We start from the raw sequence: 68964 nt of genomic DNA on the forward strand, positions 1-68964 counted from the left end.
AGAGCTCTCAAGTCCAGCGGGAGCCTACCTCTTCTTCATGGGATCAGTGAAGTTGGGGTCCACAGGAATCTTACTCACCTGACCTTGATGCCTCCATGGCACCCACTCCTCTCCAGATCTGAAGGCCCATTTTCCACATTAAAAAATTATATTGAGGGCAGCCCGGGTGGCTCAGCGGTTTAGCACTGCTCTCAGTCCAGGGCGTGATCCTGGAGTCCCAGGATCGAGTCCCACGTCGGGCTCCCTGCATGGAGCCTGCTTCTCCCTCTGCCTGTGTCTCTGCCTCTCTCTCTTCTGTGTCTCTCATGAATGAATGAATGAATGAATGAATGTCTTTAAAAAATTATATTGAAAAAAAATTATATTGACCTTCATATTGGTTAGAACTTATATTTCCAGTATCATTTGAGAACCTATATTTATACTATGAACTCAAAAATGCTTTTAAATAAAATTACATTTTATAATTGCATACACTTCAGAATGGTAATACACATGCATGAAAGACATTTGATGGGACCCTTGGATGGCTCAGCGGTTAGGCGCCCGCCTTCAGCCCAGGGAGTGATCCTGGAGTCTCGGGATCGAGTCCCACATCAGGCTCCTTGCAGGGAGCCTACTTCTCCCTCTGCCTGTGTCTCTCATGAATAAATAAGTAAAATCTTTTTTAAAAATAAAAAAAAAATTTTAAGGTGTGGTGATGTCATGTGTGGCAAAACTCCTAGGAGGACCCTTACTATCTGTGCTGTGGACACTGAGTGCTTCTTTCCAATGCAAATTAAAATTCTGTCTCCTTTCACCTTGGTCCTGCCTGGGGGAAGATGGAGGCTTTCCTCAGGTAAGCCAGGCAGTCCTGGGCTTGAATCCTGGCTCTGCCTCTCACTGGCTTGTGTTCTTGGATGAGTTTTCAAACCTCTCCAAGCCTCGGTTTCCTCATCTGTAAGATAAAATAATAACAGATTAACCTTCCGTAGCTGTTGTGAGAATTGAATTAAATAATGCACAGCAAACACTAAGGATGGTACCTAGACATCCTGAAAACTGAGAAAACATTCACTATTATTTTGGATTTGTCATTTTTGCATCACTCTGGGATGTGCTTCTGTCGTCACATGAGAATGAGCGCTAACATGAGCACTTCTGTTGTTCTCGAACAATCACAGGTTAATTCAATGAATTAATTGTTCCAGCACCCCAAGCACCCCATTTTCTTCATCAATTTTTTAAGAGATTTTATTTATTTATTTGGGAGAGGGCACGATCCAGGGGGGAGGGGCAGGGGGAGAGGGAGAGAATCCTCAAGCAGGCTCCCCACTGAGCACAGAGGCTGACCTGAGGCTCCATTCCAGGCCCCTGAGGTCATGTCCTGAGACAAAGTTGGAAGCTTAACGGGCTGAGCCACTCAGAGCCCCCTCTTCATCATATTCTTGAATAATGTCCTTCTTCTTCCACAGATGCAAAACATCAGGTCTGCTCAGCCTTCCCAGGCTCTGTCTATTCATGAAATGAACACTTGTTGAGCACTTACTGTTTACCAAGCACCATTCTAGGCACTGGGAATGCAATAGGGGACAAAACAGATGACATCCCTACTCTTCTAGAGTCCACACACCAGTAGGAGACAGACAATAAAGAAATAAATACACGTGGGTCAGGCCATGAAAGGCACTACCAGATAAACGCAGCAGGAGAAGGAAGTAGGCATGACCAGGGGGTGCTAACTCAGAGGACGATCTAAGAGGACCTGAGCCAAAAATCTGAACACAGTGAAGGAACAAGGCATGCAAATATGGGAACAAAGGGCATCCTGGGCAGTGGGAGCCACAAGTGCAAAGGCCCTGAGGCAGGAGTGTGAGGAGCATGTGAGGACTGGCTTGGGGCAGCACATCTGAAGCACACTGAGGAAGAGGAGTGGCCTCAGAGACGAGGTCTGGGACAGCTGAGGCAGACCATGGAGGCTTTGGGACACTGAAGAAGGCCAGCCTTCACTCTGAGAAGAGAAGCCACTGAAGTGTCTCAGCAAAGGCCAGACATGGCTGCTGTGTAGAGAGTAGACTATGCGGTCCACGGAGAAGGTGTTGAGACCCACTTCTTCCTTACCTTCCAGGATGGAAACTTGCCTCCTGATTTTAAACAACTCACTTCCATATCCTGCTGTAAGATTAAATTGAAGGAATAGTGCACTTATGGAAAAGATAAATAGGATCATGAGGGACGCCTGGGTGGCTCAGCAGTTAACTGCCTTGGGCTCAGGTCATAATCCCAGGGTCCCGGGATCGAGTCCTACATTGGGGTCCCTGTAGGGAGCCTGCTTCTCCCTCTGCCTGTGTCTCTGCCTCTCCGTGTGTGTCTCTCATAAATAAATAAATAAATAAATAAATAAATAAATAAATAAATAAATAAATATTTTTTTAAAAATAGGACAGTAAAACTGAGAGGGAGCCTCGCCCTCAATAACCTTTTATCAGTGAGGTTCCTCTGCGTGATAGAGCTCTCCTCTGTGTTGGTGCTGAGTCGTTTGTCCGGTGTGCTCCTCAAACTGCAGCTTGTCAAATAGCAGAAGCCTCATCTTGTCCTCACCAGGAGGTTCCAAACACCAGTTAGGAAATGATGAAATAAATTGCTTGAAACAAAGCCTAAAGGGGGAAGAGGGGAAAAGTGTCAAATGATCATTTAACCTGAGGGAGAGAAAGTGAACAGGAAACTTCAATTGCTTTTTCCACCACGTTTTGAAAAGCTGCGCTCTCACTCTCTCCACTCTCTCCACTGCAGACTTCGAGGGAATCCAGTTGGACATAAAGCAGAGGGTGTGATCACAGTGGGAAATAAGGTGACCATGGGATCCCATGGAAGTAGTCCCAGGAGATTTAGAAGCAGTGATGGACAGCCCCCAACATATGGAAGGTCCACAGCAAATATTGAAGGAGTGAATGTCATCGGGGGGAGATGCTTCTGCCGGGAGACAATGGAGTGATGGCAAAACTTGTGGGCCCTGAACACTTTCTCATAGTAACAAGAGTAGGAAAGGAGGCAGAGCAGTGGCAAGGCTTAGCATTACAGCTGCATGAAATGCCTGACCTGAGTCCAGAGCACGTCCTGGACCTAAAGGCCACACCCTGGAAGCAGATGGCCCAGAGGTCCCTCTTCATCTCATCCAGAGCTTCTTCTCTCGGACATGCCTCAGCCTGAGCTTGTCTAGTCTTAGAGCACAAAGCTCAAGCCCCAAACAAGTTGTACAATGGGTCAAACCATGGTCCTCCACAGCCTGGCCTCGACCTACCTCTCCAGCTTCCACTCCCACCACTCTTGCTTGCCCTTAAGAGTGGAATGCCAAGGATGCTAAGCTGTTGAAGGACGCTCAGCTGTTTGGGGTTCATACCCATACTTAGCTGTGCCACACTTCCCTGCTTTGGCTCTGATGTTCTTGCTGCCTAGAGCACCTTCTCCCCAGGGCCCCTCACCCCAGCTCTAGGCTCATACCCCTTTCACGTGGCTGACTCCTACTGTTGCTCTTTTTTTTTTATGATAAATTTATTTTTTATTGGTGTTCAATTTACCAACATACAGAATAACACCCAGTGCTCATCCCGTCAAGTGCCCCCCTCAGTGCCCGTCACCCAGTCACCTCCACCCCCCGCCCTCCTCCCCTTCCACCACCCCTAGTTCGTTTCCCAGAGTTAGGAGTCTTCATGTTCTGTCTCCCTTTCTGATATTTCCCACTCATTTCTTCTCCCTTCCCCTCTATTCCCTTTCACTATTATTTATATTCCCCAAATAAGTGAGAACATACAATGTTTGTCCTTCTCTGATTGACTTATTTCACTCAGCATAATACCCTCCAGGTCCATCCACATTGAAGCAAATGGTGGGTATTTGTCATAGCTCTTTCTATACTCGATAGGTCTTCTAAGCACAACATCTCCAAAGAAACGAGAGCTTTAAATGATACACTGGACCAGATGGATTTCACAGATATCTACAGAACTTTACATCCAAACTCAACTGAATACACATTCTTCTCAAGTGCACATGGAACTTTCTCCAGAATAGACCACATACTGGGTCACAAATCGGGTCTGAACCGATACCAAAAGATTGGGAGAGTCCCCTGCGTATTCTCAGACCATAATGCCTTGAAATTAGAACTAAATCACAACAAAAAGTTTGGAAGGACCTCAAACACGTGGAGGTTAAGGACCATCCTGCTAAAAGATGAAAGGGTCAACCAGGAAATTAAAGAAGAATTAAAAAGATTCATGGAAACTAATGAGAATGAAGATACAACAGTTCAAAATCTTTGGGATGTTGCTTTTTTTTTTTAAGATTTTATTTATTTACTTGACAGAAAGAGAGAGCGAGCACGTGGGCACAAGCAGGGGGAGAAACAGGCAGACGCGAAGAGGAAGAAGCAGGCTCCCCGCCGAGCAGAGACACCCCCCCCCCCCCGCCCCCGCCCCCGCCCCCGCGACAAAGGGCTCAATCCCAGGGATCTGGGATCATGGCCTGAGCCGAAAGCAGATGCTTAACTGACTGAGCCACCCAGGCGCCCCCCACCCCCCGCCGGCCCCACTGCTGCTCTTAACATTCTCCCGAAAGTATGGAAAATCTGTCTGTAGTATGTCTGCCTCCCTGACAGTCCATACACAACACACACGCACACACGTATTCATAATAAACTATGTGCTCCCTAAGAGTGATGCCCCCCGCCCCCTCCGTGCTTGTCACGGTGGATTTGCAGGCAGACAAGTGCCTGATGAGGGAAACGCTGCAGCCCTCAGGACTCCGTGCAGGGAAGGGAATGTGATCAGGATGAGGCCTGGGGAAGCCTAAGGGAGCCAGAGGAACGAGGGGAGCCAGGAGGGTGAAGCCACTCAGGAGACTTCCTGAAAAAAGGATTTCTTTTTAGAGGATGTTAGAATCCTGCCCTCTGTCACATCCATTCCCCCCACCGCCTACCCCCATCTCTAACATCCAGCCTACCTACCCTTCCAGACCCAACTTCAATGCCACCTCCTCCATGAAGCCGCCTGTGATTGCCGGCTCCCGACCAAGACTGAAAGTAATTTCACCCTTTCCTGGACTCCCATAGACCCTGTTTGCAGTTCCCAAGAGCATGTCTATCTGGTTACCAAGTAATATATGTTCGTGTTTTTATCTAGACATTAATATTCCAATTGAAAACTCCTTGAAAGAATAGTCTAATTCTTTTTTTTTTAAGATTTTATTTATTTATTCATGAGAGACAGAGAGAGAGAGAGAGAGGCAGAGACACAGGCAGAGGGAGAAGCAGGCTCCATGCAGGGAGCCCAACATGGGACTCGATCCCAGGTCTCCAGGATCACACCCAATGCCAAAGACGATGCTAAACCTCTGAGCCACCCGGGCTGCCCAAGAATAGTCTAATTCTTATTACATTGCCTAGGATGTTTGTTCATTCATTAAACCAACATTTGTTAAACATCTACGATGTGACAAGCACACTGGCCTTGAAATATCAAAATGAATAAACCATTGTCCTGTCCTTACAGAATTCAAAGGCTAACGAATGGGTGGATGGATGGATGGATGGGTGGATTGAAAGATGGTGGATGATGGATAGGTGAATGGCAAATGTTAATCCAAACACTTTCTGCCAAAAACCTCTTCCTAGCTCATCTAACTTCTCCTTTGAATTTTTGAGGACTGAATCCACACTTCAAGTAAAACAACCTGAAGATGCAGAACAATTTTACCTTGACCCCAAGTCAACCAAGAAACCATGAGCAACAACCAGCCTGAGTCCTGGGCCCCATCCCAAGACCCTTCATGGCCAAAGCCCTACACTTCCAGCCTTCTCCCCATGGGCTGCAAATATAACTCTTCAGTCTCTACTTTCAACACAGCAAAAAGATGGAGCAGGTGCTAAAATGACTTCTTCTCTTAGCTTGCTCCTTCCCTTTGTTCTGGGCTTCCCACTATTACCTTGCCCTAAGGGGTAGTAAAAGGGGACATATCCCCCATAGTTATTTCCCTAGATAGCTATCTCACTAAACCTTGACCATCACCCAAGACATGGTAGTGGACCTGCCTTATTTTGAGGTCCTCTGGTCTTAGAATCCAAAGCCTAGGTCCCAACAGTAGGCAAAATCCACAAGAAGCAACACTAAATAAACCCCTCTTTGCCTTATCCTTCAGTTTCTTTTTTTTTTTTTTTTTAAATATCCTTCAGTTTCACTAGTGACAAAGGAGAGAGCCTTCAGAAGTGTTGGCAAGAATTTTCTGAAACCAGAAGGGCTAGACTGAGAGAACAAGGTCTTGGTAAAGGGAGAGGGACTTATGCAAATGAGGTCATTGCTTGGGAGCCTGGGAACCTGAGCCAAACCACCTGTGAGGTTATAGCCAAGGCTAGAAGTCAAAAGCTTGGAGAGTGGGGGTCAGAGCAGAGGAACCCAATAAGCTGAGTTAAAGATCTGCCCACCCACATTGGGGGCATTACAGTGTGAGAAGTGATTTTAGGAGGCCTCAAGGCAAAGCATTTTGGATAGGGTAGAGAGTGCGGGGGGCCTTCCAAGGGGCAGGTAATGCAACCTGTGTCTCCATAGTTCCCTTGAACACAAGGAGCTGGCCAGATCCAATTCAAAGGATCCAAGAGAAGAGTGGTGCCTATTATCCCAGAAGTGGATTTTCCCCTTCGAATAGTCCCCTTTGTGTAGCCAGCCAGCTCCAAACCTGTATGGATCATGGCCAGGATCCACTCCCCTGAACTGTTTCGGTAATAGAGACCAACAGGAATGTCAACCAGAGTGTTCTTTATAGAAATAAAACACAAACATACCCACATAGCCACTTCCTACAATAACACTTTCTTTTTCCAAAAGATTTTATTTATTTATTTATTCATAAGAGACAGAGAGAAGCAGAAACACAGGCAGAGGGAGAAGCAGGCTCCCTCCGGGGAGCCGGGACCGGACCCTGGGAACCATGACCTGAGTCAAAGGCAGGGGCTCAGTGAGCAACCCCCAGGTGCCCCCAAAGACATATTTATTCTAAGATACACACGCACTTGATCTGAGTTTCCTATGTAAATCATTTTATTCAACCCCACTCGGGTTCGCTACTTCCACACCTCCCTTGCTCAGAGAGCAGGAGAAATTTGTTAACCTGCCCCCAGCTCCTCTGTGTGGCCCATCACAACCTGCCCCTTCCTGGTAAGTGAACTTGAGAAGTCCCTCCCCTGCTTCTAACCTTTGATTCCTCCTCCCCACTCTGGAAACTTAGAAAAGAACCAATTCAGCATTTTCCCCCAGGGGAAGGTGGCAGACGCCAGGGGGTGAGTCCCAAAACAAGGAGGGGATTAGGGTGGGGTTTATGAGGGCCACTGGGGAGCACAAGCCCCTGACATTAACCCTTTGCTGCCCTGCCCCCGCCGCCCTGAGCCTGCCTGCGGGTCGGTGTGAAAGCCACATTGGCAGGGACTGGCCTGGGCAAACTGTGTGTCCTCTGTCTGCACACAACCAGGGCCCCGTGGGCACAGTGCTGGAGGGACTGGAGTCTGAATGAAGTGCCTGGCAGCCCCGGGTGGCAGTTACCAACGGGGTGGCCAAGGGAATGAGTGTATCCTGCATCTGCAGTGAGAGGGATTTGGGTCAGACCACATGGCGAGCTGTGCAGGAAAACTCGGCTCCTCCAGGTATCTTGGAAGTGGTCCCGTTATGGAAACAGGGTGTCCACAAGGGCTATGCCCAGATCCGCACCTCTGACTATCCTCATTTCATCAGTCATAACCTCCAGGGCTGCCCCCAATCAGGCCGCTTCACCCCCCATCACTCTAGCCCACCTGCCTCCTTTCCCCCACACCCCTGTCACTCAGGGACAGCAGTATAGACATAACCCCGGATACAACCACCTGAGATGGCAAAGTGAGTCCAGCACGAAAGCTCTGTGAGAATGACAGGCTTCCACTCCTCCATCCAGCAATCGGGACATTGCTGATTCTTGGAACAAGTTTCTGAGCGCCTTGCCAGTCCAGTGGGACGGAGTCCTCTGCATAGAGTCTCATGAAATAGGGAGGCCTTGTTAGACGCTGAGTGCAAAATCTCCATAAGCTCCCTAACCCCTCATTGCACATTCAGAAGAGGCCGTCCAGCTGCCTCTCCTCAACCCCTCCCCTCCAGATTCCCTGCAGCCTCAACCCAAAGATGGTTCTGCTCTGATTGCCTACCATTTTTATGCAAGTGCTGGCTACTTTGAGTTTGTGTCCCTGTTCCGTAGGCAGCCTTCAGGCTCCACACGCTGCACTCCTCCTTCAAATTAGCTGACGATCTTGATCTGTTGCAGACAGATCCCTCCGGCCCCAGCCTCCTTTACTCCCACCTGAAATCTAGACACTTCTCCCCAGGGAACAAGGACAATGGCTCAAGAGTGAATGACAAAAGCATTTTATTAAAGATTCACCCAAAGACGGATAAAGGGAAGGAAAAGAGGTGGATGGGACACAGCGTGGTTCCTATCCTGACTTGTAGGGCCAGTTGCTGCCAAGTGACAAGGGAGTTTGGTGCTGATGTAGAGGGCTATCTGGGATCATGGGCTGGCAGGGGGCATACATGACCCTGATGACTCTGGAGATGAAGCTCCTGATAGTGTTCTCCTCTGTCAGTTGACACCCCACCCATTCCAGGTCGGTCACTAGGCCCAAATCGAGAAGAAGCTACCAAACTCCAAGAGGGCAGAGTCCACACTGAGGTGACATTGGTATGATGAGCCCCAGAGAGGGAGGGTGGAGGTGGGGGTGAAGGAAGCACAGAGACACCAGGGCTGGGCCCAGCTGGGCTCAGGGGCTGCAGGAACCTTGTCTCCTCTATCGGTGGGATCTCTTGGTCAAGGTGGTGGTAGAGACGATCTTGCTGCCGGAACTGCCACAAACACCACCACCAAATCCAAAGCCACTTCCGGAGCCAGAGCCAAAGCCACTGCCCAGGCCAAACCCAGAGCAGCTTCCTAATCCTCCGCTGATGCCCCCGGCACTAGCGATACCACCAACCACGGCTGCAGGAGAGAGGCAAAGGATATGGTTATTCAACAATACTGGCAACCAGGGCTCTCAGCCCAAACCAGGGGGAACAACCAGCTATCGCAGGGACAGAAGGTACTTACAGATGCTCATGGCACTCTGGCATTCTCCAGACATTCTACGGGGGAGAGAAAGAGCAGTGAGTCACAGTAGGACCCCGAGCCATGCTTGGCCCATAAGCAGGTCTCGAGCACCTATCCCATCCTTACGCAGCCAAATTAAAGGACTGCATGTGAACCTGGTATCTACACCGCGCTGGATCGTAACGCACCTGTGCAGCGCTGCAGCAGATGGCCCAGCAGCGGTGCAAACTCCTGGTGCTGGGGTCTCTCCCTCCCTCCCACTCCTGCCCTGCCTTCCCTATCCCACCTGCTCTCCTCGCCCTCCAGCAGCTTGCGGTAGGTGGCGATCTCCACATCCAGGGCCAGCTTCACGCTCAGGAGCTCCTGGTACTCGCGCAGCATCCGGGCCAGCTCCTCCTTGGCCTGGTGCAGGGCGGCCTCCAGCTCTTTGTACTTGCTCTGGGCGTCTTTGAGGGCCAGCTCCCCACGCTGCTCCGCATCAGCCACCGATGCTTGCAGAGTCTGGCACTGTAGACGACAGCATTGAGCAGGCAATCATCAGTGTCCTGCTGTCAAGGCCCTGCCATCTATCCCCTGTCCTGTCCCAGTTCTTCCTGAGTTAAGATGTGAGGGTGCTGTCTGTCCTACTCCTCACCTGCTTTACTCTTATGCATTTCATTTACTCCAGCCAGGATCCACCAATGTCCCCACCAGGCTGATTAGATGAAGATGAGCAAAAACCAATGAAGAAGAGCCAAGAAACCTTATTTATCTGGGTGTCATATCAGGTTAACTAGGGCATTGCTGAAAAGACCTGGGTGTGGCTTTTATAAGGAATCACAAATCCCCTGCATGCAAGCTCAGGATCTTCTGGCCCAATGCCTGATCTTCTTGTCCATTGTGTAGACCTCTCTTAGGCCCTTGACCCCGTACCATGGCCAGAAAATGGTGACACTTACCTGCTTCTTGACATTCTCAATCTCAGCCCGCAGCCTCTGGATCATCCTGTTGAGCTCTGAGATCTCATTCTTGGTATTCTTCAGGTTGTCACCATATTGGTCAACGGAGATCTGGAGCTGCTGGACCTAATATCCAGGAAAACACAGGGAACAAGGGGTCAGAGACATTTGAGTAGGGTCTATTCTCAAGTGAGCTCAGTAATAGGCACAGGCGTCAGGGATAATATAAACTGTCATGTAATCTCAAATCAGACCAGGATCAGCAATGCCTGGAAGGTCAATTCATCTCTGACTTCTCTTGGGCTTGAGATGATGATCACCTGCTCACAGACACCAAAAGCAGAGCCCCAGAAACCATCTCCTAAGAGATCCCTGACACGCACCTTGGTCTGGTACAGCGCTTCAGCCTCAGCCTTGCTCTTCTGGGCAATCTCCTCATACTGGGCGCGGACCTCAGCAATGATACTGTCCAAATCCAGGTCCCGGTTGTTGTCCATGGACAGGACCACAGATGTGTCTGAGACGTGTGTCTGCATCTGGGACAGCTCCTGCAGGGAAAATGTCTCATGTCAGGTGCCCCGGAGCGTCTCCCCTAATCTCTGACACCAGAAATCTACTGTGGTCAAAAATCAATGCCATAGGCTCAGATGGAAGCAGAGCTGGTATCCCAGTGTGTAGGGAGGGGGGAGAATGGTAAGTTTCTATGTAGAAATCAAGTGATTGGTGACATTTCAAGACAGAAAAGTAATGCTTCTAGTCTTTACTGCTCTCTGGGATCCATAAGCTACCCCATGTTAGTAGGTGCTCAGTGCATTGAACCAAAGGGAATGGAATGGATTCATTTCACCAAGGAAATGCTAGACAACAAAAAACTCTATCCCATGCAACCTTCAGATCTAATCACCCCTCTAAGACAACATCTGGTTTTGAAAACCTCCTGGGTGAGTCTCTCACTTTAACTCTTTTGACCTATGACCTTGCTAAGAGCATCCTCAGCAAGTTAGGGAGCTGGAGTCCTTTCAAAGAACTGTGAATTCCCACAACATATCTGTGAAGATATGGGATTCCATTCTTCCAATGCAGGGGGATGGAGTCCTCACCGCAGCAAAGAGGACCCTCAAGAAGTTGATCTCATCATTCAGAGCATCCACCTTGGCCTCCAGCTCCACCTTGTTCATGTAGGCAGCGTCCACATCCTGCACAGGAGACAGAAGAGACAAAGTACAGAAATTACAATAAGGGCAGGGGAGTGTTAAGTGATGCAAAAAGGTAGTCTCGGCACCAGGCAAGGTGGCAAAGGACTAATCTTTTGACATACTCTGCCCTAAAGCCAGCTGCAGAAATGGAAGTTAATTATCCAAATGGGCTTTTTTCCCCAACCTCAATTCCTTGGGGTGTGGTTCAGTTACCCACTCCTCTGACCACATAGATCTGGATAGTACCAAGTGGGGTAAAAGTGAGGCCAGGATGGACCAAACCCATGGTTTAAACCAAAGGCCACTCCCAAGGGAAGGGGTACCCTTGCAGCCTCTCCCTCTCCTCCTTCTCTTACCTTCTTGAGGACCACAAAGTCATTCTCTGCAGCTGCACGCTTGTTGATCTCATCTTCATACCTGGGGGTAGGGATGGGAAGGAGAAGACAGATGCCCCACAATGAGCTAGTGGTTCCCGGTTCTCTTGCTGCTGTGTTTCAAACACCTAACTGGATGCCTGGGTGGTTCAGTGATTGAGCAACTGCCTTCAGCTCAGGGCGTGATCCCGGGGTCCTGGGATCGAGCCCGCATCAGGCTCCCTGCATGGAGCCTGTTTCTCCCTCTGCCTGTGTCTCTCATGAATGAATAAATAAAATCTTAAAAAAAAAAAAAAAACACCTATTTGGACATATCCAGGTAATTGGCCACATTTTCTCATTTTCATACAAATATTCATTCAACTTACACTTATTAATTACATGTATGAAATACTGATCTAGACCCTGGTTTATTCAGAGAAGTGAAAATCAAACTATAAAGACCGTTTTCAAGAGACAAGATGTGAGGAGGACAACCAGCCACAACCTGGTTGGTTTTATTTCTACAGAAGGGCCATCTATTTGGTGGATTGAGTTCTCAAGGATGCTGACAACACTCCAGCTCTCTTTGGTGTGAGAGTGAATTGAGAGAGGAGGTTGGCATTTTCTCAGCCCCATCCCATAGTGAGCATAAGAGCTACTATGTATTAAATGCTCATTATATGTCCAGTGCTATGTTACCTGCTTTCTCAATCTCATTTAATTTCATCTAATTCTCCAAAACTAGAGTTACTATCCTCATTTTAGAGATAAATAAGAATAAAGCTCAGAGAGGTTAAGCAAGTTACACAAAAGCACAAGGCTCGTAAGTGGAGGAATCAGTATTCAAACAAGGTCCATCTGTCTACAATCTGTGTTCTTCTGACCATGCTGTCCACCACTTCTCATCGTATGGTCTCTGATCTTGTATACGGCAAGCCCAACTCCCTGAATGTATCAAGAATTTTCTACTTGGGGCAACTTAGAGTTACTGGGCCTCCCCTCATTAAAAAGGGCCCATGTAGATGCAGGGGAACAAACTAGAAAACCTTTCTGACCCTTTTGGGATCTCTTCGGAGCCTGGGATTCTAAATGACTGGACAGGAGCCCAGGGACCCTGGGGCATGGCTGGGCAGACTTTTTCAGGTGGCATCCCTCTATCCTCCACACATACTTGGTCTTGAAGTCCTCCACGCTGTCCTGTGTGGTCTTCAACTCAGACTGCAGGCGTCCTTTGTCATTGACCAAGGTATCCAATTGCTTCCTCAGGGCACTGATGTAAGCCTCAAAGAGGGGTTCAAGGTTTTTGCTGGATGTGGTGGTCGTCTGCTGCTGGAGGAGGCTCCACTTGGTCTCCAAGACCTTATTCTGTTGCTCTAAGAACCGCACCTATGTTTTAAAAAGGCACCAATCAATCCATGAGGGCCTGAAGCTTTGGCAGGAGGACCGGCCAAGGCCACCCAAGAGCCATGCAAGTAGGGTCACCATGTTGCAACTCCAGGCACCAGCCACTGGGGTCAACATGGTGGCGCTGCTCCGAGGCAGCAAATGGGCCACATGTGTTGTAGAAAATGGAGCAACAGCCAGAGCAATAGGGCCTGACTATGTAGCAAGTATGTCCTCTTGACCACAGCGATCCAGAGGCCCTGGGGTGAGGTGCTGACAAGAACATTGACCTTCTAGGAAATAATAAAATAAACAAAACTAGGAGATACAACCACAGTCTGGGGACTCTTGCATTCAAAGTGATCCTGACCCAAGGCAAAGGAGTGATAAATTCACTGACAACTTTTTAAATAAATGGACCTGGTGTGTCTCTTTTATAAACCTGTGCATGATTGAGTCTAAATAGTTAAGATCAAGGCCCAAGATAGATTCTGAGTCTCAGCCAGGCTCACCCTGCAAGGGGACTTCCTGGAACTCTCCCTCTCTCTGTGAAGACATCTAACCAGATAAACCAGGGTAGCAGCTTAGCTTAGCATGATATTCCCACTTTATGTGCTTCAGAGCTGAAAGAAAAGCAGGTCAGGGTGACCGATCACAGTTTGAACTCAAAAGGTGAGATGAGGGGAGAGGAGACAAGGAAGCACCAAACCCGGGGTCTTGTTTCTATATCTGTATGTCCTGGAGTCACCCTACATAAAGCCTCTTTAAGCTAATGAAGGTTTACTCGACTAGCCAGGAGAGCAAACACTTCCACTCAGTCACTTCGAGACTCTTTAGTCTTGCCCCTCACATCTTAGAGGACTAAGACTGATGCACGGAGAGCCAGGGCATCCTTGGCTGAGTGGCTATACTCATCCACTCACTCATTAATCTCCAGGTGACTCAGTAATCGGGACTGAGCTGCTTGTTATCATCCATCCTATTGCAATAGACACTGCATGGGAAAGGATGTTGGATCACAAAAAGAAAAGGAGACACCCAACCCCTCCTCTCTCCAAACAGAATCAGAAATGAGCAATTTTGCCCAGAGTCAAGACGATGAAGGAGATGACCCTCCAAGGTCTTATAGGAACCCAGAACCTGCCATTGGCGTTGGTCCCTTTTTCGTTTGGGAAACCAGCCTGGTTTTCTTCTGCTCTGACGACAAAAGTGCCAATAGTTAAATTACTATCTCAACTATGATTAATTTTAATTATTAAATTATTAACCATGCTACTTCTGAAACAGAAAATCTGAGAAAGAGCAGGGAAATAACGAACCCACTTTATCGCTGGGATGCCTGGATTCAGAAAAGCTGAGCGACTTGCAGAGTATCACAAGGCACATCTAGGAAGACTCCAAACATCGCGTTGGTCTGAGCAGGCTGCCTGCCCACCAGCCATTTCCCAAGAGAAAGACTTGGGGGAAGGACCCCCCCCTTTAACAGCTGGAACACAGAGGCCCGGAGAAGCTCAGTGGTTTGCACCCCTGCGGCAGGCCCGGGGCTGAGATCCCAGCACTCGGGAGCCCCGGCTTCGAGCACCTTGTGGCCGAGGGGAGCTCACCTTGTCGATGAAGGAGGCGAACTTGTTGTTGAGCGTCTTGATCTGCTCGCGCTCCTCCGTCCGGACCTTCTGGATCTCGGGGTCGATCTCCACGTGGAGGGGGGTCAGCAGGCTCTGGTTGATGGTGACCTCCTGGATCCCTCCGGCAGGGCACACGGGGAAGCCAGGGCCACCCCGTCCACTGAAGGAACCCCCAAATCCACTACCGAAGTTGCCGGCTCCAAAACCTGCCCCGAAGCTGCCGGCACCGAAACCAGCAGCAGCCCCAAAGCCAGCGCCTTGTCGGGCGCCGGCCACGCTCATGGAGATGCTCTTCCTGCCCCCAAGGCTGTAGAGGCTCCTGCTGCCGAAGCCCCCGGAGGAGCAGCGGCCTGCGCCCCCAGACACGGAGGCCGAGCTGAACGCGGCCCGCCTGCCCCCTCCGACCACGGCGGAGCCGCAGCTGAAGGCCCGGGAGCCGCGGGCGCCCTGCTGTCTGGCGATCATGGGTGCGGGCGAGCGAGCTGGAGCCTCGAGAAGCGCCGGGGGCCAGGCCGTGAGTGCTGCGGCCCCAGCCCCGGCCTCTTATATGCGCTGGAGCAGCAGGGCTTGGTTGCAGGGGCATAAAGGGAAAAATCTGAAACATCTCTGGGCTTGGCCTTTGGCACAGGCCCATCCTTCTCGTACCTGCTGAGTATGTCACTAAACACACCTTCAGATGTCATTCCGAGGGCACAGTTTACAGGATCCCAACACACTCCCCTTCGGGAGAGCCTCAACAGTGCCCCAGGGCCTCCTGAATCACAGGCCTCTGCCCAGGCCCAGCCCCTCGGGCCTGCCACCCAGCGCACCTCCAACTCGGCAGCCTCCCTGCGGGCCCCCAGCTCCACAGGAGATGACCTATCACCCGTCCTCTCCCTCCACGAGTTTGGAAACAGAGGGCCTGGATTCCAGGGCATTGCCCACTCATACGTGCTCTGCAAACCTGAGCAAGTCACTGTCTGGGGTTCAGTTGCTTCACCCAGAAATGAGAAATAATACAAATATTTGCCTTCACCCCCTCTCCAGATGCAGTGAGATTATGATCATTGTAAACTGTCGGAAGCTGCACCTATATTGATTACCAGCATTATTATCCCCCATCTGCGCTCGGCCCTGGGTGCACCTACAAAAGAAGAAATCCATATTCCAGCCTCATAGCCTCCCAAACCTAAATCAAGATTCACCTCGGCCTGACACAGTTGTAGAGAACCTACTTCGTGCCCGTTGCGGAGCTGGGGACTGAGGAACTCATGTTCCTTCTCCGGCCTCTGTTTGGCTCTCTGTAGGATTCTAGATCAGCGTTCTCCAGTCTGGGTCCCCGTTGGGCGTGCCCCGCTGCTCCATTTGCTGCCCAAACGTTTGCTTGGCTCCCCCAGGACAGAGCATGTTCTGCTTTCCCCTAACGGTCTCAGCATTCAGGGCAGGAGTCTGTAACCCTTTTGGTGCTCAGGATCCCTTTGGCAGAGTAGCAAGACCCACGAGCCCCTTCTCAGAGCAATGTTTTTAAATGCAAAGTCCTAGTTTTGAGCCCTTGTTTACATTCTTCTCCGCTGGGTGGCATGGATCTGTGTTCAAATCCCACCTGTGGCCACTAACCAGCTGAACTCATTCAACCCATCCTCTCATCTACAAAGGGACACCTGCCTCTTACGTCCTCACAGTGCCTGGCACAGGCAGTGGGCATTCATTCTTAGCCTGCCCAGACTTTGCCACTGCCGCTTAGGATGAAAAATTAGACAAATCTGCAGCCCTTCCCCGTCTTCTAAATCCCTAATAAAACTGCTATTCCAAATCCGGGGAATAGCAGTTATCAGGGCCTGGGTAATTCCCATAGGCCTGAGCTGACCCTGACCACCTGGTAGCTGGCCACGGCAGAAATGACCAGCTCTTCCCCACCGCAAAGAGAAAAGGCAGAGCCCATGGGGTGCAAAGAGGGAGGTCAGTGGATCCAGTTCTTAGGGATGGGGCTGCTGGGAGGACTGGACTGGCTGGGAGCTCTCTCCCCTCCCCACTTCCACCCTCAACCCCTCTCCCGGCTCTCCTCTTACCTCTACGTCTGGTCTGTACCCCACCCTCAGCATCCCTCCCTCCCCCTTTGCTCAGCTCCACTCGCCCCTACCCAGGTGCCCTCTAAATAGATGGAGGGCAGGTGGAGGAGCTGTGACAGCAAGGCCAGGAAGCCCCAGGCTCTATCGAAGGTCCGTGGAAGAAAGCCCAATGGATAGTCCATCCACCTGTAGTAAGTGAGCATCTTAGAGCCAGGACCACCTCCTACAAGGAATGCAGTGGAACCTTCAGTCCCTCTTTCAGTGAGTATTTACTGAGGGGCCAGCTTTGTGCCAGCCCCGTGCTGAGTGTTTTATACACACGACACCACCCTGCCTTCCTAAAAGTTCTCCAGGGTCATGCAGTCGCACATGGCGGAGTCAGGACTTGAACTCACATCAGTCTGCTCCCAAAGGCCCTGCACCCCCAGCCTCTCACTGTGTCATCCTGCCTGGGATGAGATCGGTTGTCTAATTTCTACAGCAGCCAATCCAGAATTGGGCACCTGAACAAACCTGGCTGAACTGACCATTCGAGTCAAGGGGGCCCTGAAGGCACTGGTATCCCAGGGTCTGCTGACTCCCACCTTGACCCCAGGCGGGGGCGTGGCTAGGAAGGAAGGTGGGGTTACTGCAGGTATCTGGGGCTGCAGCTATGGGAGCAGAGGAGATCTGGCAAAGAGCTGAGAAAGAGGTATTGCTCTGCTCAGTTTAGAGCTGCAGACGCTGAGGCCCAGAGAGGTCACGTAACTTGTCTGAGCTCACGCAGCTAGGAGGTGATGGCAGTGGGAAGCCAGGCGTCTCTGTCTACACCACCCCCTTGGGAAGCCGAGGTCTGATTCTCAGCTGTCCTGCCCCGAGAGGAGATGGGAAGGCCACCAGGATCGCAGCCTGAGGGAGGGCCCGGAGCTCAGACCCTGGCCAGCCCCCCCACCCGGGTCTCTGCACCTCCCACTCACCACCCCCTTCTCTTGCGGTGATGAGAACTCTCATGGGCTAGGAGGAAGGCTTGCATCTGCAAAGCTCAAGCCCCAAGGTGGCTTCTGATGCATCCATTGGGTCTTGTAGTCTGTGGCCGCGACACTCCAATGCTAGGAGAAAATGATGCGATGTGTTGTACCTAGAATGGTGTCCACTCGTGCCCGGAGCCTAAAACAGAAAGCAGGTGGGTGTGGAAGGGATTTGAGGGTGGGGGGGATAATAAATAATCTATAATCAGTCTAATTTTGTGCCTGTGGGTACTTCCCCATTGAGGCACTCCTCATAAAGCTAATGCTAAACCGAGGCACATACCATCCTGAGATTAAAAAAATAAAACAAGAGAAAGGCCGTTAGTGCTTTTCAGAAAGAAGGGACTCTCATCCAGAGCTGCCTTTATGTGCTGGACACGGAGGGCTTTTCTCAGAACAGTTCGACACGTTCCTCACAACAACCCTGAGAAGGAGGTGTTGCTCTGCTCAGAGCTGCAGACGCGGAGGCCCAGAGAGGTCACGGAACTCGTCTGAGCTCACGCAGCTAGGAGGTGATGGCAGTGCGAAGCCAGGCGTCTCTAACTGCAAAGCCTGTGACCTTAACTCTACACCACAGTGCTTCACATCTGCCCCACACAATACCTGCAGGGGGAAAAAATAAATAAAGCATATGGCCACGTCTACTAACCCATAGCTATGACCCACCAGAGCAGCAACGGGGTCTCGACCGGCCCGGGGCACGTTCTGCAGAGCTGCCTCTGCTCCTTCTGTCCTTGCCTTCGTCACATGATTGGTTGCTCACTTTATGTGGCCCTGTCCTTGCAAGTATCCAACAAGGTAGGATGTTGTCCCGAGGGCCCGATTCCGTGTCCTTCAATTAAGCAAATCCAAATTAACTTAATTACAAATCCTACAATAAACCCAAAGCAAACAGGAAGAAAGGTCTAGACTAGAGCCATATTCTGTGGCCTTATTAATAGCCAGAATTGCCAGAAGTTCACAAGCCCCTCAAACTGCAGCCTGAGAAACTGAATGAAGGTAGACACGCCCGCACTCTGCACAGGGATCTAACCCTTGAAGTGAGAGAGACAGCGAGGAGAGTCTTTCCCTGGAAAAGGGAGAAATGCCTCCTGCCCGCCTGGCTGGGGTCAGGAGACTGGACAAGGAGACCCTCGCAGACTGCAATGGCTACAAGCTGGTCCCCATCCCACCCCTACAGCCTCCCCTCCTGCCCTCTGTGACCCTTCCTCCTCTGGCAGCTGTTCCTGATCTTATCAAAGAGGATGAGCAGCTGACAGGGGTGTGGAGCTGGGTGGGAAGGTGTGTTTGCCTTGAGCTTTCTGGGCGAGGGAGGCGAGCCCTCGCATTCAGCCTGGGATTACAGGGATCCCGGGGCCTTTCACTCAGCCCCAAAGCCGGTGTGTGCTGTGAGAAGCGCCCCCGCCCTCCCTGGTCCTCAGTCGCTGTCACTGGGCCTCCTGGGCCTGAGTCACTCTTTGGGGAGCCAGAGCCAAGCTGGTGATCAGAGACTCTGCAGAAAAGGGCCCGTCAGCATTTCAGGAAGGGGCAGGGGGTCGGCAGTGGGGGGGACAGTGAGAACTGGGACTCCTACCTTCAGGGGGCGCAGGGGGGAGGGCTCTGGGCGTGAGCAAGTGGGGGTACCCAACACATTTTGACAGCAAAACCAAACACAAGCATATCCCCATTTGCAAAACAGACGAAGGGAGAAATGCTCCGATCGGTGCAGAGCGGGAGGGTATGAGCTTCCCACACGCTGCCTCCACCCCTGCGCGGCCCTTGGGGGCCTCAGACTCCAGGAGCTCGGCGTGGGGAACCCCTGGGTCCGGGCCACTCCCAGCCTTCAACGAGTATTTCTAAGTAACATGTTGTTAGTGGACCTTCCTGACAAGTGAGATGACCTTTGACTTCTATTGCATGATCATCTAAATGTCTCGATTTGGTTTTTTAGCTCTAAATGTAATTTCAGTGGCACCGTTGGCTTGCTTTACTCTACCAGGAGCAAGCTCCTTCCAGCTCTCAGCCGATACGTGAAGTTTGGCCTAGACGGCGTCCCGGGTCCCTTACTGCTCTCGTACCCCCTGCTTCTCGGCGTCTTGTTCTGGAAAAGCAGCATAAGCCAGTTGTTAAGAAGTTGGACTCTGGAATCCGAGTACTGAGCTTCCAGGCCCGGCTCGGCCGCTGCTTGCTGACCTCAGGCAAGTTCCTTAGCCACTCGGACCTACTTCTCTCCAGGCCGCGGAGGGCGAATCAGCGAGAGGGCGAGAACCCAATCACAGTGGCTATTATTCCTAGAAGGCGTCGACGTCAGGAGGGGGCGACACTCCACCCCTAAGAAGAGAAGCACCGCTCTGCAGGTGTGATCGGCTCCCAAGCTGGACACCACTCAGGTGGGTGAGGTGGAGCTGGTTTTGCTAAGCGCTAGGAGTTTGTGTTCCTAAGCTGTGGTTTAGGGTTTGGCTCAAAATCCCTGTGCTGGCCTTCCCGTAACCCCCGAGGAAGTTTTCACGGGGCATGTCTGGGCTCTTCCAAGGAGGACCGGGTGACCGGGTGCAGAGCAGGAGGTGTCGAGAGAAGAGTCCATTCCAACAGGAGTTTAAGGTTGCCCGGGAAGGGGGTGGGTACCAGGACAGGCTCCACTCAGGCACACTGATTTGGTAGCAGGGTTTTGGGGTGTGGAGGGCACAGAGCAGCTGGGTGTGGGCACAGAGCGGGGTCCAGGCTCAGAGCAGGGAGCTGTGGAGATGAAGAAGAAAAGGGGTGACTCAGAGAGACACGATAGGAGAAGGACAATTGAGATTTGGTGAGAAAGGGGAGCGGGGGGACAGAGATGACTCACGGAGAAAGGGTGTAGGGCTTGGAGTTAGCAGCCCTCCACACCATAAACGGCTGCTGGTGTAGGACGTGACCCCTGCGAGTCTTGATTGCCTCACCTGTAAAATGGGCTATCACATGTCCCCCTACTGAATTCTGGGTCTGCTTGAAGGTCACAGGCAAAGTAGGATAATTGTGAGGCGCCTGAGTGACTCAGTCCGGTAGGTACCTGCCTTCAGTTTGGGGGGTGACCCCAGGGTCCTGGGATCAAGCCTCTCCTCTGGCTCCCTGCTCAGCAGGGAGCCTGTTTCTCCCTCTCCCTCTGCCATTCCTCCTGCTTATGCGCTCTCTCTCTCTCTCTCTCAAATAAATAAATAAAATCTTTTTTTTTTAAAGTAGTGTATTTGTGAACCATTAAGTCCAATTATAATAGTTTTTTTGTGATCCCCAGGTGGCTCGGCAGTTCAGAGCCTGCCTTTGGCCCAGGGCATGATCCTGGGGTCCCGGGATCGAGTCTCACATCGGGCTCCCTGCATGGAGCCTGCTTCTCCCTCTGCCTGTGTCTCTGCCTCTCTCTCTTTCTGTGTCTCTCATGAACAAATAATAAAATAAAATATTTTTTAAATAAATAAAAATAAAATAAAATAGTTTTTTTCCAGTTTTATTAAGATATAATTGACGCACAACACATAGAAGTCTAAGGTGTACAGCATAATGACTTGGCATATGTATATACTGCAAAGTGATTATCAAAATAGGATTAATTAACATCTATCACCTACATAGTTACCAAAAATATTTTTCCCTCTGATGAAAACTCTCAGGATTGAGCCTCTTAGCACCTTCCATACAGCACTGTTAACTACAGTCATTATGGTGTGCATTACACACCCAGAGTATATTGATCTTATAACTGGAATTTTGTACCTTTTCATCACCTTCATTCAATTCCTCCTCCCCACAGCCCTCACTCCTAGTAACCACACATGGGATCTCTTTATGAGGTTTCTTTTTTTTTTTTTTTTTTTTTTGGATTCCACAAGTAAGCGAGAGCATACAGTATTTATCTTTCTCTGCCTGATTTATTTCACTTAGCGTGATGCCCCCAAGGTCTATCCATGTTGTCTCAAATGTCGGGATTGCCTTCTTTCCTACGGCTGAAGAGTATTTTGTCGCCTTATAGACCATGTGTTCTTTACCCACTCATCCACAACGGACACTTAGGTTGTTTCTGCGTGTCACTGGCCATTGTAAGCGAGAGTGCCACGAACGTGGGAGCACAGAGATCTCTTCAACATAGTGATTTTGTTTCCTTCAGATATATTCCCAGAAGTGGGATTACTAGATCATATGATAGTTCTGTTTTTTTTTTAACTTTTTGAGGCCCCTGCATGCCGTTGTCCATATTGGCTCCACCAATTTGCATTCCCATCAACACAGCACGGGGTCCCCTTACTCTCCACATCCACGGCAGCATTTGTTCTCTCTTGACTTTTCGTTGAGGGCCATCCAAACAGGCATGATGTGGTATCTCATTGTGGTTTTGACTCGCATTTCCCTAATGATGAGGGACATTGAACACCTTTGCACGCACCTGTTGGCTATTTGAATATCTTTTTTGGGAAAATATCTGTTCAGATCCTCTTCCCATTTTTCATGGAATTATTTGGATTTTTTTGCTTTTGAGTTGTATAAGTTATGTATATATTTTGGATACGAACCCCTTAACAGATATATGATTTGCAAATATTTTTTTACCAATCCGTGGGTGGCCTTTTCATGTTGTTGATTATATCTTTCACTGTGCAGAAGTTTTCTAGTTTGATATAGTCCCACTTATTTTTTATGTTGTTGCTTATACAGTAAGTGTCATATTCAAAAACAAACAAAACAAAAATCATTGCCAAGACCCCTGTCAAGGAGCTTTTTCTCTATGTTTTCTTCTAGAAGCTTCTAGAAGCTGTATGGTTTTAGGTTTCACATTTAAGTCTTTAGTCCACTAAAGAGTTAATTTTAAGTTAAGTGGTATAAGTTAGTTTTATTCTTTTACTTGTGAATAACCAATTTTCCCAACGCCACTGTTGAAGAGATTGTCTTTTCTCCACTGCGTATTCTTTTTTTTTTTTAATTTTTTTTTTTTTTTTTTTTTTTATGATAGTCACAGAGAGAGAGCGAGAGAGGCAGAGACACAGACAGAGGGAGAAGCAGGCTCCATGCACTGGGAGCCTGATGTGGGATTCGATCCTGGGTCTCCAGGATCGCGCCCTGGGCCAAAGGCAGGCGCCAAACCGCTGCGCCACCCAGGGATCCCTCCACTGCGTATTCTTGGTTCCTTTCAAATATTAGGGGACCATGTATGCATGAATGGATTTATTTCTGGACTCTCGGTTATGTTCTATTGGTCTCTGTATGTGTTTTTATGCTGGTCCTATCCCTTTTTGATTAGTATAGCTTTATAGTACAGTTTGAAATCAGGAAGTGTGATGCCTCCAGCTTTGTTCTCAAAGGATTGGGATCCCTGGGTGGTGCAGCCGTTTAGCGCCTGCCTTTGGCCCAGGGAGCAATCCTGGAGACCCGGGATCGAATCCCACGTCGGGCTCCCGGTGCATGGAGCCTGCTTCTCCCTCTGCCTGTGTCTCTGCCTCTCTCTCTCTCTCTCTCTGTGTGTGTGTGTGTGTGACTATCATAAATAAATTTAAAAAAATTAAAATAAAATAAAATTATTGTTCTCAAAGGATTGCCTATTTGGAGTCTCTTGTGGTTCCATAATACTTTACTATGTTCTTTCTACTTTTGTAAAAAAAAAAAAAAAAGCCAATATTGGCCTGTAGTTTCCTTTTCTACAGGAAGGATGACTGATTCAATCTCCTTACTAGAAATTGATCTGCTCAGATTTTCTATTTCTTTCTGATTCAGTCTTAGTAGGTTGTATGTTTCTAGGAGTATAGTCATTTCTCGTAGGATGTTGTCATATAGATGTTCAAATCAGCTTGTTGTCATTAGATGTTCAAAGGAGTCTCTTATGATCCTTTGCATTTCTATGTTATCAGTGATTGCACCTCCTTTTTCATTTAAAATTTTGTTAATTTGGGGCTTTTCTTTTCCATGGTGAGTCTAGCTAAGAGTTGTCAATTTTGTTTCTCTCTACAAAGAAGCAACTCTTCGTTTAATCTTTTCTATTGTTTTCCTATTCTTTATTTCATTTATTTCCGCTCTAATCTTTATCATTTCCTTCTTTCTGCTAAATTTGAGCTTAGTTTGTTGTTGTTTTTCTGGTTCCTTGAGGGGTCAAGTTAGGTGGTTTATTTGAGGTCTTTCTATTTTCTTGATATATGTGTTTATAGCTATAAAATTCCCTCTGAGAACTGCTTTTATAGCATCCCATAAGTTTTAGCACGTTATTTTTCCATTTCTATTTGTCTCAAGATTCTTATTTCCTTTTTAATTTCTTTTTTGATCCATTTGTGGTTGAGGAAAGTGCTGTTTAATTTCCATGTGTTCATGAATTTCCCAGTTTCCTCCTGTTACTGACTTCTAGTTTCATACTATTGAGACCAGAGAAGATACTTGATATAGTTTCAATCTTCTTGGATTTGCTAAGACTTTTTCTATGGCCTGACATATAACCTATCCTAGAAAACATCCCATGTGTGCTTGAGAAAAATATATATTTTGCTATTGTTGGGAAAATGTAGATTCTTGTTGACAACTAGATGTGAGGACTAAGAGAGAAGCCATCAGACTCCTTGGTGAGGTGGGAAACCAGGAGCTAGAGGGAAGGGAAGCAAAGGGAGCTGGTTTCTATCAAGACCTTCATTAGCCAGGGACTTTACACATGTCCTCATCACATTTTGCTTTACGAAGGGGCTCCGAGAGGTTAAGTGACTTGCCCAAGGTCACACAGTAAGCAGCAGAACTGGGATCTAAACCCAAGTCTGCTCAGTTCTGAAGCCCAAGATCTCTCCACTGAACAATCATGCTGCCTGCCCCACAGAATTAGCAGAGGACTCGGTAGCATCAAGGGATGGACTGGTAATAGGCAGCTGCTCACTGGCTGGGTCCTGCCTTGAACAACTTCTATATCCCCTCAAGCCTTCTCCTGTGAACTCCGTAAGGGAGAGTAAGAACCAAGGCCTACAGGGGTGATAGTATCAGCCACTGTGCTTCTGGCGTGGTGAGTAGCATGGAGCATCGTGAGCCTGTGGTTGACAATTTCAGTCCCCCAGGCAGGACAGACAGGAGGCACAGACAGCTAGCTGCAGTTGCCATTTATTGAGATACATCACAGGCACAGACAGGGGAGGCAGGCGGGTAGATTCAGAGAGGGGTCGGGTCTAGTGAGAGACCAGAGAGGTTGAAAGGCCTTCAGGGACCACTCCCAACTTCCCTCCTTCCTCCCCCAGCCTGCCCTGAGTGCAGAGCAGAGGAGCAGAGGAATCAAGGGAAATCCAGTCTCCTCCCAGTGGTCAAAAGGTCACCCCCAAGTCACTCAAATACATTGCTCAAGGAGGTGGCCTTAACCCCCCTCCCATCACGTTGCAGAAGCAAGGAGAAAATGTGGGTACATTTGAGCCTTCCCCAAATGCAGATCACCTGCAGGGTCTGACATGCAAATACACTGGACCTGTGGTCTTAGGGCTGTTCCCTCTCTTATGGGGGTGGGTGGGGAGGGCAGCAGGGGTGGGATGAGTACAACAAGGAGAAAATTGCAGGGGCCCCAGGTTGCAAGGCTGGGCAGCTAATACCTCCGACTTGACGTCTTGACCGTGGTGGTCTTCCGCAGGATGGAGGTGCCCCCAGAGACGGGCCCTCCCTTGACGGTGCCATAGCCCACACTGGTGCCGAATCCGCCCTTGCCAGCACCCCCACCCCCGCCAAGGGACATGCCACCCCCGAAGCCCGCCGCGCCGCCTCCGCACACAGTAGTGGAGTTGCCGGTCACCGCTGCAAGGCAAAGGGTCTGGGTGAGGCAGGGCTGGAAGAGGGAGGGGGACTTGCAGAAACCAGGGAGGGACGGGAACACAAGGAGGCAGGGAGCCATGGGAAACTGATGGAGAAAGTGGGGCAGGAAGCTCGTTCTTTGGGAACCCCCAAACTTGTCTCCAGGGGCTCAGGTGGAGGGAACATGTGCTCCTGGCCGAGGACAGACTGAGTGGACTGAGCAGAGGATCAGGGCTGGGCCTGGGGCAGGGCAAGGAGGCAAAGTACTCACAAATGCTGACTGCACTGGGGCATTCTCCAGACATCCTGCAGAAACAGAAAGACCAGGAGAAGGGTCAGGGGTTCCCAGAGCCCAGGTGAAAAAACCCTCTCCCTCCTTCCCCCGTCCCATTCTCTGCCTTCATGGTGGATCAACTCCGTGGGCCAACACTCAAGCCAGGCCAGCAAGACAAGACCAAGAGACATGTGCACGCGGCTGCCCTGGGCCTCACGGCCCTTCCAGCAGGCGCTACAGAGAAAGCAGAGCCATAGGAGGCCAAATGGCCCCATTCTGCCCTGTCGTCCCCTCCGCCTCCTGCGCGTCGTGACAGCAAACACAGCTCATGCCAAAACAAAGCCTCCTGTTTCTGGTTAAAGTGACTTTTTTTACATCTCATGCCTTCCCGAGGACAGAAATGATTTATTTTTCCAAAGCGTCAAAGGTTGGTGGAAGCAGCCTCAGTCCTGCAGGGCTGCCGACCGCCGCAAGGCTACTGATAGTTGCGCCGACTGAGGACACACACAGCAGAGGCAGTGAGCACAAGTGGAAAGTCTCCGGGGTGGGGGGGGGAAGAGGCAGGAGCCCAGCTCCCGGGCTGCCCCCTTATCTCCCTACCCCCAGCTCGGAGCTCTCTTCCCAGGGCAGGAGGGGCCCCCACCTGCTCTCCTCGCTCTCCAGCAGCTTGCGGTAGGTGGCGATCTCCACGTCCAGGGCCAGCTTGACGTTCATGAGAGCCTGGTAGTCGCGCAGCAGCCGGGCCAGGTCCTCCTTGGCCTGGTGCAGGGCCATGTCCAGGTCCCCAAGCTTCTTCTGAGCGTCCTTCAGGGCCATATCCCCACGCTGCTCCGCTTCTGCGATGGCAGTCTGCAGTTGCTGGCACTGCCCAAGGGATGAGAGGTGTTGGGAACACCCTCCAGGGTCATCACATCCATCTCTCTGCCCCGACCCAGACATCGCCACTCCCCGCCCCCTCCCGACCCCAGCCAACTGAGCAAGAAGGGAAGCAGAAATAGTCCTCTCAGAGAAGAGCTACCCCTACACGGCGGAGCCAGCGCTGCGGGGAAGTCCTTACTGAAGTCTACTGTTACTCCCTCCCGCTACAACTCAGCGCAGTGCCTCACAGGAGATAAAATAAGTAATAGAAGCTCATCATTAACCAGACGCTTCACTCTGATCTGGGGGAAAGCCCAGGCTTTTTAGCCATATCCTAGATGGAATCAGCACCTATGACGTGGCCACTCGAACCGTCAGCCTCCTGCTCTGACCTCCTGAAGATGGGACCAATCTCTTTGGAGATCATCCCACCTGCTCCCCCTGTGATACACTATGTGACCTTGGACAAGCCCTATCCTTCTCCAGGCCTCAGTTTTCTACCCTGTGAAAGGGGTGTGTTGGTCTTAAAGTCCAGCTTCTGAGTGTGTCCCATCCACCAGGAAAGGAGCAGTTCTCACCCCTCAGTATGACAGTGAGAAAGTCCCCACCTCTGCCAACCCAGGTCTGACCCCCAGGCTCCCAATCAAAGGCTCACCTGCTTCTTAACTGCATCCACCTCGCCCTGCAGCCTCTGGACAGTGCGGGTGAGCTCAGCAATCTCATTCTTAGTGTCCCGCAGGTTGTCCCCATGCTTCCCAGCTGTCACCTGCAGCTCTTCATACTGGAGACCAAACAAGCGGCAGTGAGTGGCAGTTCTAGGCCCTCCTGGGTAACTATCAGCCCCAGGCCCACCTCTCAGCTAGAGGCCCCCCGTGTGGGCTGGGTGCGTCTGGCCCAGACCTCTCACCACGGGGGATGTGCTGTGTCCGTCCCACCCACACACCTGACCCGCGGTTCTTCTCACCTTGGTCTGGTACCAAGCCTCAGCCTCAGCCCTGCTCCTCTGGGCAATCAGCTCATACTGGGCCTTGACCTCAGCAATGATGCTGTCCAGGTCCAGGCTGCGATTGTTGTCCATGGACAGGACCACATTGGTGTCAGACACGTGGGTCTGCACTTGACTCAGCTCCTGCAGAAAAAGAGAAAGCTGCCACCAGAGCCCCTGCTCCAGGCCCCCAGGAGACGGCTGAGGGGTGAAGGACGGGCCCCAGGTGGCATCAGGAGGCCTGTGCTCTGGTCCAGGCTCCAGCCTAGAAGGAAAGGCCTCATTGTCTCCAGCTGTGAAATGGGGCTCTCACTTTTATAAATATCTTTTCTTTTTGTGGATTTACAGGTTTCCAAGGGATTAAAGAAGGAGAAGGAATGTGTACGTGTTGCACTCAAACCCGGTGCTAGGCTTACAGCCAGTACGTCCACCAGTCCCTGCATCCTCAGAACACTCTGGGAGGCAGGCCAGGCCATGACTGGCACACGGGGCACTTTTATCAAATTGGGAAAAGTCCCCCCTCTGATAGGAGGCAGACGGTGGGGCCTAGGGAGCTGAGCATGGGCGTGATTCAAACCTCACTCTCCACTCAGCCAGCGAACAACCTGCACCCCCCTTCACATTGGTCCTGACACAGATTAGTGAGGAAAGAAGCTCTGGAAAGAGAAGTGATGCATCCAAGGTCACCAGATCCAAGATCCTCCAGTCCAGTCCTAGGAGCCAGACTGGAACCAGTCAGTTGAGCAACAAATCCCAAGTGGTTTCCCCTAGAATATACTGACATATATAGACCATGGTGATGTTCTTGGAACCTCCCTGGGTTTCTAAGACCATCCGCTTTGACATATAAACAGGCCTTTAAAGGTGCCACGAACGGCAGGCTGGGTCTCTGTGTTCTGGCTCTGAGTTCAGCTCTATCGCTAGGTCATCTGCACGGGCTCCCAGCTGAGCTCTGCCTCCAACTCTCCCGTGGTCCTTCCTGCCCTGAGCTGCCGACCAACTGCCCAAACCCCAGCTCCAATCAAATCCCTCAGATCCCTCAGCCCCTCAGTGCTCCTCAGTGGCTCCCAAAGAAGAGAGTCTTCCTTCTAAAAGTCAACGCCTTGTGTGCTCTGGTCTTGCCTCCAGCTTCCCTGCAGCCAGTGGGATTCTAACAGATAGAGCCGGCATCGTAACAGCAGCTCTCCCTGGCTGAGCCCTTCCTCTGGGCAGACGCTGTGGGCAGGTGCCGTCCCTGACAGGCGCCAACTCGGTACTTGCACTTTCCAATGGCGCAAAGGGTAACCTGCTCCGAATCGCAGACTAATAAGCGGGGACCCCAGGCTCAAGCCTAGAGCGTCTGACACCAGAAACTGAGGTGACATAGACTTAAAAAAGAGACAGAAATCAAGAAAAAGAGAGCTACCAAAGCCGGACCTGCTCCCCATACTAACATAGATTTAGATTTACTAAGTTACATTGTCTTTTACAAGGTGGGATGCGTGGAGAGGAAGGAGCTAACATCCAATTGCTGAAATGTTCATGGTTTCATGAAAAGGCATGAGCTCTGGAGACAGGCAAAGTGAAGTTCAAGTCCCCAGCCCACCATTCACTAGCTGTTTCCCATCAAGGAGAACAGTCTCAGACTAGAAAGGGCAGGATGCTGGAGGAGAAATGGAAAGCCAAGACAGACACGGAGAGTATGAGAGGCCTTGGCCTTGTTGGGGATGTCAAGGGTCCAGGCCAAGGAACTCATCCTAGAAGGCCATGGGATTGCCGAGGGGATGAATACTCCCAGAGACCCATAAGAAATGTGGAGAAGAGGAAAGATTCCAGAACCCCAGATACAGCAAATGTCCTCATTGTCAAGGGGATGATATTTACACTTTCTCAGATTAGACTTGCCGTCGACCTCCTATGGGCCTCTAGAATCACAAAATGTAAGAGGGTTGGAACCAGTAAGACTTCCCTAAGGAAAGACCAAGCCAAATGGATTTCATTTCCCCCTATGGTTGTATTACTAAAATGCTCGGACCATCACAGACATCACATGACCAAGGCTTCCATGGCATTCTTGAACGCAAGAAAAGATGCGGACCAGATGATGATATGGTCAACTCGTGTTTAAAGTAGCTGAGCCACTTGAACCACAAATTATTGATTGTGGAGTGAGGTCAGCCTGGGGGAAAGGTACCATGGAAGACCTCGCTCCTGCACTAAGACTTAGGTCTTGGCCATACTGGCTTTAACGTGCTTACTGGTCACATACCCTGAAATGAACTCTCACGCTACTTGGAAAGTTTACCAGGTGTGCAGAGAACCCCAAGCTGGGGCATCATGAATATATCAAATATATCCCATTACCCAGTTGGGTCTCTCCAACACATAGATAGGAGACATCGAGTTTCAAAGTGCCCACAGTTACCTGGACGATGGGATGAAACCACAGTAACATTTCACGGGAAAATCAGGGCTCATTAACTCTTGCATTTGGTTTCCAAAATTCAACCACCCAAAAACAGAAAGTTGAAAATAAATGGATACGTGCATGGCTTGAAAACTTTTGTGTGAAAAACTCCGGGAGGGTTTTTTAAGGAGCAAATATTGTGAAATGGCTTCTAAAGATGACAAACTAGTGCAACATTAGGCAGCACGAATGCAAGTCTGTAGCCTCCCTCCTTCCCCTGCTGTTCTCCAAAGTCTGGGCTAAGAACACCATTTCCTCAACTTCCTTAGATGTCAGTTCCTGAAGCCTCTTGACCTCTAAAAGGTCGCCATGTGAAAGACATAAGCCACACGGAAGACAATTGCGTTCGTTGCCTGGAGGCAGAATCAGGGCCAATCAAGAGCAGAAGTCACGGGAAGATTGAAGTTAGTGGTCTAATGTGGTCAATAGTGGAAACGTCTGCTGTAAAAAATATGAGCTCCCGGCCCCCAGGAGGATCCAATCCGAGGCCCTGTGACTCCTATCAGTGATGTTAGAGAAGGGCTCCAGCATGGAGGGGAAGGTGGGCCGTGACGCCCCTACCAAGTCCCAATCCAGGATGCTGAGTCAGGGATCAACTCGGGTGTCCCTGACTATAAAATAGAGACAATAAAAAAAATTTTTTTAAACAAGCAAACAAATTAATTAATTAATTAATTAAAATAAAATAGAGACAATAAGTACCTATACTGTGGCTTTGTTGAGAGGATTATGTAAAACTTGGCCCAGTGTCTGGCCCACCCTTAGCACCTAATACATGGAAGCTGGTATTAATGAAAGGTCCGGGTTCTATCTTTTTTCAATTAAATTGCATTGGTGAAGGACCGCCTGGTGGTTAAGCATCTGCCTTCAGCTCAGGTCATGATCTCAGGGTCCTGGGATCTAGCCCCGCATGGGGCTCCTTGCTCAGTGGGGAGCCTGCTTCTCCCTCTGCATCCGCTCCCCCTGCTTTTGCTCTCAATCTCTCTCTCTCTCTCTCAAATAAATAAAATATTTTTAAAATAATTTCAAAAAAACAAACTGCATTGGTGAATTCAGATCAGACCTCCAGGGGGACTCCCCAGGGCTATAGGGAAATGTAATTGTCCCTGTCCATTGGCCATCTCACCATTTCATAGAGATGATTCAGGAAGTCGAGCTCCTCAGTCAAGGTGCTCGCTTTGCCCTGCAGATCCATTCGGCTCATATATGCAGCATCCACATCCTGGGGGAAAGAGAGACAGCAGGGCAGACGCCTCAGCCCCCGGGGCTGTCGCCTCCCTCTGAGTCAGCGCAGCACCCCAGTGAGCCCGAGAACCGCCCCCCCCCCCCACCCGCTCCCCTGCTCACCTTCTTGAGCAGCACAAACTCATTCTCCGCTGCAGTGCGCTTATTGATTTCATCCTCGTACCTGTTATACGGGAAGACGTAGGCCAGGCTCAGCCTTGTTCTGCCTTTTAAGACATTTAACCCACTTGGCTTTAAGCCCCATTGGGTCCCACACTATCTAAGAACACCTCTGAGAAGTAGGTTTGTAATGCAGGCGCCCAGTGAAGAGGCTTGGGGGGCAGTTGTTACATATTCCTGCCCACCCGCTTTGAGGAAACGGGCACAGATTTTGTACAATAATATGGCACAGAGCAGCTGTCTCTTTGGATCGGGGCCCTTTGGAGGCTTTATAGGAACAGGCAAAGATGTGTCAACAGTGGTTTATCTTTGCGTTCACTTTCAACAGGTAGGACGTCATTTACAACAGTTTACTTCTCTCCAACCACTTTTGCTGAGATTTTAAAGGTTAGAAATCACCAGGATCGAGTTATCGGAAAAGGTATGAAAGATTATACCCTAAAATTATAAATATACATATCAACTCATCATAATATATGACCTTTATTTGGATCTTGATTCAAACAATTTTTAAACTCATGACATTTATGGGACAATTGAAAATTCAGAATGAATGGATAGTCGATGATATTGAGGAATTACTGTTTTAAAAGTCTGAGATGTAAAAAAAAAAAAAGTCTGAGATGTGGTTATGGTGTAGTGTTTATATTTGATTAAGTCGAGCTATGCAGATAAGCCACATGAATATACCCAGTAAATATCTGAGAATGAAATCACACAATGGCTGGGATTTGCTTCAAGACATAAGGGAGGAGAAAAGTCAAATAGGCGTATAGATGAAACAAGACTGGCTATAAGTTAATAATTATTAAAGCTGAGTGATAAGAACATAAAGATCCCTTATACTATTATCCCTACCTTAGGGTTTTTCAAATTATGAACAGTGTGCAAATAAGTGGGACAATTCTCCAGGAGGCAGTGAGTCGAGGGCCTGGACACCCGAGGAAAGCAGCTCAGTCTGCGCACTTCCCCAGGTAGGCCCTAGGAGCCTGGGAATGGGGTGACTCTCTGGGGATATTTCCCACGCTGTCCCCTCCCTACCCCCACATGGCCCCAGCCTGTCCAGTCCTCCTCACTTGCTCTTGAAGTCCTCAAGGACATCCTGCACATTCCTCAGCTCTGAGTCCAGCCTCCCCCGATCGCTCTGGAGGTTGTCCAGCTGCCTCCGCAGGTTGCCCAAGTAGTTCTCAAAGAGAGGTTCCAGGTTGTTCCTGGTGACACCAGAGTTCTGGCCCTGCTCCTGCAGCAGGGCCCATTTGGTCTCCAGCACCTTATTCTGCTGCTCCAGGAAACGTACCTAAACCAGAGCAAGAAGGGTGGTGGGTTGGTGCCCTCCCTCTGCCCCAGGAGGGACCCAGGACTGGGCCCAAAATCACCACCAGCCCCCAACCAGGACATCACAGGGCCAGTGCAGGGTCAATGCATTGCTGAGGGGAGGTGTCCCTGCGGGAACAGTCTTTGCTGGAAAAGACGGTCCAATCCAATGACAAGGACTCTAAAGAGTTAATAAACCATAAAACCCCGGCTCAGTCATTTGCTCCTTGGTGACAGTCAAGTTACTTCTCTCTGGGTCTCCTTTTCCCACTTGTCCGGGGTAAACCAGACTAGATCAATATTTCTGAACCCTAATTCTACATCAAAGTCAAGTGCTAAAAATGCAGGTGCACATCTAGTATATGTGTGCAGAGGTACACGAACACGTACACGTGTACGTACACACACACAGGGAAGGAGAAAGCAAATGTGACAAAATGTAAAAATTGGTGAGTCTTTTTCTTTTTTTTTAATTGGTGAATGTAAAGCGAAATTAAGTCAGTCAGAGAAAGACCGATACCACAGGATTTCACGCAAATGTGGAATTGAAGAGACAGACACGCGGAGAGAAAAAGAAAGGGAGGAAGAGACAAACCAAGAAACCGGTTCGTAACTCTGGAGAACACACCGCTGGCTACTGGAGGGGAGGCGGGTGGGAGAAATAGGGGACGGGGATTGAGGAGGGCTCTTGCGACGAGCCCCGGCTGATGTATGGAACTGTTGAATCACCATGGTATACACCGGAACCTAAAATATATAAGACTGTATTGGAACTAAAATTAAATGAAATTAAAATAAATTACATTGAAATTTTAAATGTGGTGCATCTGGGTGAAAAAAATATATAGGAATATATTGTACTGTTCTGACAACTCTTCTGTAAATTTAACCTTTTTTAAAAAAAATTTAAATATAGATGCCCAGCCCTATCTGGAAAGACTTAAAAGGGGGCTCACGGTGTGGGCTTCATAGGTCCCCTGGGGGAGTCTCTGCCTGGGCACAGACACCGGACCGGGTCAGCCTCGCGGACCCCCACATGTTGCTGAGCGCCTGAGACGGGTTTCTGCTTGTCTGACCTCTGGGGCAATTCCACAGGGAACCAAAAGTCACTAGGGGAGAAGGTGAGGGGGTGGAGGGAACAGCTTGCTTCACCTTCTGCCATCTGGTTCCTGCAGATCCCACCCCCACAGCACCCCAGGCCCAAAGTCACGTGGCCTGGGAACCGTGAAACAGGTGCCCCTGCCACGAGCAGCGACCGGACCTCTTAATGCCAAGGACCCTGGGGCCCATGAACCTGGGTTCCAGGCCCACCTCTGCCTCCAAGTGCCTGTAGGATCCTGGGCAAATCTCTTGCCCTCTCTAGACCTCTGTTTTCTCTTCTTCAAAATGGACACAGTATCACCTATTCTGATTCCTCATGGGATGCTGTGGGTTCAGAAAGAGGATATTCTTTGGGAACCCCCAGACCACTGAACTAAGATACGGTTACCCACCAGGATTTTCCCCATCACAGTCCCCTTACCTGGGGATTTGGGGCAGAGGTAGACAATGCAGCAAAATGGACCTGGAAGTGCCAGAGAGCAGCACAAGAGCCACCCAGTCAGCCCGGAGCCCAGGGAAGGAGCCAGCATGCTCCCCGTCCGGGATGCACCAGACTATACCCCCAGGAGACCACCCTCGCCACTGTCCATCCCAAACTGAGCTTCCCGACCAGAATAGCAGGGAGGGATAAGAGAAGCAAAACGGTAACTTCTCCTGGGCCAACACCCTCAGTCGTGTCCTGATCACATCTTTGTCCTCAGGCCTCCTTCAAAACGGAGAGCACAGGGAGGAGATGGGGCTCCTGGGATAACCCGGTAGATGTTTGAGCCGGTTTCCCCAGCTGTGACATGACAAGCGGCACCAAGGACCATCCTGTTAAGAGGAAGGGTGAGGAGGGTCCACTCCTTAATTGTGTGGCAGGCTGCCGTGTGACCATGCTAGCGACGGCCAAGGGGGAGGCATAACACAGTCGAGGCAGGCTTGGCATCAGGCCTCATGAGCAGAACCGAGGATTCACCGGAGCAAGGACAGTAAGATCCAGAAGACTGTCGCCAGGCCAGGGAGCTCCAACAGTCACCTGGTCAAGCCCTGCCACAGTGGACACGGGCTGCAACAGCCTCCGCCCGGCCCCCAACCTCTTAGGGGCCTTGCTTCCACTCCAAGGGCCCCTCCCCGCCTCCTTCCACCCCGGCTCACCTTGTCGATGAAGGAGGCAAACTTGTTGTTGAGGGTCTTGATCTGCTCCCGCTCCTGGGTGCGCACCCTCTGGATCTCGGGGTCTATCTCCACGTTGAGGGGGGTCAGCAGGCTCTGGTTGACGGTGACCTCCTGGATGCCTCCAGGAGGACAGGCGGGCCCGAACACCTGCCTGCCGGCCCCCAGGCCTGCAAAGGCCCCACTGCCAAAGCTGAAGCCTCCCAGGGCCCGCCCTGAGGAGGCCCCTCCAGCCACACTGACCGAGATGCTCTTGCTGCCTCCCAGGTTATAGAGGCTTCGGCTGCCAAAGCCACCCTTGCCAGGGCCACAGCGGGTCCCCCCACCACTGCCACTGCTCCGGGACACTGTCACAGAGCTGAAGCTGCTGCGGGCCCGGGACCCGCCTCCCGCACTCGCAGAGTTGGAGCTAAAGCCCCCTCTGGTAGAGTACGTCTGCCGAGACACGGAGGACCTCATGGCCGTCGGGGGGCCGGGGTGCAGGTGCAGAGAGCGGAGACGGGGTGCGGTGAGCTGCTGCGCCTCCGATGGGCTTTTTATCTTTTCCCAGTTGGGCTGGCTCCTGAGCTCCACAGACACTCCTGCCCCATTGCCCCAGGAGGAGAGGGAGGGGCCCCGTGGGCCAGGGGAGTCCCCTCTCCCCCAGCGGGAGGGAGGGGCTGCTCCCAGGTATCACCTGTGCTCCTGGAGCTGGGGCTGAGCCGAGACTGTGTGGGGCAGGATGCCACCTTCTCCCCCCTGGGGCTCTCCTGACTTGGAACGGGATGATACGGGCTCCCACGGCCACCCCCCACCCGGTGGCTGGCTTGGTCTCCTCCCACCCAGCCCCGATGGCCGCCATCAATGGGGCTCTGTTCTGTGGGATTTGGCCCAGGCACCTGTCGCAAGCCAAGGCCCCGGGGGCCCAGGGTTGTACAGGTGGTAAGGGAGGGAGGGTTGGGCAACGGGCTGGGGAGAGGGTGCCCAAGCCTGCTCCAGTCCCACCCTCCTGGCCCACGGCCTCATCACCTCCTGGCAGGTCCAGGGTGAGGGGCACGAGGCAGTCTGTCCTCCTGTCACACATTTGGCAGATGCTCTGCTGGGTGGAGACCCCGTGGACACAAGGACAGCAAGCGGCTGTCTGCCCAACGTGGGGCCGGGGCACTGGAGAAGATGGAAGGGCCCGGGCGCCTCAGCAGCGCCCTGAGGCCGGGGGGACGAGTGGAGTAAAGCACTCGGGGGGCTGAAGAGAAACAGAGGGCTCTGACCACCTCCCAAGACTCCCAGCCCCCTGCACCGCAGCAGAGCACCCCAGAAGGCCCCTGCCACCTTGCAGGGGGCTGGAGGTGGGTCAAGGACACCTCCCTTTCTGATTGGACATAAGTACAGATCTCGGAAGTATGTGCTCAACAAAGGCCCCAAGAGGCCCATGGGGCACCCCAACGTTCTCATCTTCCCAGCCCCCAAGGAGCCTGGGGCTTGACCCAGAGGGGCCGGGGGCTCCTTCACACAGTCCTCTCCGTGTCGCCCAACCTCGGGCTCCTGGGACCAAACACAGCCCCAAAGTCAGAATGCCCGTGAGGGATGGGGTGAGGGCCTCTCCCAGAACTAGTCCCTAATCCCCAAGAGGGGATCTTCCTCCCTGCTGGGAGCAGGGTCCGAGGCACTGGGGCCAGCCAGACTGAGAGGAGAATCTCCGTGGGCTGCTCTCAACCTCTCTGGGCCTCCTTCGCCTCTGCCTTTTCGAAACGGGAAGTCCTTGCAGAAAGCCTTGGCCTGCCCTCCCAGGACTGAGCCAGGACTGAGCCGTCACTTCCCACTGACTTTTGTCTCCTGTCCCTGCGGCTGTGATCACTTTCTCAGCCGCCCTTATCTCGCCCCGCAGGTGCGTGGGAAGGAGAGGGAGACAGTCGGGAGTGGGGCTTCTGGGGAAGGGAGTGATGTCAGCCCTCTGAGTCAGGGCGGGGGTGGGGGGGTGGGAGGTGGGAGTAGAGTCGTCTCCACACACTCCACCCCTCCCCGGGAATGACAGCCACATGCGTTGACCTGCGCTCTGTGCCAGGCTTTGTGGGGAAGCTAGTGACACACAGTGGCACGGGCTGCCAGGGCTCGCCCTGCGAGTTGCTGCTTGGGGACAGGCTCCCTCCCGGCCTAGCAGGGGCTCCAGGGTCCCAGCCCAGACAGAGGGTGGGGAGCCACTGTGCCTCCTCGGGCCTCTGACTCTCCTCTCTGCTTTCACACAGGACACCCAAGCTCAGACCTTCTTTCGGTGGCCCAGGAGAAGCAGCCCTCTCCCCTGCGCTGCTGCTGCTCCAACCAAGGACTTCTGCATCTGGAGACTGTCACCTGCCTGGGGCCCCCCCAATCCTCACTCTGCAATAGGATGGGATGCAAGAGCCGAGGGGATGGAAGGCTGCTGCAGGGGGGACAAGGCAAGGCGGCTGATGGTGTCAGCCGAGTACCCAGCAGCACCCAACCCAAGCCAGCCTGGGTACTGAGCCATAGGAAAGATACGGGGTGAAGACGACAGGGGCTGCCCGTGGGGCCCTCCGGCAGGGGTAATCTAACAGCGATGTCCTCGCTGGGCAGGCTCCTGTCCACCTCCTTCCTGCCCCGATCGGCCACCCACCTCCTAGGCCCCGTAGGCTGCTCCCTTGCTCTCTGGCTTCATGGGTTGGCCAGGGCTGGAGGGCACCAGCAGGAGATCCAGGAGGGAGGAAGGGAGGACAGGGATTTCCCCCCGGCTTGCTCCCTGCTTTGCTCCAGGAGTACAGCCTCTTCCAGAGGATGCCCCCCGCATGAGTTCCCGCTCCTCTCTCACCTCCCACTCACTTCGTCCTGTCTTTCAGTTCTACACAGGGCGACCTCCTCCTCCTGGTTCTCCCTGCTAGCACTGAAAGTCCCACATCCTGGAAAACCACCCCACCCTGGACAAACCAGAGGTTGGCCCCTCCAGCTCTGGGGGTGGCAGTGGCGTCCCACTGCTGCCAGGCTCCGGCCCCTCCATCCTATCTGTGTTCCCTTAGCCACGTCCACACTCCGTAGGTACTTCTAGCATCAAAGCCCATGTAATTAAACTTTCTCGGGTGAATTGTGTTTCCTGCTGGGATCCTGAATGGCACAACCACCACGCAGCCCTGTGAGGTCAGCATTATTATTAATTTCTTCTCACAGATGAGGAAACTGGAGAGGTTACAGAGCTTGGTGAAAGTCACTCCACTAGTAAGTGGCAGAGCCAGGATGCAAACCCAGGGATCCTGGTCTCTGGGTCATGTGCTCCCCAACTCCTGTCTCCCTTACAGATGGCTGAAAAGCCCTCTTCTTGGATACTTTTGATGGAGAGATCCTTGGGTCTGAGAAAAGGGCTGACGTCCCTCAAAGCTGGGGGGCAATGACATGACCTCCCGTGGCCTAGGCTGTGGAGTTTGGAGTTGAGCCACACAGGAGGGAGAAGGCAGGAGTAGTGCTGGAGCCAATGGGCTGATGGGATAGGGGCTGGGGTGGAGAAGGTGACCCTCCTCACCCACCTAGAAACTGGCCCTGTTGCCCACACTCCTGGCTTCCTGCAGAGCTTCCTGCAGAAAAGGGAAGGAGACGCTTCCAGCCTCGTGTTCAGATGGGCCCAGTGGTGGGGTGAGAGCCAAGAGGTAAGGGGATGGACAGAGTTCCAGTCCCAAGGGCTCATCAGAGCCCCCCTACACAAGCTGAGCAGCTGAGCCCCATCCTGAGTGCAGGAGAAGAACTTGCCCATTGGTCCCAGGCTAATAGGAAAGCTGGATCCCAGATCCAGAACCAGCCAGAGACCGAGCCAAGGACAGGTGTAGCCAAGCTGTGCCAGAGACAGAAAGGGTCTGGCACATTCAGACTTGAGGAATTAAGGAGAGTTTCCAGGAGGAGATAAATCTGGTGCAGACATGGGAAGAAGGAGGAGCAGGTTGGAGATCCCTGCATGGCTCAGGGGTTCAGCGCCAGCCTTCGGCCCAGGGCGTGATCCTGGAGACCCGGGATCAAGTCCCACGTCAGGTTCCCTGCATGGAGCCTGCTTCTCCCTCTGTCTCTGCCTCTCTCTTTCTGTGTGTCTCTCATGAATAAACAAATAGAATCTTAAAAAAAAAAAAAAAGAAGGAGGAGGAGGAGGAAGAGGAGGAGCAGGGATGAGGAGCTGTCTCCAGTCCAGAATACAGTTACTTTACCAGGGAACGAGCTAAAAAAGATACTGAAGCATCAGTGGAGATGGAGGGGATGGATGACATCCCAGGGAGCAGAGTGGAAGGCTGGAAGGAGCCCCCTGATGAGCTGATTGGGATGAGGGGTGAGATGCCCATTTGAAATTCCCAAACACTAATAGATATTCCACGAATTCCCTGGGAAGAGTGGGCTGGGCAGCCGAAACTGCTTCTGTTTTGCTAGGTGAGGTGCAAGCCCGGGGCAGAGCTGAATTGCTGGAAGGAGCAGCAGAGAAGCTGCACGGTGCCGCAGGGAACCCTCGTCTCTGCCCTTCAGCATCCCTGTCTAAATCCCCTCGGGACATGCATTTAGAGCTGTTGCTTAGCATCAGTGCTGAACTATTAACCTGCCGGGGGCACCCCTGCCCAGGAGAAGGGCCAGCTTAAAGCTCAGAGATGAAGTGGGGCTGACATGAAAAGACCCAGCTTGCTACCCTGGACGGAGCTGGAGCCAGGCAGCCCTGGGAGGGGACTGGGAGAAGGACAGAAACCCCCATCTCCTAGCACGGGCTGTTGACTTAACCGCAGGAGGCTGGCCTCTGGCCCTGGTTACCACAGGCTCCAGAAAGATCTGGCTCTCATGGGTGGGAGGGGCTATGCTGGAGAACCCCGAAACTGAAGGAGCGGGAGAGACACTGAACCCAGGGGCACCCGGCTGGCTCAGTCTGTGGAGCATGCGACTCCGGATCTCAGGATGGTGAGTTCGAGCCCCACGTTGGGTGTAGAGCTTACTTTTTAAAAAAAGAGAGACGCTGAGCCCATTAGAAGGGCAGGATGGGGTTGATCTAGCTCGCCAGAGTAGCCCAGTCCTGGCATGGTGCCTCCAGTGTGGTTTGCATTCGATGAAATTTGTGGGAGGGAAAGAGTGGGAGAGGGGAGAGAGAAAGGAAGACCCCTTCAGGGAGAAATGGGTGCTGCTTCGTTTCACAAGAGAGAAGTCCAGAGGGAGGGAAGAGGACGAGGGTGGTGGCCCTTGGTTCCAGCCCCCAGGCTCTGGTCATTGGGCCTCAGGCCCCTCCTCTCCCCACAAAGGACAATACTAGGCTGGCCGAGCCCACCAGGGCTGGAGGACAGGGCGCCGTGGACCTGGGGCCTGGGGCGGACAGCAGGCCAGTGAGACGCAAACCATACGCAGAGCAAGGCCAGCCTGGGCACACAGCAGGAATAGCGAGCAGGCACGACTTTACTGGCTTCTGCGAGCTCCCCGTGGCCTGGCTCGGGCTGTGGGCAACGCGCACGGAGCTGGCCATGCAGGGAGGTGGGTGGTGGAGGGGGGCGCAGGGCTGAGGCGGCTCGGTCGGGAAGGCATGAGGAGCAAGTGGCTGCGAGGTCACTCAGTATGTGACGGACGTCTTCAGACTTGACTCCACCGTCTTCTTCAGGATGGTGCGGCAGCTGGAGCCGGAGCCGGAGCCGGAGCCGGACACAGAGCAGGAGGCCAAAACAGGGCCCTGCCCGGAGCCCACGGTGATGGTGGAGCCTCCGGTCACGACGCTGGAGCAACTGGACCCAAAGCTGCCTTTCTCGCCTCCGAGGCCACAAGAGCCCCCCAGGCCACTGCCAGCGCCTCCAGACAGGACGGTGCTGCCTCCACCCACGGCTGCCAAGAAATGCACCAGAGTCACAGCAGGGTCCTCCCCAGGGGACCACTCTCCCCAGCTCCCCGATACTCACAGACGACGACCTGGCTGGTGCACCTCCCAGACATCCTGGGGGAGAAAGGAGAAGAGGACAAAATGCTCAGAAAGGCTGCGGAGAATGGGTCCCCAGGTGCTTCTTAGCCTCTCAGCAGATCGAATCCCCAGTCCTGGTTGTCAATCCCTCCCAGCAGGGTGGGTGGGAGCGCTAGGAAATCTCAGAATGTCCCTCGGCGAGGAGGCCACGCTGGTGGCGGTCCTTCCTCCTCTCCCACCTCTCCCGTGTGCCCGGGCCCCCACCTGCTCTCCTCGCCCTCCAGCAGCCTGCGGTAGGTGGCGATCTCCACGTCCAAGGCCAGCTTCGTGCTCATGAGCTCCTGGTACTCGTGCAGGCAGCCGGGCCAGCTCCTGCTTGGTGGCTCTCAGGGCGGCCTCCAGCTCGGCCAGTTTGGTCTGAGCGTCCTTGAGGGCCAGCTCCCCGCGCTGCTCAGCATCGGTGATGGTGGCCTGCAGGTTGGCATTCTGGGGGGGGGGGGTGTAGAAACAAAGGAGAGAGTGGTTGCAAGCTGGGTACAGCCTCCCGAGGAATCTACTGTGGCTAGACCACAATCTCATGAGCTCAAAATTATCCACGGCCACCCCCTGCCCCGTTCCTCTCGCTCTGACAGAAAGCATTGCCTCTTCTGCTTCCTTAACTCTCAGAGTGGGTTGAATAGTGTCCCCAAAAATGTCATGTCCACCTAGAACTTCAGACTGTGATCTTATTTGGAAATAGGGTCTTTGCAAGGTGTGATTAGCTAAGGATCTCAAGATGATATCATACTATGTGTAGAATGAGCCCTAACCCCGATGAGTGGTGTCCCTAGAAAAGATGACAGGTCACAGAGACAGACGCGGGGGGATGACGCCATGTGACAACGGAAGCAGGGATGGAGCGATGCAGCCATAAGGCGAGGAATGGCAAGGATGCCCGGGACCACCGGAGGCCGAGAAAGGGCAAGGAAGGACGCCCCCACCCAGCATCTTCAGAGGGGCCGCACCTGCCAACACCTGATTCCGTGCTTCTAGCCTCCCGAAGTGAGGGGATACGCGGTCTGGTGCATCAAGCCTCTAAGTTTGTGGCACTTTGTTAGGAAACGCACCCCTTGGCACCTTGCTCGAGGCACTCCATCTCTGCCCGGGCACTTACTGGTCTTCCTGTCCGTCCCGCTGCGTGGAGCTTTATCTACAAGAGTCCTCCTAAGGGCACTTGATTGCTCTAGGACAGCCCCACTTCAAATACTTTGTCCTCTTATCAAACCACATCAAGCCACGTGCCTCAGTTGTTGGTTTGAGGAGCACGCTCTCCGTGCTTACCTTTCTGATCTGATAGAAAACTCCCCAAAGGAGAGCAACATCCCCAGCTAACCGGGCCACCCCGCTGACTCGGCCTCGGGATCAGGAAAGAAGGCCTCCCCTGGGGGCTCTCCCTCCTATTCCCATTCCAGCCTCGTTATCCTACTCTGTACATGAGCACCTGTTGGTGGGGAGCATCGTCTCTATTCTACGGATAAAGAAACTGAGAGTCAGAGAAGCTGTGAGTGGCACAGCTGGGTCCCTAACCCGGGACAGCTGCCAGCTGGCCCCCCGCTTCCCGCCCTCGGGGCTGCACGGTGACTGGCACAGGGGAGTCCAGTCCGTACATTTGTGCAGGAAAAGGAGGAGTAGGGGGGGCTGTGCTCCTAGAGGGATTCTCGCAGGAGAGGCAGCTTGCAGTGTGGCGAGCGGTTCCAGATGTGGGGACGCGGTAGGCCTCCTAGGTGCTGCCTGCCGGGCCCAGACTGCCTGCTCACAATCACCTGGGTGAGCTGAGCTCAGCAAGTGGGTTTCTCGGCTCCCTCCTTAGAGACCTAGGCCCTTAGCCTGAGAGAGGCCCAGGAATCTGCATTTTAATAGACATCCCGGGGAATTCCAAAGCAAGGAATTCAAACTTAGGGGCCCAAACACCGTGGCAGCAAATTGAATAATAGGCCCTGGGCACCTTCATCTCGGTCCCATGTCACATTCCGAAGGAGGCCAGGTGGGGATGGGTGGAGACTGAGTCCAGGCTTCCAATGACCTGAGCTCCAAGGGCTTTCCCGGGAGGGCCCCGCTTGGGAATGCACAGGCCGTGCGCGCCCCGGGGGTCAAGCCGAACTGCGTGGGGAAACCGCCTGACTCTGTAGTCTCAGCTCTCAACCCTCTGCTGATCCCAAAATCGATTCTTTGGGTTTGGGGAAAGGGAGTGCAAAGAGACTCGAAAGCGTGAAGGGTCTGGAAGCCTCCACATCCAGGAGTGAGGGCTCCAGGACTAGCAAGAAACCGCGTCTCCGCCCTTGCCATCCTCTCCCCCCGCCGCTCCCCTCTCGTCGCATGCCAGGCCCCAGAGGCATCACCTCCAACCCGCACAAAGATCTGCCTAAGGAGGGCTCACTCCCCGCCCCAGCGCCACTGCCCATCACGCCTGCGCCCTAGGGTCCTGGCTCTCACCCTCCCCAGCACGGGACCCAGAAAGTCAGCACCCGGCCCTAGAGTCCCCCTGCGCTTGAGGAGTAAGAGTCAAAAGAAAGTAGAAGGATCGGCCCTCTCCCCGAGGAGCCAAAAGCAAGGTGCGCCCCGGGCCACGGAAGGCAGCGTGAGCAGCGCCCCCTGGAGTTGTTCAATGCAGAGCCCACACGGGCTGGAAGTCGCAGGAGGGAGGCCAAGTTCCTCCAAAACGGGGCCTCAGGTGCTCTCCGCCCAAAGTACCCAGAGCTCCAGCCGGTTATCAAACCTGCACACACACCTGGCGGGGACCCTGGCACAAAGGTAGCACAAGGGAGGGCCTGGGGAGCTCTGGGAGCCTCACCTGCGTCCTGAGGTTCTCGATCTGACCCTGCAGCCTCTGACTCGCCTCCTGCAGCTGGGAGATCCGGACTCTGGTTCCCTTCATGCTGTCCCCGTGAAGCCGGGCAGACGCCTGAAGCTCCTGGTACTGAGAGGGACACGGGCGACACCACCGGTTGACAGGACCCTCACCTTTGACCCCAAGACTGTGAGAAACACCACGTCCCCCGTTCTGTGCCTCTCACGTCCTCACTTGGATCGCGGCTTAAACGCTGAAGCCAGGACAGGGCAGGATGAGCTTGCGGGAGTCGGGCTGCTCTTGTCCCCGCCGCCCCCCCAGAGGTGGAGGTGGCCGTGCCCACTGGCCCCGGAGCCCCGGGCAGGTTATCAGACCTGCCCCAAGGGGGCCGCGGTGGACGAGCACCCGGGGCCCGGGCAGCGAGCCCCAGGCTTTGCCCGCCCAGGCCGCCTCGGGGCTCCCGCACCTGCGTCCGGTACAGCGTCTCGGCCTCGGCTTTGCTGCTCCGGGCGATCTCCTCGTAGCGGGCGCCGACCTCCGCGATGATGTCGCCCAAGTCCAAGCCTCGGTTATTGTCCATGGACAGCACCACGGACGTGTCGCCGGCCTGGGTCTGGAGCCGGCCCAGCTCCTGCAGGGACGGTTGCGTCAGCGTCCAGCTGCCCCCGCTCCCTTTCCCCCGGGACCCCGGGCCGGGGCGGTGGGCGCGATGCCCGGCCTCATGCCCCCCTGGATCCATCGAGCATGCCCGGCCCCCTGCTTCTCCTCACCTGAAGACGAGGCTTGTAGGAGGTGGTGCCTAATGGCCCTTGCAGCTTGGACGTTAAAGGTAAACGTCCTGCGAGCCCAGACCACCTGGTCCCCGCTACTCCTCTGACCCCCTACCTCACCCCACCCCCTCCTCCTCCCGCTCTGATGCCCGAGGCCGCCTCATTTCCACAAAGATACCAGCACACGACCAGGGGCCTGTCCCTCTGCCCGGAATCTCCGACTCCACCTGCCCAGTTCACTGCTCGCCTCCTTCCAATCTTTACGCAAACTTTATTTCCTAATGAACCCCCTCTGACCACCCCATGCGAAGCTGCCACCTGCCCTACCCCCTGCGACATTCCCAAGCCCCCCGGGCCTGTTCTGATTTTTCCTGTTTGCCGTAGCATCCGTCGCCCTCTCAATGCCACACAGTCTACTCGGGCTATTGCTCGGGCTATTGTCTCCCGTCCGTCTCCCGACAGAAAGCAAGCGTCGTGAGTTGTGTCTGGTTCACTAGCGCATCCCTCTGCCCAGCAAGCCGCACGGTACGTTCGCAACGTTTGTTTGTCGAATGACTGAGCGACGGCTCCCGGTGGCACTAACCGGCCTTGGCCTCCTGACCACCCCCACCCGCACCCCCACCCCCACCCCGCCCTCAGCACCACCCTGCCCTTGGCAGACCCTCACTTCTTCATAGAGTCGCCTCAAGAAGCACACGTACTCTCGCAGAGACTGCAGCCTGCCTTCCAGCTCCATCTTGCTCAGGAAAACCCCATCCACATCCTGGGGACAGGGACACAGAAGCCATGGACTCCCACTCCCGCTCTGGTTCCCGAGTTCTGCTCTCCCACTTCCCAATACTCACCCACGGCCACCCCGGGGACCCCTCCAGCCCCCTCCAGCCCCCTGTCACCCTGCTCTCCCTTTTCCCTGACACTGGCACACACCGCCTTCAGGAGGCCTTCCCCGAGGACTCCCAACCGGTTCTGCGTCCTCCACTCCCTCCCCACCTTCTCCCACAGTGACACCCAGAGCTCATCACATGGTCTTTCCATCAGATCTTCCAGGGCGCCTGTGTCCACACAGGTGTCCCACCCCCTGGGAGCCCCCCGAAGGCAGTGCACTACCACGTGCTGCGTTAGGATCTCCCACCCCACCTGCTGTCCCAGCCCAAGACTCGGCTTTGTGCATGGTGGGTGCTCAGGATCCCAGGGAAGCCCCTGACCCCCCCTCACCTTTTTGAGGACCACAAAGTCATTCTCAGCCGTGGCGTGCTTGTGGGCCTCCTCGTCATACCTGTCAGGTAGGTACAGAAGGCCGCTGCCCGGGGTGGCAAGATCGGAGCCCATGCCCCTCCTCCGAGCACAACCTCCCTGAAACGGCCCCCCTGCCATTAGATGCTCCCAACAAAACACATAAGCTGCCCTTGCCTCTGCCTTTCCTATCAGGAAGTCATCGTTACGTCCTGGCTTTGCCCGTCTTCACTCCACCAACCACGTGAGACCACTCTCCGACACATCTATAGGGCACATCCCAACACCTTTCCTCACTTGCTGCTCACAGCCATCAGGTGATGAAGCGGGCATTTTGGCTTTTGTCAGAGCGATTACATGGCTTGCCCAAGTCATCGATAGGTGGCCCAAGCAGATCTAAAACCAGGTCTCCTGGCCCCAATCCTGAACTCTTCCCAGGACCCACTCCACCTCCCACGCCATCCTCCCAATGGCCCTGGGAGGTAAGAAGGGCAGGTGGCATGTTCCCACCTTCCAGATAGGGAGCTGATAGGCAAAGCTGAAAGGCCACACAGCTCCCCCTTGCTCACAGGCGCCAAACCCAAGCCTCCTGTTAGCCCAGGGCTCTCTCCACACCACCTGGTGACCTAGGTGGGGAACCCAAAAACAGCCCAGCTGTGAATCATGCCACAAGCCCGGGGACGGTCCCACTGAATGGGTTCCCTTCCACAACACCAGGACCAGAGAACCTCTGAGTCACTTTGGCCCACAGCCTGCTCAACAGGAATTTATTGAGGAAAAACCCACTGAGGCATTGTTAAAATAGGCCCCTCCCGGCCCTGACCCCAAGCATGGCCCTCACACTGGGTCTGTTGGAACCGAGGCTCTCTAGACCTGGGCATCAGGGACTGTGGGGCCTCCTTACCTGCAACAGGTGGAGCACCCTGAGAATCAGAGGGAAGGGGATGCACAGAGGAGCCACCCACATGTCACTGGGAGCTCAGCATGTGGGAGACCCACCAACTGACAGTCCTGATCCAAACCCTCCCAGGCCCCCCTCGGGCCCCAAGGGGCACTGGGATTTGCCTACTTGGCCTTATACTCCTCCTCCTGGTCCTGGCAAGACTTCAACTCGGCGTCCACAGCCTTTCGCTCACTCTGGAGCTGCTCCAGTTGCCGCCTGAGCTGGGCCACGTAGCCCTCAAAGAAGGTCTCCAGGTCCGGGGGGCTGTCCCTCACCCCCTGCTGCTGCAGCAGCTGCCACTTGGTCTCCAAGATCTTGTTCTGCTGCTCCAGGAAGCGTACCTGCAGCCCGAGCGGAGGCTCCCTGAGGCTGCCGTGGGACCCCTGGCCACAGGCTCTGGCAAGTAAAGCCTCAGGGGCTCCTCCGGTGAGCCCACATTTCCCCTACCTCCCAACCCAGCCTGGGCAGGGGCAGCCTCAGGCCCTCCCAGGAGGCTCTGAGCATATCAAAATGATCAGAATGGCTAACAGGGGAGGGTCTCCCCGCTGCCGAATGACCGTCCTCCGCTCCTGAGCCCCTAGCATAGAACAGCAGGGCCTCAGCATCATCAGAGAGACTGCAGTGAGACCACAGGAAGGACCTTTTGGCTGCAGAAGTGATTAGGAAAGTGGTAGCAGGGACGCCTGGGTGGCTCAGCGGTCGAGCATCTGCCTTTGGCTCAGGGCGTGATCCCGGGGTCCCGGGATCGAGTCCTGCATCAAGCTCCCCGCACGGAGCCTGCTTCTCCCTCTGCCTGGGTCTCTGCCTCTCTCTGTCTCTCATGAGAGAGGAAGGAAGGAAGGGAGAAAGGAAGGAAGGGAGAAAGGAAGGAAGGAAGGAAGGAAGGAAGGAAGGAAGGAAGGAAGGAAGGAAGGAAGGAAGGAAGGAAGGAAGGAAAATGGTAGCTGAGCAGACTTCTCCATTCCCAAATCCATCGAGAACATTCCTCCAAGGGAGGCAGAGACAGGGGCTTCACCAAGTTGGCCCTCACCTTGTCGATGAAGGAAGCAAACTGGTCATTGAGGCTCCGGATCTCTTGGGTCTCCTGAGTCCTCACCACCTGGAACTGGGGGTCGATCCCAATATTCAACGGGCTCAGCAGAGCAGTGTCGATGGTCACTTCCTGGATGCCCCCGGGAGGGCACAGGGGAAGGCCAGGCCCACCTCGGGCTCCCCCAGACTGCACCCCCGGCCTTCCCCCTGACCCCCAAGCCCTTCCTCGGGAGCCTCCCCTGCTCCCCCCGAAGGAAGTGCAGCTCCGGCTGCTGAAGCGGCCCCCGCGGCCCCACGAGCGCGAGCGAGCACAGCAGGCTGAGTGGGCGCTGAAGCCCCTCGGGGCCCGGGCTGAGGGGACAGACATGCTGGAGACAAGGCCACACAGTGCAGACGACAGAGGATCATCCGGGTGTGTGAGTTCCTGCCCCGAGGCCCCAGCATGAGACTTTTATCCCCTCCCGGGCCTGGGCTGGGCCTCGGGGAGCAGGATGCTCTCGGCCTGACTGTGTCTGTCACTGGCTCCAGGTGACCTAGTCCGACACACCTGGAGGACAGAGGCCAGGGGAGAGGAGGCCCAGACGCTGCCCTCGGAGCCCCCAGGCCGCGGGAGAGCTGGGCACGGCCCGGAAGCAAGGAAGCAGCCCAGACCGGACTCCAAGGCCAGGACAGTCGCTGGGGGCACCCAAGGAAGGCTTCCCAGGGAAGCAGATGGGGGGATGGGGAAGAAGGGGAGGGGTCCAGATGGGGCATCTGAGTGCCTGGAGACACAGGACTGAGGGGTGTGGAGCTTCTCAAGGGGACTCTACCTTAAGGAAGGCACTTGGCAGTACTAGGAGAAGCTACGAGGCTAATGGAGGTGTTATTGTCCTCGTTGGCTAAAAGACACCCCAGGATTTGGAAATGAAACAGGAAAACAGGGTGTCCAAGTGCCTTCTCTTGCGCAACCCAGCAATCATCCACAAGGCACCACCCCGCTCAAACCAGGCCTCTGCATCCAGGATCTGGGCGAGTCGTGCATTTCCAAGCCCAGCCTACGTCCCTGCTCCTTCCCCAGACACGCAGTTGCCAGGCCTGGATCACGCACCGCATGTGTCACGTTACGAAGCAGGGGCGCCTGGCCTCTGAATAAAATATATACTTAGAAGGATACTCCCTTGGGGTGCTGGGAGCAGACACAGGAACCAGGGGTCCCCCCCAGGGTGGAGGCTGTGTCTGCCCTCGGGTATGCCGAGAGCCCCCCACCAGTACGGGACCCCGTGTAGGAGGCGGCCAGCCACCACTGCTGAAACTCCTCCACTGCTGGCAAGCACGGTTGGGCAGCTCTGATTTTTAGAAATTTCTAAAATTCTGCCCCTGAAACTAGGATACTGGGCCTTTGCGAATGCAGCTCAAAGCAAGAGCAAACGGGGACTCAACGTCATGAACACTCAAGAGACCAACAATGAGGAAGTTGGTCGTAGCAATGCACCTCCGGGCCACACAGCGTGAGCAAGTCTCCCCTCCCTCCAGAGGATTAGAAGCCCCTTCCTCCTTCTCCTAGCCCCACCTGGCACACCCTGAATGAAGCCAAACAACAGACGGCCTCAAGGGGAAGAAGAAGACGAGGCCTTCCATGGGGAGAACAAAAGAGCTCAAGGGACTGAGGTGCCAGGTGAGGAGGAAGAGAGGAAAGATCCAAGCAGGAGATCTGAGTGCACCGAGGAAGGAGAGGCAGCGTGGAGCAGCCCCAGTGTCTAGAAAGAGAATCTGGGGGTGTGAGGCCTGGGGGGCTCAGTCCATTAAGCATCTCCCTTCAGCTCAGCTCAGATCATGACCCCAGGGTCCTGGAATCCAGCCCCGCATCAAGCTCCCTACTCCGTGGGGAGCCTGCTTCTCCCTCTGCACCTCCCCCTGCCTGTGCTTGCTCTCTTTCTCTGTCAAATAAATCAATAAATCCTAAAAAAAAAAAAAAAAAGAAAAAGAAAAAAAAAAGATAAGAGTTAGAAAAAGAATCTGGGAAATGGGCTGGATCCCATTGAGGACCCACCTCCCAACCCTGCCCCCTGGGGACCACTTTGCAGCATCAAGGAAGACCAGGTGCCTTCCTTCCCGGCACCATGAATGTGTTTGAGAAACATCTCTGTGGACTGGACTCGACTACCCCTCCTCCCAGTGTAAGGGTGGATGACAGAGACCACAGGAGGAGGTTCCTCCCTGGAACTTCTTCCTATTTGTAATGTTATAGAACATTAAAGCCAGAGTGAGCTTCAAGATCATCTGTCCAATGCCCCCATTTTACACTTGAGGGTTCTGAGGCCCCATAGGGTGTAGGGCGGGGTGCAGAGACCGTGCACCCTTGGGTAACCTAAGACATTGCACCAGGTGACCTCTAAGCCTGTGATCTGAGTGACTTGCTCAAGGCCACCCACACAGCTGGTTAGGCTGAAGCCAGGACCACCACCCAGCCCGGGCCACTGCCCCACGGAGCAGCCCTCTAAGCCCCTGGTTATAGCTTGTCCACCACTCTATCCGGCTCAGGGTCAGGCATCCACCAGGCATCAACAGGTATTTGTGGTAAGAGATGAATTCTTCTCCACGACAGTCACACCCAGGGAACTTCTTGAATCACCAGGTTCTCTAATGCTGCTGTAACATGTTTCCTTCTACTTAAAAAAATAATAATAATAAATCAGGGGCACCTGGCTGGCTCAGTGGCTAGAGCAGATGACTCCTACTCTCGGGGCAGCGAGTCCAAGCTCCATGTGGGGCGGAGAGCTTACTTAAATAAATAAACAAATAAGATGATTCTGGGACTTTTTAAATAAATATTAAAAATTTTAAATGAATACATGTGGGACGCCTGGGTGGCCCAGCGGTTGAGTGCCTGCCTTCAGCTCAGGGCATGATCCTGGGGTCCCGGGATCGAGTCCCTGCATCAGACTCCTTGCATAGAGGCTGCTTCTCCCTCTGCCTGTGTCTCTGCCTCTCTCTCTCTCTCTCTCTCTGTGTGTGTCTCTCATGAATAAATAAATAAAATCTTTAAATAAATAAATAAGATGAATGATCAATAAATAAGTAATCGTATGGTGACGGAGAGAACGCTGAAACAGTTTGGGGGTTCGAATGCTAGGCCTCCACTGGCAGACTAATGTGTCCCTATATGCAAAGGTGCATCAAGGGATCTCAATCCATGCAGCAGCCTAAGTGCACATGGCTCCATGGGTTTTGCCCGTCCTCAGTGTCCCCAGCTCCGGGGTAGCTACCATTAGCCCCACGTCATGCTCCGCAGCCCCTGCCCACCTGAGATCCCCTTCAGGAAAGCGCCAGGCTGGGGTGGTTTCTCGTGGCTTCCCCCTCCCTCCCTGCCTGCCTCACCCTTAGTTCACCCCTGGTCACAGCTATGATTCCCTAACCTTTCACTCAAGCCTGTCCTGTCTGCACGGTCTATTTTTTTTTTTTTTTTTAACCCAAATGCCACTTAGTCACATTTTATTCATTACATTCTCTTTTTTTTTTAAAGATTTTATTTATTCATTCATAAGAGAATGAGCTGATGGCAACAAGAAAAGGGTGGAGCGAGCTGCTGCCTCTGCAGGCCCTCCAAGCCCAGGTAACGAACCCCCAAAACCCACAGGGAGCAATCCCAAGACAGAGGCCTGGGAGAGCAGGGGTTTGCAAAGCTTTGCCTGGGAGTTCTGAATCTAAACGTCTGTCCCCGAGGCCCAGGTTGAGAGAAGCAGTGAAGGATGACGCCAAATTCCAACGTGTAAAACATGATCATGTTTTACGAAGCACTTTTAATTTTTTTTAATTTTTTTATTATTCATGAGAGACCCAGGCAGAGGGAGAAGCAGGCTCACTGCAGGGAGCCCAATGCGGGACTCAATCCCGGGACCCCAGGATCATGCCCTGAGACGAAGGCAGACGCTCAAGCACTGAGGCACCAGGCGTCCCTACGGAGCACTCTTAGAACGTCTGCCGAGGGCCCTCCGGGCGCCCTCACTGTGCCTCTGCCCAGCCTTTGCTTCATCTCCTTGTCACAACCTGAGAAGTGGGTATCAGGGTCATTGATGCTCCGGGCGCAGACACGAAAGCCAGTGCTCAGGATCTCAACGACAGTACGTGGCCGGGCCAGGACGAGAACGCGGGTCGTCCAGGAGCCCGCGGCCCCCCGGAGCCCCCCGGAGCCCCCCGGAGCCCCCCGGCGGGGCACATCCAGCACGTGCCTCCCCGTCCAGCGGAGCTCCAGGAGCCAGGTGCGGGGGAGAGCTGGGGAGGGCACTTGGGCGCCGCCGGGCAGCCTGCCCTGCCTTGGAACAGCCGACTCCCCGCACGATTAGAGGACACGGCCCCATTCCGGGGTGTATCTACACCCCACCGGGCTGCTTTCAAGCTCCGCGACTGCAGAGCTGGGATGAGAGGGCCCCGGTCAGCTCCCCCGAGTCCGCAGACCTGGCACCAGCACACACCGGCCGGGGGGATGCGAGGGATGTGGGGGGGGGGGGGGGTTGTAGGAGTCTTTCTGTGAAAAGAGACTGTCCCGGACATGGAAGCCACGAACACTTATCTGGGAGCCAAGCGAGGGCGCCTGGGAGAGGGAAGCGAGGCTGGGCTGGGCTGGGCTGGGAGAAGAGGGAAGTGTTCAGACCAGAAAAGCGCAGCTGAGAGTCCAGACTTGCTCAGCCAGGGCTCAGCACGCAGCCCGGCCCCTCTGACCCAATCAGGTTCAGCCAGCTGGGTGCCCCGTTGCTAGCAGCTGCTCCCCAGACGGCAAATATTTGTGAGGCACGTTGCTAAGGACAGCCTCCCAACACCCCAGAGGGTGAAAGGCCCACAGGGTAATTTCTAGGGGAAAGTGCGCAGGATTCCTCCCATGCTCGGAAGGGAAGGGAAGGCCCCGCAGGACCTCCAGGACTGGCAGGGGGTCACCTGGACGAGCTCCCTGACCCTCATCGCCCCTCACCAGCATCCCTCCTCGGGCCTGGGAAGGCATCTGAAGAGCTGTGCCCCGGGCCTGGGGGTAGGGTGGGGTGGGGTGGGGTGAGGGTGACCCTCTGCCCCCATCCCCAAGGACCTTCAGTCTGGGAGAACAGTATTTTCAAAACCGCAAGTTACAACCCAGCAGTAAGTCGTGAAACACACCGAATGGGTCCCAGCCGCAACTCGGCCTGCGTCACCGGAGCGAGGCGAGCACCGCCGCGAAATTCTGTTCCGTAGGCGTGTGCCCGTGTGCGTGTGTGCAGAGCTGCGATGTGGGATGAGTGTCTGGGGCGCCCGGCCGGCTCGGTTGGGGGAACATGCGACTTTTGCTCTCGGGGCTGTAAGTTCCAGCCCCGCGACACCGGTGTAGAGATTACTTAAAATCTTTTAAAAATAAAATAAAATGAATTTCTTCCTAGAGCGCGTCGTCCAAAAAAGTTGGATATAAGAAGTGGTCCCGCACCTGAACATGTACAAACCCGACAAAGATGCCCAGAACCAGGAGCAGCATAAGCTGTCGGGACTCGAGGATGGGAAAACGAGAGCTTTCCTCCGGGAGGCTTTTCCAGAAGAGAGAGGCGAGGAAAGCAGGTTTGAGAAGGGGGAAGGCAAAGGGTAAGGTGCTCTCCCGATCTACCCTAAGGGTCAGGAAATTCTCCTAACATCTAGTCTCCCCTCTAAGCTCCCAGATGCATGCTGCACCCTGCAGGTCCCCAAAGGGGAGAACCGGGGCCCCCTCCTCCGTGAACCACTGAGTCCTGACAGTGGCAAGGACAGGAACCCACAGGCAGGTGCGGGGAGAGAACAAGGGTAGCAGAGCCGGGGACAGCAGCATGCTGAGGGCGGGCGGGGCCGGGGGGCCGACGGCACACTGTGCACCTGCCCTCGGAGACCGGCTATTCCAGGGAAGACCACGGTGACGCACAACAGAGCGTGACCCGAATGTCAGAGCAGAGCCACCTAAGGGGTCATCTTGGTCGACACCCTTCCTCAGCAACCCGAGAAACTGGGTGCGGATTGTGGGGGGGGAAGCAAGGGTAGGACTAGAACCCCTAAGCCTGGACACATTTCGCCCCGCATCACAACGAGCCACGAGACTAGGATAGAGGCCCATGGAAGAGGACCCCAAATCCCCACCCGCCCACCCGCCTCCCCCATCCCAGCAAGCTCATGAGGGCTGTCACCCACCCATAACGTTTACGGGGCGCGTCTCAGCTAGGTGCTTCAGCTACGAGGAATAATCCCCTCCACCCAAGAAGGGAGCGCATCTGCGGCCCTCCAGGGAAGGAGCCGGCTCTGTGACCCGCCCCCCTCACCTGCGTTCTGGAAGTTCTCAGGCCTCACCTCACTCCTTCCTGCTGCAACATCGGGCCCAGTTTCTCGAGGCCTCGGAAGGCACCTGCTCGCTGACCTGGCCTGGAAAGGGGGGAGGCCGCCTGCGCTCCCCACGGCCCTCTCCTGGCCCCCGACTTGGCCCATCCATGATCTCCACGGTGGCATGAGAGCCCAGGGAGCTGTGCCAGCAGGAGCTTGTGGGCAGGGAGGGGGCAGAGAGAGCAGAAGACCAGCAGGAAGATGTTGGGGGAAGATGTGGACAGTGGACGGGGAAGGACACGCAGATCCCACCTACGGTCTCGCTTTTTTAAAGTCTAGGCTGATGATTTCTAGATGCAGAGGAAGACGATTCTAAGGCTTGCGGCACTTCCTTTTCTTTATTCAAATAATACAAATTCATTGTTGAAAAATTTAACACAATATAGGGAATAAAATAAAATTAGGAACAGTATAACTCTTTCCAAAAACGACAACCTGGAATAGTCACTATCAACAGTTTGGTGCATGACCTTCCAGACTTTTCTGCGTGTAAATATCTTTTCGTTATTCATTCAACTGATGTTTATTGGATGCTTTCTCTGGGCCAGGTATGGTCCTAGCACCAGGGATAAAGTAGCCGATGAAACAGATAAATAGGGTAGCCCGGGTGGCTCAGCGGTTTAGCGCCGCCTTTGGCCCAGGGTGTGATCCTGGAGACCCGGGATCGAGTCCCACGTCTGCCTGTGTCTCTGCCTCTCCCTCTCTCTGTGTCTCTCGTGACTAAATAAATAAAATCTTTAAAAAAAAAAAAAAAAAGAAAGAAAGAAACAGATAAATATCCAAGCCCTTATGGAACGTGCGTCTTATAACGATGCACCCACGTGTAACGCGCATGTTCACGCGTCTGGCACAGCGCTACACGCTGCTCCGGTGTAAGCACCACCCACGCATGTAAATATGTATTTCCCAGGCGTGGGATCAGATCACACACACACGTAAAACCAGTTCCACCCTGTCGGCCTCAGTAAGTGCAGACGAGATTATTGTAAGTGGCTCAGCGTATTCTCTTGCCCCGGTTCTCAGGGCTTTTCACCAAGTCCTCCGCCTGGAGTCTGGCTTCTCCGCTCTCGACTCCCCCTGCAGGCAGCTGCCGCGGCGGCTCTCACACACGGAGGGGGGGGGGGGGGACCTGGGGCCCTCCCTGCGCTGCCCCAACTCCTAACCTGGAGGGGCTGGGTTGGTCAGGACCTGCCTGAGGTGCCTTCCCGACCACCCTTCCTGGCACCAGACGGCCTCACAGGCGAGAGCCCCCAAACAGGCCTCCCACGGGGATGGGAACACCAGGGACTCCTGAGTGTGTTTCTGGATTTGTGAAGCCCCCGCTGGCTCCCGGGGCCAAGCTGGGGAGATCCACGGTCCGCACGCTCCGGGGAAGCTAGCTCCTGGGGTCCTGGGGTCCTTGGGCAGAGTGAGGCTGAGGATGGGGAGAGAGGACCTGCAGGGGTGCTTCCGACTCTGCCTCCACTACCCACCGGCTCGGTGGCCTCAGGCAAGTGACCTGACCTCCCCGTGCCTCCATGTCCACAGTTGCAATAAGGGAGAAATAATTCCTATTTCCTAGGGTTGCTGTGCATGTCAAACAAGACGATACGGGCAGTGCCCAGAACAGCACTTGGCACAGAGTACTGTGTACCAGCTCTTAGTACCACCACCTCCCCAGGCCCGCGGCGCCAGCCAGGCCCGGCCTACTGGAGGCTGAATTTCCTGGCCCTGCTCCTGCCCCGCCGTCATCTGAGCGCGGGGGGGCAAGAGACCCGGAGAGCCGGGACTCGCGTGTGAACGTGCGTGGGTACACGTGGGGAGTATGCTGTGGGCGCTGCCAGGGGGATGCGAGGTAATGAGTGGGATGTGCAGAGATCAGATGACCACGAGGGAGTGAGGGTGTGTGCACGAGTCACGTGGACAGGCGGGCAGTGGAAGCACGGTGCATCCGTGAATGTGGGCCCGCTGTGCACATAAGGGTGGGTGTGCAGATGCGTGGCTCTGTGAACGTGTACCCGAGAAGGACGTGTGCACGGGGCTGGGGGGGGACAAGGTGTGAACGTGTACCGGCTTGTATGTTGTGAATGCATAGGGTGCGGGCGTGCAGGAAGGTTGTGTGTGCAGGTCCGTGCTCCCCGGCCCGCACCCGCACACACCTCCCAGGGAGGGGGCTGCCACAGGCAAAGATCCCCCCGCGCAGGTCGGGGGGCGGGGACAGTGTCCCTGACCCGGTGGGAGAACAGCCTTGATGTTTTTCCTCTTCTAAAGCTTTTGAGTTTCCTAGAGAAACCCTGCCAGCTCACCAGGGCCCGGCCTTAAACCCGCCCCACTGATCGAAACTCAGGATGGAGCCGAGCGCCAGCCGTCCCCACCCTGCACCCCCCGCCCTGCCCCGAGCGCTCCTGGCGGGGACCCACACCTCGCCGCCCTCCACCTCCGGCACCCTCACCCCTCCCGCTCTCCCGAACCCCCCAGAGGGCACCTGGGGCAGCTCCCAGCCTTGGACACGAGGCTTAAGCCCCCCTGCACGCTGGGGGAGCACTTGCCTACCTGCCCGGGCAGGCCTTACCCAGGGGCAGCCGGCGACTCCCTGCCGGAGGGGAGCTGGGGGTGCAGCGGGGGGACCAACTTCAAAGCCCACAGCCAACCGCCTCCCAGGCGCAGGCGCCCCACCCCACCCTGCAGCTCCTGAGAAGGCGAAACCAGCGTAGAGGACTGGGAGAGGAGGGTATCTCAGACAGCAGGGCCTCTTGGACACAGAGGCAGGACGTCCTTTCGTTTAGGGGTTCCAGACAAGACCTCTCATCCAGGAAGCTGCTCGATTGTTAGCCGCGTTGTGCGTATTAACAATAACCAGCACTTAATGTGCAACCACTCCATGCCAGGTGCCTTACACATGGGACCTCTAATTAACCCCCATTTTATGGATGGGGAAACTGAGGCTCGCTCAGGTTAAGTAAGTTGTCCTAGATCACACAGAGCCGGGATTCGATCCCAGGTCTGCCTGTAAGGTCTGGACCCTTTCTTAGGTCTGTGCCTGCACGGCCCTGTCTGTCCTCAGCCAGGATGGGCACCTCTGTTCTTCCTCTCCCACCAGGGGGGCCGGGGAATCCGAAGAAAGGAACGTGCTCAGACTAGACGGACCGGTCGGGGGGATGGTGGGCTGGGGCCGCTGGCACAGACTTCCAGGGGATGGGGGCGTGGAGGGAGCTCAAGAAGCAAGGGGCAGAGACTGTAAGAGGAGGAAAGAAGGGATGAGAAGGGGGCGTCCGGCCTCTGTGACACCTGGCTGGGCGGGGCAGAGGGAACAGAGACGGTAAAAATTGGGGCCCGGGGTTTGAGCCCCCATAGCACCTGTCTCCCTGTGCCAGTCACTGTCCCCACGGAGGCCTGGGCCATCTGCCTCTTGAGCCCTGCCAGGCCAGGGGTGTCGGCCGCCCGGGAGAGCCGGGGCGTTGAGCAACTGAGCGCCCTCCAAGTCTGGAATGCGCCAGGGCTTCACTCCTCTAGCTGCCCCATTCCCAGCAACGGGGAGGCGCGCCTGAGCCCTGGGCTTGTGGGGAAGAGAACTCGGCGGGCTGCGGAGTAAGCGGCCCAAGCGCCCAGAGGGGCAGGCGGGGGGTGGGGGGACAGCCACAGGGGCCATCGAGAAGCTGAGAGGAGGAGGAGGAGGAGGAGGAGGAGGAGGAGAACATGGGGGAGGATTGGGGTCAGGGGTTCCCACGGGGCCTGGCGCAGGTTCCTTGCTGGTGCGGGGTGGCGGTGGGGGAGGATGCACCTCACCTGGCCTCAACCCCCCCCCCCCGCCCCCGTCGTCCCCAGGCCCAGCCAAGTGCCCCAGGGAACCTGCGTCCAGCCCCACCCGAAGCTCCCCATGCCTCGCGAGGGCTGGGACCCAGTGGGTCGGGGAGGGGTGGGGGCGGCCCCCCCAGAGGCAGCGGCGGAACCTTCAGGTGACTTCTTTAGAGGCCCCTCCCAGGCTTGACTCCCAGCAGTCTTTCTGTGGCAAACTGCAAACCAGAGCCCCCCACCCCAGCCCCCCTCCTCAGGGACCTCCCAGGAGGACTCCGCTCTCCAGAGGGTGGGGGTGGGGTCCCATCACCTCCTTTGCAAGGCCCATTTGGTAGCTGGTGATTTGTGAAGAAAAAGGGATAGATGGGGAAATAGTACTCCAACCCCGCGGGGGCCACGCGTAAACAAGGATGAGGGTCCCTGCCAGGTGGGGGCCGGGGGGGGGTGGTGGGGACAACTAAGCACTTAGCTCGTGCCTGGCACAGTCAGTTCCCTGGAGGTGCAACAGCAGGAGGGTTCCTAACACCCACAGCCGGGGGGAAAGCAGGCCGGCAAGTTCTCTCCACACCCCTGGGACACAGAAGAGGGGCCTGGGCCCAAACAGCCTCTGGCTCAGGCCCCGCAGGCCAGCCAGGCTCCTTTGCATGTCATTTGCATGCACTTTGTCTAGCCACGGACACTTGTCCCTCTGTCGCTTCAGAGCCTCTGGCCCTTCCTCTGGCCCTTTCTGGACTCCCGAGGGCTGGCGGACCCTAGAGGGACTAGAGAGCCCCTGTGGGCCACCCGGGGCTGAGACGGGACCCGCCTCCCCAGGAGGACCTGTTCTCCCACCGCAACCAGGAAGCCTGGCTTAGGGCGACCCCTGCAGGGAGTTCCCAGAATAGAGGGGGAGGACGCGGGCGCCTGCTCCTCCCCTCCCTCCTCCCCTCCCGGAGCGCCCTGCCTCCCGGGTGCCCCACTCCTCCCCCGGTGGAGTCTGAGGGTCGTCCCCTACCAGGTCCTCCTAGAATCTGGAAACTAGGGACCCCTGGGTGGCTCAGCGGTTGAGCATCTGCCTTCAGCTCAGGGCGTTAACCCCGGGGTCCTGGGATCAAATCCAGCATCCTGATCCCCGCAGGGAGCCTGCTTCTCCCTCTGCCTGCGTCCCTGCCTCTCTCTGTGCATCTCACATGAATAAGTAAATAAAATCTTTTTTTTTTAAAAAAAAAAGAACCTGGAACCTCACCTCCCGCTCCCAATCAGCCAAGACCAAGGGCTCAGGGAGGGCTGTAGCAAGCACCAAAGCAGAAATATGTGGCAGCTCTGCGCTCTGGGCAACACCCGTGCCCCCAGATACCACTGGATCTGCACCAGCGCCCACCTCGCCACCACACCCCCATCCTGCAGCCCGGCCACAGAAGGGGCGGTGGTGTTACTGTTGGAAGAATTCAGGGAACACAGAGAATTGTGAAGAAGTGGGGAGAACCTCAACCGATACGAAGGGCAGAGTCGCCAAGGCCTCTCCGGCCAGCTGAGGCCTCAGGCCACGGGGGACGAAGCCACCAAGGAGGGCCCGCAGCCGGCTGGATTGAGGTCAAGCAGGGGTGTCCCCCGCTCCGTGGGGCTATTTCGGGGCCTCTGAGTGACACCTAGATCCCTTCCCATTCAGTTCAGCTGGGAGGGGAACCACCGAGAAACGCAGTGACTGCAACATTTGACTCTCAAAAAAAAATGTCAAAAATGCTCTGAGCCTGCAGTTTGCTTGTTGACATCTACGCACCCTCACAGCCCGTGCTTTCGCCGCTGGGCTCCTCTGCCCGCCGCCCCTGCCTTGGCTGGGCGTGTGAATGGGGGCAGAAGAGAGGGCAGGGCAGAAGGGTGTGTGTGTGAACAAGTGAAGTCATTCTCTCTGGGTGGCTCCTTTTAATTAGCACCCTGAAAAACTCCCAGCCAGCAAAATAGGGTCTTGCCAACTGAGAGCCCCACCCTTCTGGCTCATCCAGGCCCCGGGGGCAGAAGGGGGCAGGAAATCTGCAAGCAGGAAAGGAAGGGGTCTGGGGAACACCTGGGCATCTGAGAGGCTTTCTCAGTCCTCTGAGGACCCATCGGCGGGGCAGGGCCACACACTTGAGGGCCAGCTGGCCTCTGAGAGGCTGGGACCGGCTTCTTCTGGAACAGGGGTGTGGAGGTTGGCAAGGCGTTGCTGGACCTGTCGTCTCCTGCCCCCCTCCCAGCTCCCCCAGCGAGACCAAGCCCCCAGAGTGGCCAGTGTCCGTGCCCCGAAGGTTACACTATAGGGCATTACACCCAGGTCCAGGCCTGGGTAAGACATTCAGGCCTTTCTTTGGCCATTTTAAGTCGTGCCAACCATTTGAAGCAGAGAGTTACCTGCTTCAAATCCCCAAAATCTAGTCCCCAGAGTGGAAGCAGTACCTTTCCTCCTTAAAGTGGCTAGAACAAGCCTCATCCATCTTCCCTCAAGACGCCCAGCACCACCTCCAACGGCCCCGTCTGGAGACCACCCCCTAGACCTGTCCATGTCCCTCTTCTCCTCCAAAATCCTCCTCCAGGCACCTGCATGATAAGCCTCCCAGAGGTGAGACCCTTCCAGTCCGGCAGGTGTGTTCGGGTCCCATTTGTGGCTCGTGCCCCCTGGTCCCTGGATCTGACACCCTCCTCCCCCATCAGGCCCAGTTCCAGGGCCCTCACTCCTCCAGTCTCCAACCAGGGGCCCAGGGGAGCGGCTCAGACCTGCTCACTGTGAAAATGGACATGAGGGGTAGGGGAGACGGGAGCACTGAGGAATGGGGCTCCTCTGGATGAGGAGGCAGGAGCCCTGAGTTCCATCCGCTGCTACTTCTACAGAATCACTGTGCAAACTCAGGCGTGGGACCCTCCATCTCAGGTTGCGGCTCAGTAACCTTGGGGGTCCCTGCCAGCTCTGACGGCCTGTGGTCCTGGAGTGATCCAGTATCCAAACGTGTTAACGAGGAGAACTCCAGGGCAGTGGCAAAGCACTAGGTGGGGAACCAGGCTGGTGGGGCCATGGCTCCACACAAAAGGATTCCCCCTCCCAAGCTGGGGCCAGGGATTCCTTTTAGCCTTTCCTGAGACTAAAAACCCATTTTCCAGGCAAACCCAGTGGCTCAGCAGTTTAGCACCAGCTTCAGACCAGGGCCTGCCTGATCCTGGAGACCCGGGATCAAGTCCCACGTCGGGCTTCCTGCGTGGAGCCTGCTTGTATCTCTGCCTCTCTGTGTGTGTCTCCCATGGATAAATAAATAAAATCTTTAAAAAAAAAAAAAAAGACCCATTTTCCAATGTCCCCAGGGATGGGGGTTGAAGGTCAGGGAAGAGTTCTTGCCACAATACAAATAAAAATAAAAAGTAGAGAGAGGCTGTCTGAATCTGTCCAGGTCCCAGGGGGATCTCCCCAGCTGCAGGTGGTCCCCGCTGGCTGCTTCCCGGGCCCAGCAGCCAAATCCCCACAACCACTACCCTCCAGAATCCACCAGCCCAGAGAAGTGTGGGGACGAAAAAAAATAAAAATAAAAATAAAAATAAAAATAAATAAAATAAAAAAAAAGTGTGGGGACGGCGCCACCCCTGACAACCCCCAGGCCCACCCCAGAGAGCCAGGCCATCGTAGAGCCCGACCACCAACCACCAACCACACAGAGCCCAAGTCCTTGGGGGCCCCACCCTGGGACTCAGGCTGTGACGAAAAGGTGGGGTTTGGTTTCAGACGACAGTGGAAAAAGGATGGGGTGACTGCTCTAGGGGGGGCAGAGAGGGGCGTGTTGGAAGAATGAAAGCGTCCTCTCCCTGGGGCTGAGTGGGAGCTGGAGCAGAGCGGGCGCCGCCCGACGCGGAGGCCTCCGCCCCCCACCCAGCTGGGCTGACTGTTCCCATCACACCCAGAGCAGTAAAACTTGCTTTTATGGTTGTTGTGGGGGTTGCTGTTTTCCTTGGGGGTGCTGTTTGTGTCTGTGTATCCGTGTGCAAACACACCTGGTCCTTGTGTGTGTACTGATGTCTGGGGTCTGGCGTGTCTGTGTGCTTTGGTGTGTGCCCACGAGTGCATTTGTATGGACATACCCTGTGGGGCCGGGCGATCATCGCAGCTGCCCTGTATGCAATTAGTACAGTGTTCCAGGCACTTTCCAGCTGTTACTGCCTTTGAATCCCCCAACAACCTTTAAGGGAGGCATTCTTGCTGTCTCTATTTTACAGATAAGGAAACGGAGACATTGGATAACCAACCCAAAGTTAGATAACTGGCGAGGCGCAGAGCGGGGATGCTTGCCTCTCCCTGCAAAGGTCTGTGTGCGTGTCGCATGCACCTGCGAGGCTCCGGCAATGGCATCTGCAGGCCCAGCTGTGCGGGTCCGGGCGTCTGCCCGGGGCGGGGGTCTCTGCAGGTCCGCAGGCACGTCAGTGCCCAGGCCGGGGCCCGGCCAGGCCAGGCTCAGGAGCTGGTGTCACCAGAGCCTTAGGAACCAGGACCCTCCAGAGAAGGCGCCTGCATTTTCTGAAGACAGCAGCGTGCCCGACTGAGGGCCGGGAACTCGGTTCAGGAAATGCCGGTGCGCAGCCAGCTCGGCCCCTTAGCCGGGAAACGCCGGCAGTCTGGCCCCTTCCCGGGGAGCTGAGCGCCCTGCAGAGACACCCCACTCCCCGCAGGGCCCCCCTGCCCCTCAGCAGCCAGGGCACAGCAAAGCGGGCAGGCCCCGGGCAGGGCAGCCCACCCGGCAGGGAGCTCTCCTCCCTGGGAGCCTGGACCATGGAGTGGGTGCGGGTCAGAGGTCCCCTGGGGGCTGGGAAGCCGGGATGCAGGGTGGGTGCGGGTCAGGGGTCCCCCCCCACCGGGGACTGGGAAGCCGGGGTGCGGGGTGGGTGCAGGTCAGGAGTCCCCTGGGGCCTGGGAAGCCCAGACCTCAGGGTGGGTGCGGGTCAGGGCCCCCCTCCCGGGCCTGGGAAGCAGGGCGCGGCGGGGCGGGGCCAGGGCGCCAGGCTGGGTGGCAGCCACCGATTGGCTGGGCCCCGCGCTCCCACGGCAGCCTGGGGCCCTCGGGTGACTCACCCCCCCCCCCCCCCCGCCCCCGCCCGGGCTGGCCGGCTGCCAGTTGCTTCCAGCCCAGACCCGCCCGCTGCGCTGGGACAGCCTGACTCAGCAGGGAGGGAGGGCGGGAGGGCGGAGGGGCAGCTTGGAGGGGACCAGGCTGGTGTCCGTTTTCCTGGGGGATCCCAGTCTCTGTGCTTGGGGTGGCGGGGACTTCCGTCCCTCTGCATGGGAAGCTGGTCCCAGCCTTCTGGAAGCGTCTCTGCGGCTCCCTCTCCTGGATCTTTGCAGGTCCAGCTAATGCACTCCGGCCTTTGTGTGCATGTTGGTCCACTTGGGGTGTCATTCTGGCCCCCCGTTTCAAGATCATCTCTGCACTGCATCACCACCCCCATACCCTCCAAACGCTTCCTGGACGCCACCTCCCTGCCTCTCTTCAGAAACAGTTCCAAGGCCTAGGCTCAGAAAGGCCCAGAACCCTCTGTCAGGGGCTCCATTTGGAGAGTTCTCCAGCTCAGGCTCTGCCCATCTCCGCACTGCAGGGCCCCTGCGGGTCAGAGACCAGGTGCTACCCTGCGCCTGGGGCTCCAGGCACCCCTCCAACCCCTGGGCCTTACCTGCAACATCTCACAGTGATCTTAACGCCATCCCTTGAACAGAAAAGGACCCGGGTCCAAAGACGACTGGGTGCCAAGCCCTGTGCTAGGGGCCGTATGTTCATCTCACCCATTGCTTCTCACAGCAACTCCAAAAATAAGCAAAGGAGAAACTGAGGCATTAGCAAGTCACACGTACAGCTTTCGAGAGTCTGAATTTAACCCCAGGTCTTGTCTGGCTTTTTTTTTTTTTTTTTTAAGATTTTATTTATTCATGAGAGACACAGAGAGAGAGAGAGAGAGGCAGAGACACAGGCAAAGGGAGAAGCAGGCTCCATGCAGGGAGCCCGACGCGGGACTCAATCCCGGGACTCCAGGATCAGGCCCTGGGCCCAAGGCGGCGCTAAACCGCTGAGCCCCCCCCCCCCCCACCCCGGGCTGCCCTCTTGTCTCGCTTTAAAACAGATGCTCTCCCGCCTGGAGGTGGCCGCTCCTCGAACGCCCGAGCTGGCGGCAGCCTCCACTTGGCCCCTTTCTGCGATAGCAAATGTGGGGGGAAATCACTGACCCCGGAAAGGCCCAGTCCTCGACGTCACCCAGGCTTCCTCGTCCCAGCTGAGTGTCAGGACATGGGGGCCTTGGAGGAGGCAACAGAATGCATGCGCCAGGGCCCCAGCAGGGAGAGGGCCGAGGAGGCACACTGTCCGCGAGCTCCATGCACTTCCTGGGACCCACGCACACATGCACAGCGACTGTCCCATGCACACGAATGCACGTGCCCAATGTTGGGGGGGGTATTGCACGTAGACACACAGGAGTATGTGTCACACTTACACATGCATATTTCACGTGCTACACACGCGGCACTTAGGGGAAACACATATACAGTGAGTGGCGCGGTTACACAGAGTGGTAAATGGTTTGTAGGTCGCTGTGCACACACTGTCCAAACCCCTAGAATGCGGGTGATGGGGGAGCAGGAATGGCATGTGGATTTGTTGCAGAAGCAAATTGGTTCCAGGGCCTGGCCAAACCCCAACCCAGGAAGCCCAGACCCCTCTACTCCCCACCCAGCACCCCCGGACAGGGCACTGCCAACCATTGCCCCTCTGCCGCCTGCACCTAGAACCAGATTGAATCACATACACACACGGGCACACGTGTGCATACACACAGGCCTCGGAGAAAGCTCGCACTGACTCACACAGGTGTCTTCCAGAAACCTGACATACAGAAGCCATGCAGGCTTTGCAACAAGGGGGCACACGCAGGAGGCATGCGGGCACAAAGCCTTCCCGCAAACACAGCCAAGCGAGACGGTCGCACAAGCATGCTTGGGTGCCAGTCACACACACACACACACACACACACCACCACCACCACCACCACGGCCCTCGCACAGGCTCACGGATACACGTCTACAGCCAGAGGGGAACACATGAAGACATATGCAAATCAGACACACATACAATAGGAGTGCGTGTGCACACACACAGGCACACACACAGGCACACACACACACACACCCCGCCACAAAAGGAATTCCCCAGCAGAGACCACGGCCCGTCCACCTCCCGTCTTGGCAGAGCAAGGCCCAGGCGTGCCCCATCAGCTCCATCCTCTCCCTGGCCTGAGACAGACCCTGCCTTGCCTGCCCCGGCCTGCTCGGGTGGGGCCCCGCCCGCTCCCAGCGCCAGCGGCCAGCTCAGCACAGGGCAGGGTGCCCTGGCCCCCGGCCGCCGCTCCCTCCTCCTGGGCCTGCCACATCAGCATCTGGGCCCCAGCCTGGGCTCCACCCAGCCCGCTCCTGCAGGCAGCAGGCAGGACGCCGACCCCAGAGCTGGGGCTAAGCGGAGGGGCCTGCTGGCCAGACCCAGGGGGAAGGCGCAGCCCATACAGAGCCTCCACCGCAGAGCCCTGGCCCCTGCTCCTTCTGCAGACTGGCCCCTCCTCCCCAACCCCGGATCCCCCAGTAACCGGGAGCTTCCCCATTGCGGTGAGCAAACACGCCCAGAGCTACACGGTCCCCTCACCCACAGACAGCTGTCCCCACGTCCCGGCTTTCAAGCACACGCACAACCAGCGCTCTTTCTCACGGCCCCACACACACGCGGCCCTGCACACGCCACCACCCGGGCTTCTACTACCAGCACATCACACCCTATGCCCGAGCCCTGCCCGCCACGCAGCCCCGTCGCAGTCACGCGGCGTCACGCAGGGCCGGAGGAACAGTGCCTTGCACGTGGCGGTCACGTAGACTTGCACGGCACCCGTAGGTGTTGATCATGGTCCCAACGGTCGCACCAGCTAGGCCCTGAGAGAGCCGGCTCTGGGGGTGCGGGTCTCTGCGTGCACACCCCTGTGTTTGCCGTGCCAAGACATGGGGGGGCAGGGGGCTCCGTGTTATCCCTGCTCGGTTCCTATGTGCCGCCGTGATAAGCCTGGCTAGAGGGCTGGGAGGGGTCGCCCCAGAAGCGGGGCCCTCTCACAGCGGCCCCCCAGGCGTGAGGACGAAAAGCAGAATTGGCCAGTGGCTGCTTTGCACGCATGACCGTAGGACCTCTGGCACCTGAGGTGCACAGGGAAGCGTAGGCCGTGGGCCTGCTGCCCAAGGAGGGGGCCTGCAAGGGCCTGGCGCAGGGGCTGCTGGGAGAGGAGAGGGACAGGACAGGACGGGCCGGGGTCCCAAAAACAGCAGAGCTCCGAAGGCAACACTGGGGAGGCCCAGACCCTGCGGGGGAGATACGCAGAGGTCAGAAGGCCCCAGACTCTCTGGTCTCCACACCCCCCTTCCCCCCTCTCCTGGCCACAGGAGAGTCAAGCCACAGGCATTTAAAAGCTCCCACCGAGGCCTTTGGGGGCTGGCCCTGCTCTTCTCCTGATCAGGGCGCTGGGCGTGGGATGCATGTGGTTTGTGAAGACTCATCAAGCTGGGGACTTAGGACATGAGCGCTGCTGCATGCTGGTGTCCTTACTTCAATGCAAATACTGTTTGCAAAGAAAATCCCCCCTGCAACCCCCCCCCCCCCCGAGTTCAGAGTGCGTCCTTCCAGGTGGATCCATTCTGCCCATGCCTGTCGGCGCCTGCCTGAGCCTGTGCACGCACAACCTCCCCTGCGAATTGCTCCTTATTGCTGCTGCCCGAGGCCTGGGCATGCGTGCTCACCACATACGAGCGGGCTCACCCAAGCACACGCGCACACACGCGTGCACACGCCGGGCTCCCCCCCCCCCCCCCCCCCGCCGTTTTCCCTCTGTGCCGGCAAGGCCGCGGCTGGCGGGGCGAGGGGTGGGCAGGCCTCCCTTTCGTCCAAACAGCAGATCCTTCCGACCACTCGCTCTGTGCCAGGCCCGGGGCACACCACGCATTCCAGGCAGACGTGGCCCCGCCAGCTCCACCTTCCGTTGGGGAAGGTGCAACCCAGTGGAAAGAGCCCTGCGGTGCAGCGCAGGGCAGTCGGGGAGCCCAGGCTCCGAGGGGCCGAGGAGGACTGACAGGCGGGCCAGATGGGAGGGGAGGGGCGGGGAGGACGCGCACGAAGACCCGGGGGCTCCAGGAACCTGCGGCGGAAGCGGGGGTGTAGCATTGGTGCGGGGCGAGGCTGCCTGCGAGGTGGTCTCCAGCCAGGTCAGGCAGGGCCTCGAGGGCCAGGTTCAGGGGCTTGGTTCCCACCCCCCCACCCCACCCCGCCGAGGAAGGGGTTCAGCCAGGGCATGGCATGATCAGAACCAGCCAGAGGAGTGCTGCGAAAGCAGGAGCTCCGCCTGGGAGCACGGACACCCCAGGTCGACACCCCGTGACCTCCCTCTCTGAGCCTCCAAGACAACACAGGGCCGGGTCCCCGTGCTGGTGCCGGCTGTGTTCTCATGAGGCAGGTGTCCCTTCTTCCAGGGCCAAGAACACCCCCCACCACGCCTGCGGTGCACATCCTCCGGGTCCTGCGCCCAGCTTCACCTGCGGCCCTTCCTCAGCATGGTCCTGCCCCCCCACCCCCAGGCCTGGCTGCTGGAGCCGGGAGCCCGCCACCTGCTGGAAGGACGGGAGCCCGCTGACGGCCCCTGGCAGCCTGGCGCCCTCCACGGGAACTCAAACTTCAGGGCCCTGGAGGCGGCGACACACCCCGGCAGGAGTAGGGCTGCCCTACTCAGCTCCTGGGTGCCCGCAGCCCCCAGCTCCCCGTCCCCGGCACTGGCCCCTGGGTTGTCAGGTGTGCACAGCACAGGTGGATGGAGACTTAAATGCACCCCAAGCTCCACTCACCAAGCCGTACCCAGGGCCGCATCCCCCAGGGGAGGATGGGAGCTCCCTCTGATTTGCACGGGAGCACCTGTGGGCCTGTGGGCCCCCCCCCCCCCCCCCGCAACCCAGGGGCCTCCCAGGTCTGGCTCCTGGGATGGGGAGGATGCAGCGCCAGGTCCTCTGCAACAAGGGCGCGGGGACCCGCTTCTTCCCTGCTCCTCTGCTGTCCCCCAGTGGGCATCTGAGGTACTTCTAGTCGCTCAAGTCCAACCTCCCTCAGGCCACGGCCCAGCCCTAGTGGCCGCCCGGTGTCCGGAGGTCCACACCTGCTGAGCAGGCTTCAGGGAGAGATGAAAAGCCAAGGCTTTCTGTGTCCCCGGGGTTCCCACCCCTGCACTGGCCCCTGACACCAATCCTGGACTCTCAGATCCTGGCAACTGAGGGTGGACGATGGTGTTGGAGGTTTTACAGCTCCATTTATCCCCTTCCCTCAGTCCCTTGCACCGTGGTGTGCGCTCCAAAGCAATGCAAACTTTGTCTCTCTGACTTCAGTCTCCCTGCTTTGAACCAGAGCCCAATGATACGTTTTCCCTGGCTTGCATGGTCTTGGCCAGGAGAGGAATTTTTCTAGACATTTGAAGTAGCTGTCAACCCTTAAAAATCAGGAAATTTCCTGTAAAAACTCAGACTTCCCATTTCTGTTGCAAAGTTGAAAGTTCCGGAAACTCTGGATGAAGGTTCTAGACCTTGCATACCTACAAGCAGGCGGGAGCTGAGTAAAGAGGCTGCCCTGGGCCAGGCCCCAATATTTGGGCAGGTACAGAAGGGTGCAAAAGGAGACCCACAGGGACGCCTGGATGGCTCAGCGGTTGAGTGTCTACCTTTGGCCCAGGACATGACCCTGCAGTCCCAGGATCGAGCCCTGCATCGGGCTCCCTGCATGGAGCCTGCTTCTCTCTCTGCCTGTGTCTCTGCCTCTGTGTGTGTGTGTCTCTCATGAATAAATAGATAAAATCTTTAAAAAAAAAAAAAAAAAAAGGAGACCCACAGCTCCCTTCCCCTTCGCTCCCAGCTCCATCCCATACTCCATCCCACACCCGCAGGAGCCTCCATGAATACCAGGATATCTCTTCTTCCAAGGGCTGTTTGTGCCAACCCAACGGCAATATAGTGTGAGCCCCAAACGCGAGCCACATATAGAACTTTCTGTTTCCCAGTAGCCACACTCATAAAGGAAAAAGAAACAGATCGAATTAATTTGAATAGCCTATTTATTTAACCCAATATATGCAAAATATTATTTCAACGTGTAATCAATTGTTAAAATTATTTGTATTT

At 55.2% G+C, this 68964-nt stretch overlaps 3 protein-coding genes and 1 long non-coding RNA gene across 5 annotated transcripts; 1 reads left to right on the forward strand and 3 right to left on the reverse strand.

The window, feature by feature from the left end:
* Positions 1–8401: 8401 nt before the first annotated feature.
* Positions 8402–15134, reverse strand: KRT4 (keratin 4). Its single transcript, NM_001346015.1, has 9 exons — positions 14610–15134; positions 12794–13008; positions 11623–11683; positions 11171–11266; positions 10454–10618; positions 10071–10196; positions 9419–9639; positions 9133–9167; positions 8402–9024 (listed from the first exon to the last, which is right to left on the reverse strand). Exons 1-9 carry the CDS (start codon positions 15093–15095, stop codon positions 8837–8839), a joined length of 1593 nt encoding a protein of 530 aa, NP_001332944.1. The 5' UTR covers positions 15096–15134; the 3' UTR covers positions 8402–8836.
* A 9597-nt stretch (positions 15135–24731) lies between these two features.
* On the reverse strand, positions 24732–35415 carry KRT79 (keratin 79). Its single transcript, NM_001346042.1, has 9 exons — positions 34939–35415; positions 32463–32683; positions 31330–31390; positions 31109–31204; positions 27516–27680; positions 27207–27332; positions 26337–26557; positions 25691–25725; positions 24732–25422 (listed from the first exon to the last, which is right to left on the reverse strand). Exons 1-9 carry the CDS (start codon positions 35413–35415, stop codon positions 25217–25219), a joined length of 1608 nt encoding a protein of 535 aa, NP_001332971.1. The 3' UTR covers positions 24732–25216.
* Positions 35416–40353: 4938 nt separating this feature from the next.
* KRT78 (keratin 78) lies at positions 40354–48080 on the reverse strand. The gene is given in 10 exon segments (XM_038577744.1): positions 40354–40761; positions 40836–40870; positions 41099–41190; positions 41192–41320; positions 43665–43790; positions 44128–44292; positions 45099–45194; positions 45647–45707; positions 46734–46948; positions 47638–48080. Coding segments are annotated over 10 exon segments (1554 nt in total). The 5' UTR covers positions 48007–48080; the 3' UTR covers positions 40354–40495.
* A 3382-nt stretch (positions 48081–51462) lies between these two features.
* LOC119866300 lies at positions 51463–54387 on the forward strand. 2 transcript variants are annotated; one of them, XR_005379677.1, is made up of 3 exons: positions 51463–51877; positions 53021–53192; positions 53817–54387. It is a non-coding gene; the product is annotated as an uncharacterized LOC119866300 (long non-coding RNA). The 2 variants fall into 2 exon arrangements; XR_005379678.1 differs by lacking the exon at positions 51463–51877 and adding an exon at positions 52234–52459.
* Positions 54388–68964: the final 14577 nt, after the last annotated feature.

The sequence above is a fragment of the Canis lupus genome, chromosome 27 (genome assembly GCF_011100685.1).
Source record: "Canis lupus familiaris isolate Mischka breed German Shepherd chromosome 27, alternate assembly UU_Cfam_GSD_1.0, whole genome shotgun sequence".
NCBI classification, from domain to species: domain Eukaryota; kingdom Metazoa; phylum Chordata; class Mammalia; order Carnivora; family Canidae; genus Canis; species Canis lupus.

Excerpts from the sequence above, each read along its gene's own strand:
- KRT4 (NM_001346015.1), bottom strand. The coding sequence starts at position 15,095 with ATGATCGCCAGACAGCAGGGCGCCCGCGGCTCCCGGGCCTTCAGCTGC. Across the intron at positions 10,619-11,170 it reads TGAGGGTCCTCTTTGCTGCG|GAGCTGTCCCAGATGCAGAC; the intron begins GTGAGGACTCCA and ends TTTTCCCTGCAG. Across the intron at positions 9,640-10,070 it reads TTGAGAATGTCAAGAAGCAG|TGCCAGACTCTGCAAGCATC; the intron begins GTAAGTGTCACC and ends TGTCGTCTACAG.
- KRT79 (NM_001346042.1), bottom strand. The coding sequence starts at position 35,415 with ATGAGGTCCTCCGTGTCTCGGCAGACGTACTCTACCAGAGGGGGCTTT. Across the intron at positions 31,205-31,329 it reads AGTTTGTGCTGCTCAAGAAG|GATGTGGATGCTGCATATAT; the intron begins GTGAGCAGGGGA and ends TCTTTCCCCCAG. Across the intron at positions 27,681-31,108 it reads TGAATCATCTCTATGAAATG|GAGCTGAGTCAAGTGCAGAC; the intron begins GTGAGATGGCCA and ends CTTTTTCTGCAG.